The sequence below is a fragment of the Panthera pardus genome, unplaced genomic scaffold (genome assembly GCF_024362965.1).
Source record: "Panthera pardus isolate Hobbes unplaced genomic scaffold, ASM2436296v1 HiC_scaffold_16, whole genome shotgun sequence".
In the NCBI taxonomy this organism is placed as follows: domain Eukaryota; kingdom Metazoa; phylum Chordata; class Mammalia; order Carnivora; family Felidae; genus Panthera; species Panthera pardus.
The window spans coordinates 11,786,877-11,858,742 of NW_026526721.1; the positions used below are offsets into that span (position 1 = coordinate 11,786,877).

At 44.9% G+C, this 71,866-nt stretch overlaps 1 protein-coding gene and 1 pseudogene across 1 annotated transcript; both read right to left on the reverse strand.

The window, feature by feature from the left end:
- Positions 1–17,863: 17,863 nt before the first annotated feature.
- On the reverse strand, positions 17,864–44,074 carry IFNAR1 (interferon alpha and beta receptor subunit 1). Its single transcript, XM_019420226.2, has 12 exons — positions 44,068–44,074; positions 43,602–43,832; positions 39,511–39,634; positions 33,952–34,130; positions 32,031–32,188; positions 31,783–31,921; positions 30,769–30,883; positions 27,118–27,317; positions 26,849–27,006; positions 23,957–24,107; positions 22,153–22,298; positions 17,864–21,032 (listed from the first exon to the last, which is right to left on the reverse strand). Exons 1-12 carry the CDS (start codon positions 44,072–44,074, stop codon positions 20,793–20,795), a joined length of 1,848 nt encoding a protein of 615 aa, XP_019275771.2. The 3' UTR covers positions 17,864–20,792.
- Positions 44,075–57,740: 13,666 nt separating this feature from the next.
- Positions 57,741–58,583, reverse strand: LOC128777233 (mRNA turnover protein 4 homolog; annotated as a pseudogene).
- Positions 58,584–71,866: the final 13,283 nt, after the last annotated feature.

Here is a 71,866-nt window from a genome sequence, read left to right on the forward strand (position 1 = left end):
CTTGAAAAAAGCATAGAAGACAGCAGAGAATCTATTAGTGCAGAGATCAAAGACCTAAGAAATAGTCATGATGAATTAGGAATGCTATAAATGAGATGCAAAATAGACTAGATATAGTGACAGCGAGGATGGAAGAAGCAGAGGAGAGAATAAGGGAAACAGAAGATAAAATTATGGAAAATGAAGCTGAAAAAAAAAAGAGGGAAAGAAAATTACTAGATCACAGGGGGAGAATTAGAGAGCTAAATGATTCCATGTAATGAAACAATATCTGTATCATAGGAGTTCCAGAAGAAGAATGGTGAGAGAAAGGGGCAGAAGGTTTATTTAAACAAATTATAGCTGAGAACTTCGTTAATCTGTGGAAGGAAAACAGGCATCAAAGTCCAAGAGGCACAGAGAACTCCTTTCAAAATCAACGACAACAACAAAACTCGTCAACACCACGACATATCATAGTGAAACTGGCAAAATACAAAGATAAAGAGAGAATTCTGAAAGCAGCTAGGGACAAACGGTTCTTAACCTAAAAGGGCAGACGCATAAAAGTAGTAGCAGGCCTAGCCACTGAAACTTGGCAGGCCAGAAGGGAGTGGCAGGGAATATTCAATGTGCTGAATAGGAAAAATATACAGCCAAGAATCCTTCACCCAGCAAGGCTGTCATTCAGAACAGAAGGAGAGATGGAACCTTTCCCAGACAAACAAAAACGAAAGGAGTTCATGACCATTAAACAAGCCCTACAGGAGGTCCCAAGGTGGAATTCTGTGAGTGGAAAGCAGCAAAGACTACAAAATGTGGAAAGCCCCCAAACACACGGAGGTTAGAGAACATCCCACTAAAGAATGAATAGGTCAACCAAGAAATCAAAGAGGAAATTTAAAAAATATATGGAAGCAAGTGAAAAATGAAAACACAATAGTCTGAACCCTTTGGGATGCAGCTAAGGTAGTCCTAAGAGGAAAATACATTGCAATTCAGGCTATCTTAAGAAGCAAGAAAGGTTCCACATACACAACCTAACCTTACACCTAAAGGAGCTAGAAAGGCAGCGGCAAAGAAAGCCCAAAGCCAGCAGCAGAAGAGAAATAATAAAGATTAGAGCAGAAATAAACAGTATAGAATCCATAAGAGAAAAAAACAACAACAGTAGAACAGATCAATGAATCCAAGAGATGGTTTTTTGAAAGAATAAACAAAATTGATAAGCCCCTAGACAGATTTCTCAAAAAGAAAAGAGAACCCAAATAGATAAAATCATGAATGAAAGAGGAGAGATCACAACCAACACCATCGAAATAGAAACAATTATTAGAGAATACTATGAAAAATGATATGCCAACAAACTGGAAAATATGGAAGAAATGGACACATTCCTAGACACTCAGACGCTACCAAAATCAAATGGGAAGAAATAGAAAATTTGAACAGACCTATAACTAGTGAAGAAATTGAATTGGTTATCAAAAATTTCCCAACATATAAGAGTCCTGGGCCAGATGGCTTCCCAGGGGAATTCTACCAGACATTTAAAGCAGAGTTAATACCTATTCTTCTCAAACTGTTCCAAAAAATAGAAATGAAAGGAAAGCTTCCAGATTCATTTTATGAAGCCAGCATTACCTTGATTCCAAAACCAAAGACCCCACTAAAAAGGAGAATTACAGGCCAATATCCCTAAGGAACACAGATGCAAAGATTCTCAACAAGATACTAGCAAATCGAATTCAACAGTACATTAAAAAAATTATTCACGGGGCACCTGGGTGGCTCTGTCGGTTGAGTGTCCGACTTCAGCTCAGGTCATGATCTCACGGTTCGTGAGTTCAAGCCCCATGTCAGGCTCTGTGCTGACAGCTCGGAGCCTGGAGCCTGCTTTGGATTCTGTGTCTCTCCCTCTCCTGTCCCTCCCCCGGTCTCTGTCTGTCTCTCTCAAAAATAAAAAGCATTAAAAAAAATAATTATTCACTGTGGTCAAGTGGGATTCATTTCTGGACTGCAGGGCTGGTTCAATATTTGCAAATCAATTAACGTGATACATCACATTAATAGAAGAAAAGTAAGAACCATATGATCCTGTCAATTGATGCAGAAAAAGCATTTGACAAAATACAGCATCCTTTCTTAATAAAAACCCTCAAGAGAGTCGGGATAGAAGGAACATACCTTACCATCATAAAAGCCATATATGAAAGGCCCACAGCTAATATCATCCTCAATGGGGAAAAACTGAGAACTTTTCCCCTGAGATCAGGAACACGACAGGGATGTCCACTCTCACCGCTGTTGTTTAACATAGTGTTGGAAGTCCTTGCCTCAGCAATCATACAACAAAACGAAAAAAAAGGCATCCAAATTGGCAAAGAAGAAGTCAAACTTCCACTCTTCACAGATGACGTGATACTCTATGTGGAAAGCCCGAAAGACTCCACCAAAAAACTGCTAGAACTGATCCATGAATTCAGCAAAATTGCAGAATCTAAAATCAATGTACAGAAATCGGTTGCATTTCCATACACCAATAATGAAGCAACAGAAAGAGATAGCAAGGAATCGATTCCATTTACAATTGCACCAAAACCCGTAAAATACCTAGGAATAAAACCTAACCAAAGAGGTAAAGGATCTGTATACTGAAAACTATAGAAAGCTGGAGTACCTGGGTGGCTCAGTCTGGTAAGTGTCTGATGTCAGCTCAGATCATGATCTTGTGGTTTGTGGGTTCGATCCCTGCATCATGTTCTGTACTGACAGCTCAGAGCCTGGAGCATGCTTTGGATTCTGTCTCCCTCTCTCTCTTCTTCTCCCCCACTTGTGCTCTGTCTCTCTGTCTCAAAAATAAATAAACACTAAAAAAAAAAAAAAAATATATATATATATATATATATAGAGAGAGAGAGAGAGAGAGAGAGAAAGTTTATGAAAGAAATTGAAGAAGGCATAAAGAAATGGAAAAATATTCCATGCTCATGGATTGGAAAAATAAATATTGTTAAAATGTCGATACTACCCAAAGCAATCTACACATTCAATGCAATCCCAATCAAAATAGCACCAGCATTCTTCACAGAGCTAGAAAAAACAATCTTAAAATTTGTATGGAACCACAAAAGACCCTGAATAGCCAAAGTAATGTTGAAAAAGAAAACCAAAACTGGAGGGATCGCAAGCCCAGACTTTAACCTGTATTACAAAGCTGTAATCATCAAGACAGTACAATCCTGGCACAAAAATAGACACATAGATCAATGGAATAGAATAGAGAGCCCAGAAATGGACCCACAAATATATGGCCAACTCATCTTCGACAAAGCAGGAAAGAGTATCCAACAGAAAGAAGACAGTGTCTTTAGCAAATGGTGCTGGGAGAACTGGATAGCAACATGCAGAAGAATGAAACTGGGCTACTTTCGTACATCATACACAAAAATACACTCAAAATGAATGAAAGATGTAAATGTGAGGCAGGAAACCGTCAAAATCTTAGAGGAAAAAACAGCAGCAACCTCTTGGACCTCAGCCTCAGCAACTTCGTACTTGACATGTCTCTGAAGGCAAAGGAAATGAAGGCAACAATGAACTATTGGGACCTCATCAAGATAAAAAGCTTCTGTACAGTGAAGGAAACCATCAACAAAACTAAAAGGCATCTGATGGGACAGGAAATGATATTTTCAAATAACATATTGGATAAAAGGTTAGTATCAAAAATCTATAAAGAACTTACCAAACTCAACATGTGAAAAACAATTCAGCGAAGAAATGGGCAGAAGACATAAATAGACACTTTTCCAAAGAAGACATCCAGATAGCAAACAGACACATGAAAAGATGCTCAACGTCGCTCCTCATCAGGGAAATACAAATCAAAGCCACACTGAGATACCACCTCACACCGATCAGAGTGGCTAAAATTAACAACACAGGTAACAACAGATGTTGGCGAGGATGTGGAGAAAGGGGCGCCCTCTTGCACTGTTGGCGGGAATGCAAACTGGTGCAGCCACTCTGGAAAACAGTGTGCAGGTTCCTCAAAAAGTTGAAAATAGAATTACCCTATGACCCAGCAATTGCACTACTAGGAATTTATCTGAAGGATACAGGAGTGCTGATTTGAAGGGGCATTTACACCCTAATGTTTATGGAAGCACTATCAACAATAGCCAAATTATGGAAAGAGCCCAAATGTCCATCAACTGATGGATAAAGAAGATGTGATACACACACACACACACACACACACACACACACACAATGGAATACTACTTGTCAATGAAAAAGAATGAAATCTTGCAACAACATGGATGGAACTGGAGGGTATTATGCTAAGTGAAAGAAGTCAGTCAGAGAGACAGATATCATATGATGTCACTCATATGTGTAATTTGAGAAACTTAACAGATGATCGTAGGGGAAGGGAAAGAAAACTAAGATAAAAATAGAGAGGGAGGCAAACCATAAGAGACTCTTAAATATGGAGAACAAACAGGGTTGTTAGGGGGGAGGGGGAAGGGGGAAAATGGTGATGGGCATTAAGGAGGGCACTTCTTGGGATGAGCACTGGGTGTTGTATGTATGAATCACTGGGTTCTACTCCTGAAGCCAAGACAACTCTGTATGTTAACTAACTTGAGAATAGAAAAAAAAATCTTTTACCTACTTGGTTAAGTTTATTCCTAAGTGTTTTATTCTTTTTGATACTACTGTAAATGGAATTGTTTTTTTTTTTAATGGTTATTTATTTTTGAGAGAGAGAGAAAGAGAGAGAGCACGCACACATACGAGAGTCAGTGGGGGAGGGGTAGAGAGAGGGAGGGGGACACAGGATCAGAAGCAGGCTCTGTGCTGACAGCAGAGAGCCCAATGTGGGGCTCAAACTTAGGAACTGTGAGGTCATGACCTGGGTCGAAGTCAGATGCTTAACTGAGCCACCCAGGCGCCCCAGATGGAACTGTTTGCTTAAATTCCTTTTCAGATCATTTGCTGCTCGAAATATAACCAATGTTTGTGTATTGATTTCGTATCCTACAACTTTAGTGAATGTGTTAGTCTGTCGCAAATTTAACACCCTGGAAATATAAACACTTTCTTTTCTTTTCTTATTAATTATTTATTTTTTAATTTACATCCAAGTTAGCATATGGTGCAACAATAATTTCAGGAGTAGATTCCTTAATGCCCCTTCCCCATTTAGCCCATCCCCCCTCCCACAACCCCTCCAGTACCCCTCTGTTCTCCATATTTAAGAGTCTCTTATGTTTTGTCCCCCTCCCTGTTTTTGTATTATTTTTGCTTCCCTTCCCTTATGTTCATCGGTTTTGTCTCTTAAAGTCCTCAAATGAGTGAAGTCATATGATATTGCCTTTCTCCGACTAATTTCGCTTAGCATAATACCCTCTAGTTCCATCGACATAGTTGCAAATGGCAAGATTTCATTCTTTTTGATTGCAGAGTAATACTCCATTGTATATATATACCACATCTTCTTTATCCGTTCATCCATCGATGGACATTTGGGCTCTTTCCATACTTTGGCTATTGTTGATAGTGCTGCTGTAAACATGGGGGTGCATGTGCCCCTTCGAACAGCATACCTGTATCCCTTGGATAAATACCTAGTAGTGCAATTGCTGGGTCATAGGGTCATTCTATTTTTAATTTTTTGAGGGACCTCCATACTGTTTTCCAGAGTGGCTGCACCAGTTTGCATTCCCACCAGCAGTGCAAAAGAGATCCTCTTTCTCCGCATCATCGCCAACATCTGTTGTTGCCTGAGTTGTTCATGTTAGCCATTCTGACAGGCGTGAGGTGGTATCTCAGTGTGGTTTTGATTTGTATTTTCCTGATGATGAGTGATGTTGAGCATTTTTTCATGGGTCGGTTGGCCATCTGGATGTCTTCTTTGGAGAAGTGTCTATTCATGTCTTTTGCCCATTTCTTCACTGGATTGTTTGTTTTTTGGGTGTTGAGTTTGATAAGTTCTCTGTAGATTTTGGATACTAACCATTTATCTGATATGTCGTTTGCAAATATCTTCTCCCATTCTGTCGATTGCCTTTTAGTTTTGCTGATTGTTTCCTTCTCTGTGCAGAAGCTTTTTATTTTGATGAGGTCCCAATAGTTCATGTTTGCTTTTGCTTCCCTTGCCTCTGGAGACGTCTTGAGTAAGAAGTTGCTGCAGCCGAGGTTGAAGAGGTTTTTGCCTGCTTTCTCCTCAAGGATTTTGATGGCTTCCTGTCTTACATTTAGGTCTTTCATCCACTTTGAGTTTATTTTTGTGTCTGGTGTAAGAAAGTGGCCCAGGTTCATTCTTCTGCATGTTGCCGTCCAGTTTTCCCAGCACCATTTGCTGAAGAGACTGTCTTTATTCCATTGGATATTCTTTCCTGCTTTGTCAAAAATTAGTTGGCCATACATTTGTGGCTTCGTTTCTGGGTGGAAATATAAACACTTTTACTGGGAATTTTATTTCGGTTAAACTTTGTTGGAACATTATTTGGTAATATGATAGATGACATTCTTAGCCATTATTCTATAGAAAATAAAGAAAATTTTTGTCATCATGTCTTTTATTTATTCTTTCATTGACAGGTATGAATTGAGTGCCTACATATTCCAGGCATTGTGCTTAGATCTGGATACATACTGATGCATAAAGCTTACTTGGTCTCTGCCTCTTTCAGCCCAGATTCTAGTAACCAAACAAATAAAAACAATGACAAAGTGTGATAAGAACTGTGAAGAAAATGGTCCAGGAGTCAGGCCAGGGTCTACAGAGAGGGACTATGTAGAGGGACTATAGAAAGGTCTCTCTGGGGAAGTGACATGAAAACTGAGGGAGTTTCCAGAAACAAAAAGGGGGTAAATGTAGCTTGAGTGTAGTAGGTGAGGAGAAAAAGGGGAGAGATGGAGATGAGAAGGGTCATGCCTTTCGGAAAGCCTGAGTAATAATGTCGGATTATTGTTTAGCAAAGGAACATTCATAGGGTTCTCCTTTTTCTTTTCTTTCTTTTTTCTTTCTTTCTTGTTTTGAGAGAGAGAATGAGCAGAGGGAGAGAGAGAAAGAGAGAGAGAATCTCACGCAGGCTCCATACTCAGCAAGGAGCCGGACGTGGGGCTCCATCTCATGACCCCGAGATCATGACCTGAGCCAGAATCAGGAGTGAGATGCTTAACTGAGTCACCCAGGTGCTCCTGGAACATTCATAGGGTATTTCAAAGTCCATCAGTTGCTTTCTATATGCAGCTAAGGGGATGGCTAGATGAGTGAGCCTTCTCCAATGCTTTGCCACACTCTTAACCATGTTTAGACAAGACAGAGCAATTTTCAGAGCTCTCTGGGGAATGCCTAAACCATACATGTGCTATGTGATTGGGAGGAAAGAGATGCCAGATGGTGAAAATGAAGGACCTAACTCCTGTTCCTCCTCTATTAGAAAGTTCTCCCATGTTCCCCTTATCATGCCACGTGGTCAGAGAGTTCTGTAAACATTGCAAAAGTCTTAGCATAAGCCTGAACAGATGGGCAATGAGATGCAAGAAGAATAATTTTCAATAACATAAGCATTGGGCCTGAAGTGAACCCTCCAAGGAAAATGTATAAAGATACTCAGTCTCTTGGTTTGTTGAGAAGAAATTCGGAAGAGAATTTTGGAGTATATATAACAAAGTAATTTGCCTATTATTTTGGGGAAAGTCATTTTTGTTCTCTCTCGTCTTCCAATAGGGGCTAACCACTGTTCTATATGGCCCCCGAGTCAACTAGTTGAATTAAGACAAGAGGAAACCACTACACTCAAGTTCTTCCAAAACTTTCCCACACGAGTCCATCGGACTAAATATATTCGCACCTGTTCTGTACAAAGAGAACTCATAGGTCATTCATAGGCTCTTTACTGGGTTCAGTGGACAAAGAAGGAAGAGGTGATACCAAACACTGTGCCCACACTGCACTCTGTAACTTCAAGGTGTGACCTTGTGTGGTCTGGCTTCTGCCCACTAGTCACTTCCCCTGTGTCATGACTGATTGTACCCTCATCTTCAATTGCTTGTTCAACAGGTGAGTGTAAGGGGCTGAGTCAGAGCTTAATGAGTCATCTCAACTAGCAGGATGTGCACTGTGCTGATCATACCCCAGGGCTAGGGCTCTTTCTTTCCTGGTCCAACTCGGCTCCCAAACAGGACTTATTTCTTCCCATCCTCTCCAAAGCTGCTACTATGGATGTGAGGCTTCCTTCTCAAGGATTCATTCACTACAAAGTTCTGCTCATTACAAGGCAAAGACGCTTGTAGTAGGGAAGGTGGTGGCTAAGTATTTGCCCAACTGCTTTATCTTGGTTTCTCTTGCTTAGTAAACCCAGCAACGAAACCATTTCTGGGTCATGTCATGGTGACCAGCACAAGATTCTCACTTTTGCTTTCTTTTCCCTATTGCTCAAGAGGAAATATTCACAAAGGGGCGCCTGGGTGGCTCAGTCAGTTAAGCATCTGACTTCGGCTCAGGTCATGATCTCACAGTTTGTGAGTTCGAGCCCCGCACCGAGCTCTGTGCTGACAGCTTAGAGCCTGGAGCCTGCTTCAAATTTTATGTCTCCCTCTCCTTCAAAAATAAGTAAAAACATTAAAAAAAAATTTAAAAAGAGGAAATATTCACAAATAGAACTTCAAGAAACTCCCTGTGTAACCATAGTTGGAATAAGTATCCTTTGAAGGTAATAATGGCTAAGGATTCATGTGGAGCCCTTTGGAAAGCATTGAGGCACTCCATTAAAGCAAAGTTCCAAGCCAGTGTTTTCCAGATTGTAGGTTTATTTGTGGGGTCTGTCAGCTTTCCTTCAGAAACGAAAAGCTTTGCTTTCACTTTGATAGTAAGCTTAAAATATAATATGGGCATATTCTGGAATCATCAGAATGAACCTGTTGTTATGTTTGTGTTTAGGATATTCTTGGGGCACGATAGTACTATTTTGACTATTTTCAGGTAATGGGCCATGAAAAAAGATGAACTTAATATGACTGCTTCAGCCAAATGAGGGCCAAATGACATTAACCATCTGTTGTACGATTAGACATTCATCATAGTTTGATTAAAAAAAAAAGTCATGGCTGAATTGGTTCATTGCAGGGTGTATGGTAGACAAGCCACGCTGAACTTAAATGTTAAATTAGTGATTTTTGCTTTAATTGTATTGTTTTTCAGTTTTGATTATAATTAATTTATAAATTAGATTTGGTTTTATTGTGTGAGAGCTACAAACTGAAAGTTATGATTAGTTTTAAATTCACACATGTTTAAGGAATATTATTAAAAAAATTGTCAACATTGGGAGATGCCAAAGGAGACATTTTTTCCTTTAAAGGAGACATTTCTCAAATTTGAGGAACATCCTGCTAAATAAACAGATCTGATGAAAAATGGTCAAACTTGCAGACATAAAAGGACTGTAAAAGAATATTATAAACAATTGTATGCCAAAAAATCAGATAACCTAGATGAAATGGGTAAATCCTACAAAGACGAAACCTATAAACACTAACTCAAGAAAAAATAGAAAATCTGAATAGACCTATAGAAAGTAAAAAAATTGGGTTAATAAGCCAATCCCATAACAATCCAACTTCCCACAAAGAAAAGCTCAAATCAGCATGGTATCACTGGGGAATTTTACCAAACATTTTTTTTTAATCACTAAGCTTTAATTTTTTTGATGTTTAACTTATTTTTGAGAGAGAGAGAGACAGACAGAGTGTAAGCAGGGGAGGGGCAGAGAGAGAGAAGGAGACATGGAATATGAAGCAGGCTCTAGGCTCTGAACTGTCAGCACAGAGCCTGATGAGGGGCTCGAACTCACAGACCATGAGATCATGACCTGAGCTGAAGTTGGACCCTTAACTGACTGAGCTGCCCAGGTGCCCCTTACCAAACATTTAAAGAAAAATTAACACCAATTCTTCACAAACATTTCCAAACACAGAGGAGAAGAAAATATTTCCCAACTCATCTTATGAGGGCCAGGATTACCCTAATACCAAAAGCAAACGATGGCATCCAAAACCAACAGAGACCAGTATCCTTTATGAAGTTGAATGTAAAAACCTTCAACAAAATATGAGCGGACTGAATCCAGTAATGTGTAAAAAGGATTATACACCATAATCAAGTGAGATTTATTCCAGGAATGCAGGTTGATTTAACATACAAAAATGAATAAAGGACCAAAAGAAAAAAAAAAAGATCATCTCAGTAGGCACAGAAAAAGTATTTGACAAACATAATATGACATATGACTCCCTTTAATGATTAAAAACATTAAACACACTAAAAAAAGAAGGGAACTTCTTCAGGCTGATGAAGAGCATCTACAAAAAGCCCCACATCTAACATCAAAGCTAATGGTGAAAGACCATAAGCTTTCTCCCTAGATCAGGAAAAAGACACTATTTACTTTTATTCAACATTGCATTAGATGTTCTAGCTGGGACAATTAGACAAGCAAAACAAATAACAGATATCCATACTGGAAAAGAAGAAGTAAAACTATCTCTATTTACAGATGATGTAATCTCGTGTATGGAAAATCCTAAGGAATCTACCAAAACTACTGTAAGAACCAATAAATAAACTCAGTAAGGTCGCAAGATAAATATATAAAAAATTTGGCTTCTAGCTTTTGGCAGCTGGGAGGCTGGGAAGATCCTGGCCAGACTGAGGAAGTCAGATCTTAGTGTCCTCCTAGCCCTTCAACTTTTCCCCAAAGCCCCTCAATAAAATGGTTTGGTTCCCTTGACCCCAAGGTGTTTTTATTTATTTATTTATTTATTTTGCTTCTGTAGACCAGCAATGACGATTTGATGATTAAATTAAGAAAACAATTCCTTTTGCGATATCATCAAGTAGAATAAAATACTTCGAAATATACTTAACCAAAGAAGTATAAGGATTAGACATTAAAAATGAAAAAAAAAAACAAAACACCATTATTGAAAGAAATTAAAAGAGACCTAAATAAATGGAAAGATATCCCATATTCATGGATTGGAACAGCCAATATTGTGAATATGGCACTATTTTCCCACACTGGTGTAGAGATTCAACGCAATCCCTATCAAATCCCACCTGGGTTGTTTCTTGTTGTTGTTGTTGTTGTTGTTGTTGTTTGTTTCTTTGTTTTTTGCAGAAACTGGAAAGCTGATTCTAAAATTTATTCTTTGTTGTCCTGTGCGTTGTAGGATATTTAGCAGCATCTCTGGCCTCTACCTGCTAGATGTCAACTCTCATTAGTCCTTGGGTAAAATGGGTCTTGGAAGACAGAGATTTGGAATTTCCCTCCTGCTCAAAAGCATGAAAATGCCATGGAAATAAGGGTGGCACCAACAGCATCTGCTACAGTGAACCCCTATACCAGTCAGAACCACTTGTGTCCCATGTTAATCAATTTCATGCTGTAACTGATTCTTCCAGGTGATGGCTGGTCACAATTAAAAAATATTTTTAAAAAAGAAAATCTTAAAAGAGAGTGTGAGCAGGAGAGGGGCAGAGAGAGAGGGAGAGAGAGAGAATCTGAAGCGGGGCTCAAGACCGTGAGATCATGACCTGAGCCAAAATCAGGAGTCAGGTGCTTAACAGACTGAGCCTCCCAGGCGCCCCTCAGCCACCGTTTCTTCTGATCTGGGTTGCTTGCGTGGTGTGATAACCCAGACCTTTATCTCTGAGAAGGTTGTGCCCACATTCCTTGGCCTTTGTCAGGCTCTGTTCCTGTAATTGCTCGTTCCCAGTCATCACCTGGCACGGAAGCACCAAAATGTGCCCCAGGGGATTCCCAGCATTCCAGAGCCTCCCTTCCTTGCCCCATTATGTAGTTGTAACTTAATCTCCTGTGAGAATTGAGGTGAATTACCCTTGTCTGTATCTCACCTCTTGCGGTCTATTGGCACGCGGAACTCAAAACAGCCAGGTTTGAGCCACAGCTGCAGATTTGGTGTAGCCCTTACCGTCCTTTTGGAAAAGACCTTCTTGTCCCTCTCCCCTCTCCCCACCAGGAAACCAGGACCTCTAGTCCAGCCCAATCTAAAGTGCAGGTTCCCCAGGGGAAAACTGGGAGTGGTTTTGAAAGGGGCATTAGACGGCCATCCCTCGGTGCTACCTGTCGAAAACCCAGCACTTCAACCCCTCGGGGTTCACCTGCAGTCTGGTGGCTGGCGCCTTAGCTATGGTGTTTCAGGCCGTCCCAATGTTCTCTCGGGCTGGTAGCTTCTATGTGACGTGGCCTAAGGCAGGAGAGTGGATCCCATTGTCCTCTGTCCATTGTTGTACCTCCGTTGACATAAAACGGGTCCGTGGTCTAAGGCAATCTATCAGTTAGGATTCAGTCAGAGGAGCGGAACCGCTTTGAGAGATACGACATCGACATCGTGGCGGGCAGATGACAGTCACAGTCCCCGGAACCTGTGGATGTGTTAGTTTTGATGGCAAAGGGAGAATTAGGGTAGCAGATGGCATTAAGGCTACTTATCAGCTGACCTTCAAACAGGGAGATTGTTCTCCATTATCTGGGCGGAGCCCAACGCAGTCACAGGGTCCTTTCATGTGGAAGAGGGAGGAAGAAGAGGAAGTCACCGTGGTGGCACGAGAAAGGAACTTGAAAACTAATATTGGTGTTTATTATAGGGATTAGGCCCTCAGCAGTTGTGCAAGTTGGCGGAGAATGTTGTGGAAAACTACTTATAGCCTGTGCTTTTGGGGGAGAGCAGGCCTGGCTGTCAGAAGGAAGAGGTGGACGTCTACAGACCAGCTGCTGTCCCACACCAGAGCAGCAAGGCAGGCCATCTGTTCCTGTGCCGTGACAGACGCTTGCCTCTGCCCTCCACACCTCTGGAAATTGCTCTTGTCGCAAACGCTAGCTTGGAAGCAGGCAAGGAAGGAAATTAGGAAAAGATAACTTCAGCATGGCCACATTGACACAACAAAAGGCTATTACAGACTCTTTTTTAAACGTTTGTTTAGTTATTTTAATGTTTTAATTTTTGAGAGACAGAGTCTGAGCAGGGGAGGGGGCAGAGAGAGAGGGAGACACAGAATCCAAAGCGGGCTCCAGGCTCCGAGCTGTCAGCACAGAGCCTGACGCGGGGCTCGAACTCACAGGCCGTGAGATCATGACCTGAGCTGAAGTTGGACGCTCCACTGACTGAGCCACCCAGGCGCCCCGATGTTTGTTTGTTTGTTTGTTTAGAGAGCCAGGGAGAGGCTGTCAGCACAGAGCCCAATATGGGTCTTGATCCTATGAACCATGATCATGACCTGAGCCCAACTCAAGAGTCAGACGCTTAACTGACTGAGCCACCCAGGCACCCCAGCTACACACTCTTTTTTACAAAAATACTTTAAAATACTTTATTTTTTCTTTAAGTAAGCTCGACACCCAACACGGGGCTCGAACTCACAACTCTGAGGTCGAGAGTCACACGCACTGCCAACTGAGCCAGCCAGGCGCCCCTGGCACACGCTCTTTTGACCCCTGGATAATCGAGGCACTGCCAGGCATGAATCCCAGTAAACCTGAATTGCTGCCCCTCCAGGCGGGAATGGGCGGGTGGTGAGAGCATGGGGGGTGGGGTGGGGGGAAGATGTTCCTGTGGGGGGCGCTCAGCATCACTGCAGGCTGCTGTGGGGCTGGACGATCAGCCTCGCCCATTCTGTTGGGCCCCTGGCTAGGTTCTCTCAGGCTGGTCACGACCCCTCCCCCCCACTCCCCCTCCCCCCTCCGCAAACACCGGGGGCGGCCAAGGCGGAGGCTGGCTGACCTCCATGAGAAGAGTGAATGAACCGGTCCGCGTGCTGGTCCAGTGCCTCCCCCGTGGTGGGCGCTTTCCGGTGGCACTGGCAGGAGACACAAAGACCTGCCTCTCACAGAGACCTCTTTGTCCTTGATTTCCCCTATGTCTCCCATTCCAGGCCCGAAGCCATTTGCTAGGATGGGTTCGTGGGTGCAAGTAAAGGCATTCATTCATTCATTCATTCATTCATTCAAAAACACGTATTGATCAAGTACCCGCTTGTGCCAGGCCTGCTGTTGCATGCTGGGATCACTGTGGTGTGCATAACCGGCTGTCCCTGCCTTCTGGGGGCTGACCGTCGAGTAGGGGGAAGGTATTTAAGTGAGTAATTTCTCAGGGCGCCTGGGTAGTTCCGTGGGCTAAGTGATCAGCGTCCGATTTGGGCTCAGGTCATGATTTCCTGCTTCGTGAGTTCAACCCTGCGTCAGGCTCTGCGCTCACAGTGTGGAAATTCTTTCTCTCTCTCTCTCTCTGCCCCACCCCGGCTCACTCCCTCTGTCTCTCTTTCTCTCTCTTAAATCCATAAACATTTAAAAAAAAAAAAAAGTGAGTAATCTCTCGGGTGACGTGGAGGTACGGAGTGCCAGCACGGGAGGCTCTGGCCTCGTCAGAGAATAGTCAATTCGAGGAACAGAAGTAAGGCCGGAAGGTGGGGCTGGAGAAAGGAAGCCCATGAGGTGTGGAAGGGCTGGAGCTTAACCTAAGGGCAACGGAGAAGGATCTGATGTGTCTTGAATGTTTTCTTTGAAGGACCAGCGACGGAGGGACAACGACTTGGAGAAGGATGGGGAGGAGGAAGTGTAGATAGGAGGCTGGTGTGTGGGAGCCCAGATGCGGGTGTAGACTAGCGTGGGGCAGCAGGGACAGAAATGGGAGGATTCGAGAGCTACTCAGGAGGCAGAATGAAGGAGACTTGGCGAAGTGTTGGATAAGGAGGAAGAAAGAAGGGCCCGAGCGAGACACCTCGTCGAGTTCTGGTCTGAGCCAAAGGATGCCCCACGGGCCCATTTCCTGAATGGGGGAGAGTCGGGGGAGGTGTGAAAGTCCGTTTATTCATGTACATTTATTGATCTCTTAGTAAGAGGTGCTAAGGAGAGTAAAGGGTTGAGCAAAAAAGGCTGTCTTTGCCCGGAAAAAGGGCACAAAAGAGACATGCCCCCCAAGTCAATGCAATCCAGAATATTCCTGCTTTTTGACCACCTTGTCCTGCTCCTGGACGGTGGTGGGAAGAGACGACTCTAAAGAAAACAGCTGAAGTTAAAAATCAATATCCCTTCTGTCGAGCAACCACTCGCAACAGGCCAGGCGCCACTTGGCCTAAGGAAAATCCGAGACAAAGGCACGCGGCCCCTGACTTCAAGTTGCTCACAGTCCATTGGGAAAGACAAAAGCAGCATAGAAATAACCGGGATATGAAACACGCAGTCAGAGCCGGGTGAGAAATGCTGGCAGCAAAGTGGGCCGCAGGTCAAATTCCTCAGAAAGGCCTGCACCCCCCCAGGATTCAGACCTCCCCTGCCGTCCCCAACACCTTCTCCTAGGGAGAGAATTAGATTGAAATTCATTTTTCTGGCTATATCACGTTTGCAGTATTAACTCTCTGAACCACTGTTTCAAATTGTAAATAAAACAGGTACTTACTATACATTTCTCTAGGAAGCATTACTTATATTGGCTTAAGGGTCGGAGAGGGCCTAATAGTACTTCAGAAACCTAACATTAACAGGGTTGCCAGATTAAAAATGCAGGGCATCCAGTTACATGCGAATTTCAGATAAACAAATGAATGTTTTAGCATAAACATGTCCCAAGTATTGCACGGGACATAAACTTTAGGACAAAGGTATTTGTTGTTCAGCTGAGATTATAGATGGAATCCAAAGATGACCTCTACACGGCTACGTGGTAGGAGTCATTTAGAGTTCAAAGAGGGAAGGATACACTTTTATACTAAAAAACTTCTAATAATCTCTCTAGAAGTAAATGCCAAAGTATTCAAAGCATTATGCAACAAAACCAAATTATTTGAGCATAAGTATATCCCATACAACATTTGGGACACGCTTCTTCTAAGAAAAGTATTCACTGTTTACCTGAAATTCAAATTCGATTCACATTTAACTCAGTGTTCTGTATTTTTATTTGCTAAATCTAGCCACTCGAACCCTATATAGTCTTTAGCTGCACATTTGCTCTCTTTGTGTTTCCTCATGACTGGGCCCTTTAGGAATCTCTTTCTAAGATGCCAGCTGGTTGTGAACCTGAACAGGGTGACTTGTCTTCCCCTAGTGGTGGACTTGGTCAGTTTATGTGCCTTCAATGCCCCACTTCATCACTGGTGAAACACGGAGTGTCGACTACAGAGCTATAAAAAAAAAAAAGAAAAAAAGAAACTTGCTTCCGCGAAGCTCGCCATTTAGCAGAAGGATATACGGAGGCATATCGCTACGAAATCTCTCCTAGGCAGCAAGCTAGACAAATGTGCAGGTGTCCAGGGTCACAAAGATGACGCAGGTGGATGAGTAGGGGTCTTTTAGGAAGATTTCAGAGTGGATGATGCACCCCTTTATTCTGTAAAAGTCATTATCTCTTTTTATGACTAAAATTCCAGAGTGGCAAAGCGTTACAATATTTGGGACTATGCAACCATGCTATTTGTTGTATATTTAAGGACTAACTCCAATCTTTTGGAAAAAGGGACCATCTTTCTACTTGAGAGATAGCAAAACGTTTTCATTCATTCATTCATTCATTCATTTGCTTTCCTCTCAGCTCCTTCCTCTCTGATGGAGCTAGGAAATCTTGGGGATCGGGTTCAGGGCAGCGAGATTCACCGTGAGAAGGGCAGTTTCCGTTAAACCAGCGACTGAGAGGAACAGTCTCCCCATGTCCTCTCTCTTCCTCAAATTTTTCTAGGCCTGTCAATTTTTGCTTTCTCCCTCATCAATTACTACTTCATCTGCAAGATATCCTCTGCTAGAATGCGAGTCCCAAGTTGGGACCGGCCTCCTAAAGGGTAGGAAACTGGTATATCCTTCGCACAAAAAGCATCAAATTCTCTCTTCTTGCCTTTTTCTTCCCTCAGGTGAGGGAAAAGCTATTCCTCTTTTTCTTCCATCAATATAAATAGCCTATGACATATATTCCACATATATTTATGTGGCCTGCAAGACCTAGAATTCTGTGGTCACCTAAACCCAAGGAAAAAATGCAGTGAGAAAGCATTGGATGTTACTGGCATTTGTTAGGTTAACAGGGCAGTTCTTGGGCATCGGAGATGAATTTATTAGTATTTTGAAGAAGTACTGTCCATTTTGAAAAGAAAATTTGAGAGCGCTTATAAAAAACAGATTATTGAAGGGTCCCCGGTCCGAGTATCAGTTGTGTTCAACTTCAGATTAAATGTGTCCAAATGGCAGGAGAGATCAGTTTACGTACGGGATTGGGGAGCGTCGTCAGAAATTCCTGAATTTACTCGGAGAAGGAATATTTGTAAAAGGCAGGCAGTTCGGTTCAGGAAAGAAGCACACGCAACACCATCGCACAGATTTATCCAAGGCTGTGCTCCACCCACGTGTCTGAAGTGGAGGTTGTGAAAAGGAAAAGAGCAAGCAAGCGAGCTACTTGTCCAGGGGCTGGGGGACGCAGGATGGCCGCAGTGGCTCCTTCAGGATCCTCGGCACTGGGCCTCAGCACTCTGGGCACAGGCATCGGCCCCCTCTGCTCTGAGCAGTGTGAAGGCATCAGTTGTGGCATCTTTGGTACGTGAGAGTTTATTTATTTTTTAAATGTTTTATTTTTGAGAGAGAGAGAGACAGAGCATGAGTAGGGTCGGGGCAGAGAGAGAGAGAGAGAGAGACAGAATCCGAAACATGCTCCAGGTTCTGAGCGGTCAGCACAGAGCCCGATGTGGGGCTCGAACCCACAAACTGCAAGATCATGACCTGAGCCGAAGTTGGGCGCCTAAATGAGCCACCCAGGCGCCCTTGTACATGAAAGTTTATTAAGTCTAAACATGACAACAACAAACTTGAAGACTTCTGGCCCCAGTGTTTATTATATAGAATTGTTCACAGTAACAGGGTTTAAAGACAAAAACATGAATAAAGGATGCAAGTTTACGGCAAAGAAACACTGAAAACATGGCTATGACCTTCCAACAAACTCAACAAACATACAAACATTGTCAGAGGCACCCACGTGGTTCAAACTGTAGATTTCACACATTAGATAATTATTTTCTGCTGAGGATACAGCAATGAGTAAGAGAAAGTCTGGTCTCATACAGCTTCTGGTCTCATGGGGGCAGACAGATACCACATGAAAAACAAATATGTAACATGTCAGGGGAGTCACAGGAAGGAGAGGGGAAGGAGGAAAGTTTTTGTACACTCAGAATTCTTAAGAGCAATCCGGGGCTGCTTTAAAGGTCACAGGCTGGGAAAAAGATAACAAACTGCAAATTCTTTTTTTTTTTTTTTTTAGCGTTTATTTATTTTTGACACAGAGAGAGACAGAGCATGAACGGGGGAGGGTCAGAGAGAGAGGGAGACACAGAATGTGAAACAGGCTCCAGGCTCTGAGCAGTCAGCACAGAGCCCGATGCGGGGCTCGAACTCATGGACCGCGAGATCGTGACCTGAGCCGAAGTCAGACGCTCAACCGACTGAGCCACCCAGGCGCCCCCAAACTGCAAATTCTATTTAAAAAAATAACTTTACCGGTTGTAAATTTCTGGTCAGATTCTAAAATGCTCTGAGATGCATAGTTCTGAGCAGCATTGCTAATTTTCGAATTAGAATCTACACTAGTAAGTGGTTTATGGCTGTCCTAACAATGGGATATGGCCCACATCATATGTGAGGGCAAGGGTAAATACAAACGTGAAGGTATGTGTTTACGGACCCATGGCACTACTTACAATGGCTATTAATCTATAATAAAGATTTCTGGCTGCGATGATACAGATCTTTTACACAAACTCTCAGGTTACATTCAGCCTCTCCAAGAACAATCCATATTGTAATCACGAGGCATTTTCTCGGCACCCCCGAGGACACGATACTTCCAAGCAAACTATTCTTCGGAAAAAATACTCCTCACTTTGCAAGGAAGCACCTCCTGGCTGTGTTACAAGCAGACCATGATGCGGAATGGAAAGGAACTGTATTTTCAGGTCTAGACAACGAGGGCAAAACTGAGCAGCTTTGTGTTTGCCGCTGCTGCTGAGACGTGTGCTCACTCAACACCACAGAGGTGAAGACGCACGCTGCCACATCGTAGGGCCCAGCTTTGTTGCCGGGGTCAATCTAGGGCCTGGGTGCTGGCCGGGACCGTCGCCATCAGCTCGGCATGAAAGCCGCAGGGTGGGGGACAGGGTGTCCGAACACGTTCCTATCACCTCTACAAATAGAGGGCCAACCCAGAAGGTCTGCCTGCAAGGAAATGTCTCCGGTCAGAAAGATCAAAAGGCGAATGTGTGCGGGTCACCTCAGGGATCCCCCCAGCGCAGGCCTGTGTCTCAGAGGGACTCCGGGGCCTTCCTGACCCCCGCGGCACTCTGCCCGCAGCCTGGATGGCAGGTCCCGGAGAGCGCATGACGTGCAGGTGTACGGCCTTCCCCAGGGCAGCCGCCTTCAACCTTTTCTTCCCTACGGATGAACCTGTCACCTCCGTGGGGACCACCGCGTACACAATACTGGCCTTAGGTTACGGATGTCCCAGCGCACCATGTCACTCCCATCTCTTCTCCCTCCAGAGGCCACCAAAATTCCCAGACTTCCTTCCTAATGGAAGGATCTCCATGAATAGTTTAAATATAAACTCTAGGTGGCCTTTGGAAAACATGTAATTCTTAAAATTAGGTTTTCCTTCCAGTTACATTTTCTTCCTCACCTCGGCAATACATTTCCCTTTTCTTGAGCACACGAAAACGAAACGGAAGGGATGCCTGAACACAGCCACACGACACAGAGAAGCTGGGCGGGTTTGAAACACGACACAGGTAAGTTACAGGTCAATTACATCTCAATAAAACTGAGAAAGGAAAAAAAAAAAAATGGCACACGAGCCTAGCAACAAGCGACCACACGGCACGTTAATAATTAAAAGTTGATTAGACACATTACTCTTATTTTACATTAAAGTCACCTGCTTTCCTCCTACTGAATTATCTTCTACTTCGTACTCTATCGGTAGCAAATTCTGGTCTCAAGCCTTCCTGCATACACCTGGCTCACCTCTACATACTTCCTTCTGCTAAAAAAAATCCTAACTTCTCTAATTAGACAGTTTGCCCTTTCTCTGTAACTTCGGTGGCTGCGAATTCAGAAGCTACTGTTCTACTAAGTTGTGAATTAAGTTCTGAATCGGGAAGTGTTAATGTCTAGCAAAAGATTACCTGTTTTGAAGCCTCAACCACAGAAGGGAGAGGTAACTGTGATGTAGAGCCAGTGTTTCGGGGATACCCAGAGAGAAGTCCCCTGAAAATGTTATGGATCCCATTCCTGGCATCTGCAGATGTTTTCTGGACTAAGCTGTTTTCCAGAAAACCAGTGGTAACGGAACCCGGCTTTTCTAAGGAAATTTCCCAAGGGCCTACAAGAGTGTCAAATTGCTCCCCGAAAAATCCTGAGCTATCACACTGGGAATGGAGGATGGCGAACGAATGGGTGACGCGCGGCCACAGGCAGCACGGTGACCGTGTTACCCGACAGGAACACAATTAACCACCCTCGGTCACGGCTCCACACGTGGGAAAGAATACGGAGAACGTGTGTCCCGATCTGTGTTCTTCTGTTTGCAAATACCGCTGTCACGTGCTTGCCTGTATTTTAGGACTTACGACCCGGGGATGTTTTCCTTCCCCAGCAAGCCGGAGCAGAGGGACCAAGCGGCGCAGCTCGCACTTCCGGCGTGCCTCCCACGCAACTTCTGGAGGGTGTAGCGCTCGCTTCCGGTCACTCGGCTTCCTGTTGCGGGAAGTCTTCGCCGCTTTTGCTGTCGTTGCTGTCGTCTTCGTTCGAGTAATTTCCCGAATCTTGACTGGTTTGGGAATTGTATTTTTTGTGATCTTCACCGATTTGCTCAGTTTCTTCTACTGCGGTGATAATGTTTGTATTTTCGATTATAAAACACCTTTCAGTTTGCTCTTCAGAAGTGAAAAGGAGGAGGTTCCGGAGTGGCGGTTCAGAGAAATACTGATTTAAAGAAGGGGAGGAATGGAAACAGGTTGTTTAAAAGAGTTAACAGTTTCCTACTAATCACCTAGCTTCCGTCTCCTACATCCAGTACCGAGAAAAGCTGTCTTTTGGCGTGCATATGAAAAAACAGTCAGCTAAGAGCCTATCGACCCCAGTCTAAGGTTTAGAACACGGCCACTTGTGAGGTCACGTACATCTGAGCACTGTTAGGGTCAGGGGCCCGGTGAGCGCGGGAGAGGACGGAATGGGGGGAAGGGGGGTGCTCTGGGATCGTGGCGAGGGTGTCTGGAAATTTTACCCCGTAAGGGCGCTCGCTCAGGTTCTCTTCAGTGATCGGCTGGAGCTCACAGAGTGAACGTGCAGACAGATTGTGGCTGATCAACAATTCGCCTCCACGTCTCTGGAGCTGCAAAGCCGGAGCCCCGAACGACCCTCTCGAGGCAGGCAGCCTGAAGCCCACCTAGGCGAACCCACCATCCCCAGGCCGGGTCCTTGCGCTTGGGCCTTGATCATCGAGTGCTTTCATTAAATCGGCTCCCCTCACAGGTGTGCCAAACAGGAACCCGCGAGGTGTCGCGAGAGGAGGCTCATTCTCCTTATTTCCCTGTCTGTGAGGTCATCTACAGAATACACTTTGTGCAACTCACGACAATGTGGTAGGCTTTTGGTGACTACCAAGCCTTTCTTTCTTTTTTTTTTTTTTAATATGAAATTTATTGTCAAATTGGTTTCCATACAACACCCGGTGCTCATCCCAACAGGTGCCCTCCTCCATGCCCATCACCCACCCTCCCCGCTCTCCCACCCCCCATCAACCCTCGGTTGGTTCTCAGTTTTTAAGGGTCTCTTATGTTTTGCCAAGCCTTTCAATGGTAAAACAAATGCCACAGGGGCCAAACTGCCAGAATAATAGGAGATGACGGACACATGTTACCAGTCCATGTTATGTGATGTTAAATGGCTGTTTCTAAAGCCAATTTACTGAAAGCTGAAGAAAACAGCCCAGTCTGTATTAGTTTCTGCATAACAAGAAAAAAGTATGGATTCTGTTGAAACGAAATATACTTCCCGTTCATTTTAAGAAAAATCCACCTGGCGACACAGAAGAGTAACATACCTCATCTATCGTGGAAGGAGGTGTACTTGATGGGAAGAACACATAACGGACACATCGCAGGAACAGTTTCAGAACGTAAGTGACGACCGGGATGGACAATAAGGCAGCACAAATCCCGGCTATGAGCCACGTTTTGGAAGTACTTCCTAAAACAGAAATAAGTGATGTTTAGCTTCAACATAAGTTTTGACACGCAAACACGTTAATAGTGCTGACACTGTGTGCGCATAACACGTGGCCACGTGAAAGGAAACATAAAATGTATGCAACCATACGCCCTTAGAAATACTTCTGGTAACACTGAGCATACAGCAGCTGCAGGCAACCCATGTCCGTTTAAAGATGGTGGCCTGGCCAGTGAAGTAAGAGAGGCTTAGTGAAGGAGGCCACGTTGACATGTGGCTCCCAACGTGCCAAGTATTCTCTAGCATTTCTGTAACACACAGCTGGCCTGATTAAAACCATTCTGTGACGAGTAAGTATCTACAAGTCAACACTAGGAACTGGAAAATACAACATGGGACTTCACCATTCCCTCATAACAAAATTCACAATTGAGCTACTGAAGCGATTTCTGCATGATAATCGTATTAAGAATGATGTAAAAAAAAAAAAAGTCAAAAATAGTTTTATTAAATGCTAAAGAGTAACTGGTAACAGCAATTAATTGTGTGGGTACTGGAAGAAATTTAACACATTCAAAAACACTGAACTGTGCATTAAAAATATTTTCTAGGGGTGCCTGGGTGGCTCAATCGATTGAGCGTCTGGCTTCCGCTCAGGTCGTGACCTCGTGGTTTGTGGGTTCAAGCCCTGCATCGGGCTCTGTGCTGCCAGCTCACAGCCTGGAGACTGCTTTGGTTTCTGTGTCTCCCTGTCTCTCTGCCCCTCACCTGCTTGTGCTCTGTCTCTCTCGCAAAAATCAAACATTAAAAAGAAAAAAGAAAAGAAAAATATTTTCTAAAACTGAAAGACTTAACTTGAAGGTCTACTTTTGATTCATGTAGTTCATGAAGAAAATATTCTCTTTATACTTTTAAAGTAGTGAAAAAGGAAATATTTTACAATCTCAGTGAATTGAGTTATTTTTAAAGTTTATTTATTTATTTTGAGAGACAGCGAGCTGGGGAGAGGCAGAGAAACAGCGAGAGAGAGAGAATCCCAAGCAGGCTCTACACTGTCAGCACAGAGCCCGATGTGGGGCTTGGATTCATGAACTGTGAGATCATGACCTGAGCCAAAATCAAGAGATGTTCAACTGACTGAACCACCTAGGCGCCCCAGTCTAGTTACATTAACAAAAAAAAAAAAAAAAAAAAGTTTGTTTATTTTGATGAAAGAGAGAGAGCACGCAGGGGAGGTACAGGGAAAGGGAGAGAGAGAAAATCCCGGGCAGGCTCCATGCCATCAGCACAGAGCCTGAGGCAGGGCTCAAACTCCCAAACCGTGAGATCATTGACCTGAGCCGAAATCAAGAGTTGGATGCTTAACTGACTGAGCCACCCAGGCGCCCCAAGTCTAGTTACATTTTTAAAAAAGATACAGCAAGGGCACCTGGGTGGCTCAGTTGGTTAAGTGTCCGACTTCGGCTCAGGTCACGATCTCACAGTTCATGGGTTCGAGCCCCGCGTCGGGCTCTGTGCTGACAGCTCACAGCCTGGAGCCTAAGATTCTGAGTCTGCCCTGCTCTCTGCCCCTCCCCCCACTCACACTCGGTCTTCCTCTCTCTCTCTCTCTCTCTTTCTCAAAAATAAATAAACATTAAAACAATTTTTTTTTTTAAGATATAATGAAAGATTCTGACCTGGTTTTGTTTTCTCGCACACAGGATCACTAAAAACGCTGCTCTTATTCCACCTTTCATTCTCAGTGAGTGCTCTGGCTTTGACACAATATACAGTCAGTGGTTTCAAGTTAGGAAAAGTAAAGTCAGTTCTCTTCTCTAGAGTTTTTCTCTATAAAAAATATAAGGAGATCATTGATAAAATTTAGTTACCTTAGGAAATCAGATAGGGAATGTCACTTTCCTGAATTCTCTAAATATCCAGTCTAGGACTGGCGCCTCCTAACCACTTAGTTGGAGTGCATTTAAGAAATATAAATTTGTTTTGGATGACACATCAGAACCAAATCAAAGTTAAAAATGCTGCTTCCAAAAAAAAGAGTAAGATAGAGTCCTAAGACAACTCTAATTTATAAGTACCCGTGGATTTGGATTAATTGCCATTGTACTTCCTCTGCTCAGGAGTGGGGGGTTCTGGCCTTAAACTGCCTGTATTAAGGTATCATGTATAGCTATGTGGCCTTTGGCGAAGTTATTTCATTTCTCCCTGCCCTATTTCCAGATCTGTAAAACGAAGACAATTATTGCGTCTCCCTGTAGTAGTCAGGTATGGCCACCATAATATTGTGTAACAACATCACGAAACAAGGACAACGAAGTAACGTGCAGTGTTACATAATAACACTAAACGTCCCGTGGCTGAAAACACATTTATTCCGCCCCCCCAACATGTTCTGACTGGCTGGGGAGCCCTCATGGAGGCGGTGGGTCAGGTTTAAGTCTCCTCCACGAGTCCCTCATCCTCCTTGGACCAGAAACTAGGTGGAGCATTGTTCCCTCCTGGCAAATGAGAGAAGTCTGAGTGCCGAGCCAAACTATGCTCACATCACACCCAGCCACGTTCCACTGTCGAAAGCTCCGCATCAATCAGGGAAGGAATAAGGGACAGACACTCCATCCCAAGTGTCTGCTGAATGATTTCATCAATCAGATCGTCTGGCAGGGTTGTTCTGTGGAAGAATGACTGAGACGGTTGACGTAAATGACTTACCACAGTACCTGCTGCTTAATAAGCTTTCAATAAATAGGAGTTGCTATCATGAGTGTAATAACTGCCGTATTGGCCAGACAGGACAAGATGGCCAGTGAAATTATTTAATCTCTACTATCTGTCAAGTCATGTGCTAGGTATTTTCATATGTTGCCTCGTTTTAAAAGATTTTTAGGGGCGCCCGGGTGGCTCAGTTGGTTAAGCGTCCGGCTTCAGCTCAGGTCATGATCTTACAGTCTGTGAGTTCGAGTCCCGTGTCGGGCTCTGTGCTGACAGCTCAGAGCCTGGAGCCTGCTTCCGATTCTGTGTCTCCCTCTCTCTCTGCCCCTCCCCCAGTCATGCTCTGTCTCTCTCTGTCTCAAAAATAAATAAGAACATTAAAAAAAATTTTTAAAAAAGATTAAACAATTTTTTAAATAAGGGGTGCCTGGGTGGCTCAGTAGGTTGGGCGTCTGACTTCGGCTCACATCATGATCTCAACAGTTCGTGGGTTTGAGCCCCACATCAGGCTCTGTGCTGACAGCTCAGAGCCTGGAGCCTGCTTCAGATTCTGTCTCCCTGTCTCTCTCTCTGCCCCTCCTCCACTCCTGCTCTGTGTCTCTGTCTCTCAAGAATGAATAAACGTTAAAAAAAATTTTTTTTTAAATTTTTTTAAAGTAATCTCTATACTCAACATGGGGCTCAAACCACAATCCAAGATCAAAAGTCACAAGTTCCACCGACTGAGCTGGCCAGGTACCCCTCAGATGTTGCTTCATTTTAAACCTTATAAACATAAACATCCTTTCAAAAAAAATGTAGTTACTATGACTACCACCACTTTACAAAAGAGGAAACAAAATCTCAGAGGTAAAGCACCTTGTGTAAGGTTACACAATTTGGTGGCTTAAGACACATGTTTAGGTTTTCCTGATGTAGGGATAACTGAGAACTGACCGTAATTCTCAGTGTACTAAATTATGCTTTGGTTACAGTGTGTTCAGATAGTTAAAAGGAAAGCAGCCAAGTCACTGGAATCTTCTTAGATTTCCAACTGAAAATGAAGTCAAGTTACAGAATTCACCCCACTCGACTGCCTAAGATTTTTAAAGGTTGAGTCCTTGACTGTAATTCCACAGGGAAAAGAGATCTAGGAATAATGTGGATTATCTGATGTTGTATATTATCTTTGCCCATGGTTTTTGAATCTTAGTGTTTAAACCCATGTTTCTTAGCCTTTTTTTTTTTTCATGAGTCCCCCAGCTCATGAGCCTTTTTAGAGGACTGTTTTCTAATCTTTCCCTTGCCACGAAATTGAGTTTGTTGAGCGAAATTGAACTCTGGGGGCATGGTTTCCTCCTGGAGGGCCACAAACCGTTGTACCATCTAAGATTCTTCACCTCCTCAGAGGTACCCTGCCTCCAATGGATATCTGGCAACATCTAAAGGTTTTTTTGGTTGTCCTGACTGGGAGGGATGATCCTGGCATCCATAATGTGTAAGACAACCCTGATCACAAAGAATGATCCAATCCAAAGGTCAACAGCATTGAGCAACCCTGGTTTAGATAAGTACCCAGGAATCGTTTTAAAAACACAAATTCCTGAGTTCTACCCCTGGAGATTCTGATTTGAGTAGTAAAAGGGCTCAGGGATCTGAGTGTTAAAAACAAACGGGCCCAGACGCAGATGATCCATAACTAGCACGCAAAACATGGAAAGATGCTAACATTATTAGAGTTTACAAATTTTGCCAAAATTTTAACTTCAAACTTTGTTTACCCAAATCACATTTACAGCCCTACATTACAAACTTGCACCACATAGTTTGTTGTTGTTGTTGTTGTGTGTGTGTGTGTGTGTGTGTGTGTGTGTGTGTTTTACCTCAGCATTTGAAGTGTTTTCCCAAAATATGATTTCATAAATTAGCGAGTAATGCTGGTTCACAGACTTGTTTTCAGACTCTTCTGGAGCGCCGATAAAGACCCGCAGGGAAACATCATTCGTGGGTTTCACATTAATGGTTGGAGGAACGAGGACACCTTGGAAAAAAATGTACAGACACGATGCTCAACTTGGGACTCAGGAAAACAGCGTTAAGAATTTGCATCGAATCAGAGAAACACATTCCGGAGGAAAAACTACTGGCTTACTTTGTAACTGAGCATCAAATCTTTTTTCTTTAGACCAAACAGATGTGGTATTTCCATCAGATGCTTGGACACGGATAAGGTAAATTCCTTTCTGGAAAGTATTTTGAGGAATGACACACTGGGTAGTTTTGACATTTTCACAGCCTGGCATTTGTTTCCATTTACCTGAGTTGTTCCCAGGAATCTTTTTAAAATAGGCACTTTTAAGACAAAAAAAAAAAAAATTTTTTTTATTACAAACATGATCATTCAATAAGTATTTATGAAACACCTATAATATGCTAGACACTCTGTTAGGGACTAAGGTTACAGAGGTAAACAGTCCCCACCCTCAGTGTCTCGCAATACGGTGTCAGAGACGTCCATACGACGCAGAGAACCGAAGACCTTGTTCCAGAATGTGATAAAGCATGGGTGTGCCGGGGCTGACCAGTGCCAGCACACAAAAACAGCTGTTGAATAGTCAGCAATGCTGCGAACCCATTATTGAAAGCCATTATTAAAAATCAAACTGCAGGGCCCCTGGGTGGCTCAGTGGGTTGAGCGTCCCACTTCAGCTCAGGTCATGATCTCCCCGGTTTGAGCGTTCGAGCCCCAAATCGGGCTCATTGCTGTCACCCTGTCAGTGCAGAGCCTGCTTCGGGTCTTCTGTCCCCCTCCCTCTGCTCCTCCCCCACTTGCACTTTCCCAAAAAGTAAATAAGATATTAAAAAAAAAAAAGATCAAATTGCATAAGCTTACAAAGAGTTTGCATTAAAAATAAAAATACTCAAAACTCTTCTCTTCTTTTTTCATTTTCTGTCTTTTTTTTAAATTTGTAGCTGGTGGGTCAGAAGCACAGGTGACAGACAACCTGGCTCGAAAGTCCTCTTGTCCTAATTATTGACTATATTTTATTATCTGTGCTGAAAGCTATTCACGCCTATTGTATCTATGTGGTGGACATACTATGTAATGGAGTTTTGCTGTGTGTTTCTTCCCAACACCATGTTCGATGACATCATGTTGGAAGCTTGAAAGTGAACACAGTAAAAAGAAAAAAAAAAAAAAAGTGACCACAGTGGGAGCATTTACATCATGAAAACTGGCAAACATTAAAAATAAGGCTTTTTCTTCTGGAAAACCAGCTGTGAAACATCCACCCACACCCCAATGGCTGCCTGTTATAATGGGAGATGTACACCACAGGGTGATAAGAGCAAGTCTAAACAGAATGTGGGCACCTAACTGAGCCTGGGGAGGTCAAGTAAATTGCTCAGAAACCAACGGCTCGAAGCATCCCAGTTCAAGCTTGGAACTACAATAGCCTCCTAACTGGTTCTCCTGTCTTTGGGGTTTCAATGGTTCACTGCATCACATATAATGCAGCAACCTTCACCCTCCTTGAATATGGACCTCATGTTACCTATCCCTCAATGTAAAATTCTGAACAGCACCCAAATGCCTAGAGGGCAGTCTGAGGCTAAGCTTATCTTACTCCATCCTACCTATTCAACTTTCTCTCCCATTTCTCTCCCATGACCAAAGGTTCAACTGTTCCCAACGCGGGTCTTCTCCCACGTGGTAGGCAAGATTCCAAGATGGCCCCCAAGATTCTCACCCTTGGTGCACATGTCCTATCTATTCCCTCCCCTTGAGTGTGGGCAGAATCCATGAACTCTTGAGTAGGTTACATTATATGGCAAAGATACAGGGATTTGCAAATGAAATTAAGGTCCCAAATCAGCAGACTCTTTGTTAACTGAATGACACTAAGCTTGAGGGACCTGCCTCATCAAACAAGCCCCCGAAAAGAGGTCTAGAGATCTGAGATTCTCTCTCCTGATGGCCTCCAAGAAGTAGGTCACCACAAGTCCTATAGCTTTGAGAAATGAATTCTGTCAACAACCACATGAGTGTAGGAGAGGACCCCAAGGGCCTCTATGAGGGCTGTATGAAACCACAGCCCCAGATGACACCTTGACTGCTGCCTTGGGACCCCTTGAGCAGAGGGACCATGCAAGCCAGGCCTGGTCCCCTGACCCAACGTCAGTGGAGGTAACAGCCCTCTTTACACTGCTAAATTTGTGGTAATTTGTTACAGAGCAATAGAAAACTGTACCTCCCCCTTACCTTGACCTAATTTTATCTATCTATCTATCTATCTATCTATCATCTATTTTTAAAGTTTATTTATTTAGAGAGGAGGGAGGGGCAGAGAGAATCCCAAGCAGGCTATGCACTGTCAGCGCAGAGCCCGATGCGGGGCTCGAACTCACAAACCGTGAGGCCATGACCTGAGCCAAAATCAAGAGTCGGATGCTTAACCGACTGAGCCACCCAGGCGTGCTGACCTAGTTCTAGATCTCTTCGCAGCCTGAGCTTCCCGTGTGGTGTAGCTCTGCCTAATGTGCCCCGTCTCGTCCAGTTTAAAACATGTGGTTCACCAATCCAGGCCTTGTTCACATCTCCTCCCCCTCCACGCGGCTCCTTTGGCCTCTCCAGCCCCACTCGCACCTTCGCATTTTCGATTTCTGTCACCTTTTAATTTGTACACCACTCCTCAGCCCCAAATCACACCCTGCTATGCAACCTCAGCTACCCGCTTTGGATTTCAGGAACCACGGGCCGTACTCGGCTGCCCCTTTACAGTCCCTTGCGGGCTTTGTACAGTGGGCCAAGCACCCAAAAGACAATTCGAGACGGGCCACCGGAAACCTCCATCCCTCTCTCGTCTGTGGCCCTATCATTCAGCATCCTGCTGGGAGGGAAGTGAACACAAAAGGCCACCGCACGGTTTCCTGGTCCGTCTGAGGGTTCATGGGCACTCATGGAGGCACGGGGGCACATTTCTATTCCACGACCAACACTGAAGGACAGAGAAAGTCCAGCAGAGTCAGTATCCACTTCCCTTCGCCCTGTTTGCTTCTCGCTTCTCTCCTGGCTCTTTCTTTCCTTGCCTCTGGTCCCTCTATCCCTCTGCTCTAAACAGAGCTTTCTTTCCCATCCCTTTCCTCCCCTACGGCCCCCTTCTCCTTCCACCTGATTTGCCTCTTTATCCCCTACAACCTCCCGGTCAACGTGAACCGCGTGCGGTTCTCTCTCGGCCCACTTCTGCGGCGCCTAGACGTCATCCAGTGTCGGCGAGAACACAGTTCTCCCCGGCTCTCTCCGTTTCCCACTGAAGTCATCACTAAAAACACCTGTCAGAACTAATGAAGTCGTCAAGGAAATGGGAAGGCTGACTTGAGCAAGGCAGAGTGGCTGGACCGAGATCATTTCAAGGACTCCCGGAAAAAGCGAGTTCCGAAGAACAGGTCAGGGTCATGGGTCAAGTATGGCAGAATGGGGAAATGACACACACAACGAGACACATACTTAGGAAAAAGAAAAAGAGCCAGTGGGCACTCGAGATATTATGAGAGTGTGCCCATCTTACAACAAATGAGGAGAGTGAGGCCAAAAGAGTAAGGGATTAGCTCAGTGTCATTCAGTCAGTTACCGGCAGAGCGGGAACCGGTATTAAACATCCCGTTTCCGATACAGGGTAACGCGTCTCCATCAGTCAGCACGTGTGCCTGGAACAGTGGGGGGCTGAAGTGGAACGAAAGGAACCATAACGAACTGTGCAAAATAAACTGTGCAAAAGGAAACTAACGGACTAGGACTTACTGGAGCCACTGAGCTTGAAAAGTCATGTTTTCAGATGCGTAATCCCACTTAAGAACACAGATGTCATTTACAGCATCAATTCGAACGTTTTCTGGTGGAGGCAGCTTATTTTCAACTAGAAGACAAAGATTACACAGAAAAGCATGCATTTTTACTTTAGGGAGATAACGTATGGTAAGAATTCTTAGCGGCACGGCAAAGAAAATAAAAGGCTTACATTTTATCACGGGGTTAACGGCTAAGTGAGTTCTGGTATATGTTCACACAATGCAGTATGGTTCAGCCACTTAAAAGAATGCGATAGATCTGTATGTGCTCACGCACAAAGAGATCCTCAGTGCATTAGGTTAAACGAGGAAGTGGAAAGACAGATCTAGCAGGATCCAATTTTTTTATTTTGAAAGCCAAAACCAAGAAACTGTAGGTCTGTGCGTATGCTTACACGAGCCCTGACCAAGGCAGGAAAGAATATGTACAAAATGAGAGCAGCGCTTGTCACTAATAAACGGAACCAGGGGAAAGGAGGCAGGAGAGGAAAACTTTAAATCCTTCTGTGTTGCATATTAAACAAAGCATATTAAACTGACGATCAAAATAACAAACAAATCTAAGCTCCTAACCCCGGACCTTAATTACTGGCAAGATGTCATTGATGAAATATATCAGGATGCTTTCACATTTGAACATTTCACTTATAAAGGTATACTTTTTGGAAAACTAACTGCTCCTCTGGCAGCTACTTTGTGGATTCTGAGCGAATAAAAATCAGCTTTTGTCATTAGAAATTATTTAGACTTTTAGGCAGAATTTTCATTCCTCTGGACTTGAGACAAAAACAATCCCAAACACTGTGACATTTTTCCCCTTATGTAACGGCAGTGATAATGTTTTTGTTTTAACATCTATTAAACCATCATATAACCTCCAGCAACCCAAGGGGGAAAAATGCCACAATTAATAGATTGCCCATCCGGACATACAGTTACTGAATCTAAAGTATAACTTCCTCCTTACCTGTGGTCTTTATACAATACACTGGACTATAGGCACCAATTTTTCTCGGCAGAAGTCTTGCTTTAACTTTTAAACAGTAAGTCGTCTCTGGTGAGAGTTTATAAATTTTGTCTCTGGGATAAACAGTTTTAGTCTTTATCTATAATAAAACAAATAGAATTCTGCTGTTAAAAAGTATACAGTCAAAATCTGGAACAGATCTATGTCCTTTTGCCCTTCTGCTGAACAAAGGTAAAAGTCATGCTCACTTCGGCACTTGAAGAGTTTTTCCAGATATCTAAGCTGTATGTAAAACTCGAGCTATCCAGAGCCCACATGACACCATCTTTTGCTCCAGGTGGGGAGATGTTTATTTTTATTGCCTTATCTTCGGCTTCTAAATGTACTTTTGGAGGACCAATTTGAGCTGTAAAAAGACCAACGTATTTATTATAACAATTTCATTAACACAAGGTCAAAACATTCAGTTGGCCAATAATTCTAAGTGCTTCGTATGTGCCTGGCATAGTCAAACAGAGAAGTCCCTCGCAGAGCCTACGTTTCAGTGGGGCATATGGCAAAAAACAAAACAAACAAACAAACGAAAAAGACAATCAAAAAAACCCAAAAAAACGCCCAAACACCCAAATAAACGAATACATACAATGTGGTGTGCTATACGGAAAAATGAAGTGACATAAAGGGATAGAGGACGGAGGCAAGGGCTGTTTTAGGTAAATTAGTCCGGAAAAGCCTCTCTGAGACAGGTGCTCAGAGGCATAAGTCACTTAAGGGCGGCAGTCATGCACATTACGTAGGGAAAAGGTATTCCTGCCCGAGGGTGCTCCAAGTGCGGAGCCTCCGAGGTGGGAATGTGCTCCCCCTTTGCAAGAGATGATGAAGAGGCTTGAATGGCTGCATGGTTGAAAAGGAGATCAGAGGAGTAGCTGGGAGCCAGATGACAAAGGAAGAACCCCGTAGTAGTTCCTAGTTCATGTAGTTAATCAGTGTCGGGGTGAGATCCGAGGAGAGCCATGCCGCCGTGATTTACATTGTGGAAAGATCATCCTAGTTAATGTCCGAGGAAGCAGGGAGGCCGGGAAGAAGCTACTGCAGAAGTTCAAGTGGCCAGTGGGAGTGGCTTAGTGAAGGCTGGCCCAGGTGGGGGTGGGGGGTGGGGTGCAGTGACAGAGGATCCTATTCGGGACATGCTCTGAAGGTTGATCTTTCAGAATTCCTTGGCAGGCTGGAGGCAGGATGCCAAGGAGGACTCCAAGACTCTTGGCCGGAGCGAGCGAATAAATAGGTGCTGTCCTTAGAAGGGATGGAAAAAACTGCTAGAGGAGCAGGTTTTGGGGGGAGGAAATCAAGAGCTTTGGCCAGATGACCCCCAGGCATCTACGCAGGGATGCTGAATTCGAGAACTGCTGATACCAGTCTAAAGGCAAGGGGAAAAGAGTGGGGCTGGAGGTGTAAGCGTGGGCCTTTCTCAAGAGCATACAGATGGGCTCGAAAGCCAGATTAGCAGCGGATGAGCGTAGAAAGAGAAGAGGCGAGGACCGAGCCCTGTGAGCAGTGGGGCACTGAAAGGTCAGGGGGGCCGGAACAAAGTGGCAAAGGAGGGATCCGATGCGCAGGAGTGCTGGGAGGGAGCAGGGCCCTGGAGATCTAGAAGAGGGCTGGGGACTCACTCGGCGCTGACGTCACCAGGGTACTGGACGAGAGTGGTTTTGTGTAGTGATGAGGGACGGAATTGATGTAGAAGGCTGCAGGCTGAGCGGCAGGCAGAGAAGTGCAGAGAGGGATACAGATCATTCTTGGGAGTTTTTTTTGTTTTAGTATTTATTTAGTTTTGAGAGAGAGAGAGAGAGAGAGAGAGAGAGAGAGAGAGAGAATGTGAGCAAGCAGGGGAAGGGCAGAAAGAGAGGGAGGCACAGAATTGGAAGCAGGCTCCAGGCTCCGAGCTGTCAGCACAGAGCCCGACACGGGGCATGAACCCACGAACCGCGAGATCATGACCTGAGCCGGAATCGGACGCTTAACCGATGAGTCACCTAGGTGGCCCGCTTTTTTTCTTTTTGTTTTTTTAATGGGAGACTTCACATCGTGCAAATGAACAGGCTTACGAAGTGAGCTGCTGCAGTGAGATTTAATGAAGAATATACTGTAATTCAGCTGGCAACTTCTTACCTTTTTCAAATGGGGCGAATGCGTCAACGTTATGCCATGGAGAAGTCTCGTTTCCTTTTTCCGCTCTTACACGCAATTTGACTTTTTCGTAAACATTTAGCTTGAGTGAAGAAAAGTTGCATTTGGTACTAGTAACAGATTGACACCCAGGCAATTTTAGCCAAGTATCATTTCTGGGTCTTTAAAATAAAAAGGCAAATAAATGCATAAGAAAACACATAAATACAAGTGTTAAACACAGTCTCTGTTTACTGACATTATAAAGCTGGTCTAAGTAGTTATTTTTTTCCTATTTGAGGTCCTGTTAACGTTTTCCTCTGCAACTCTGCACTTTTTCAATACATATCTACCAAGTTATTATTTATAAAATGGAATAATTCTGACAGTTAATTTTTTTGAGAGAGAGAGAGAGAGAGAGACAGCGCGTGTGCATGAGTGCAAGAGAGAGTCCCAAGCAGGCTCCATTGCCAGCACGGAGCCCAGTGTGGGGCTCAATCCCACGACTGTGGGGTTAAGACCCGACCCAAAATCAAGAGCTGGATACTTAACTGACTGAGCCACCCAGGAACCCCGTGACAGAGTTAATTTTTTACTATGGTTCTATAATTTTGTGACGGTTTGTATTAGGAAGGATTTCAAAAAAGCAGAGAAAGAAATAACACGTAAGGTAACAGCGAACTTTGTCAAGAATAGCTGTGTGACTTCTGGCCAACTGCCTTGTATTTCTGGATCTTATCGAAAATTTGGTAACTGGATTTGATGATTCCCTTCTTTTTTTAAAAAAAAAAATTTTTTTTTAAATGTTTATTTTTATTTTTGAGAGACAGACTGCAAGGAGGGGAGGAGAAGAGAGAGAGGGAGACACAGAATCCAAAGCAGGCTCCAGGCTCCGAGCTGTCAGCACAGAGCCCGATGCGGGGCTTGAACCCATGAACCGTGAGATCATGACCTGAGCCGAAGTCGGACGCTCAACCGACTGAGCCACCCAGGCGCCCCGAAGACGCCCTTCTAAACTTGTCCTACGAATAGATTTACCAGACCAAAGAAAGACCTCAGAATCAGCATGGTTTGGTAACTTCCCCTGCCCTCATCAAGACCAAACTGTCCCTTTGGCTCGCTGATTGCAGTAATCCTGCTACATCACTAGAGACAAAGAACTTAAAATGTTAACATAAATTAACAAATTCTTTGAAGTGGATTTAGTCCATTCAAAAGTAGAACTGATCAATATTAGATTCTTCAAAAAACAGGAAGAAATCAAATTGGCAAGGAGGGCCTAAAAGGGAAAGGGTCATGTTGCCACATGTCACTTTGCCTGACCTACCGAGGAGACTGACGGGAAGGTGAGAGGAAACTTGCCAGGTTTCGAAATTTTTTGCCTATGTGAAGCCCTGTCTACCTTCAACCAGGCAGAGGAACTATCTGGTGAGAAAGCATTTTTGTCAAGATGGATTCATGGCTCCAGCCTAAGCTGCTCCTCGGAGGGGAGGGGGACGAGGAGGGAAGGAGAATATTGTAGATTTCATTTTAAAAATGCTTTAAGGGGGTGCCTGGGTGGCTCAGTCGGTTAAGCATCCGACTTCGGCTCAGGTCATGATCTCGCAGTCCGTGAGTTCGAGCCCCGCATCAGGCTCTGTGCTAACAGCTCAGAGCCTGGAGCCTGTTTCAGATTCTGTGTCTCCCTCTCTCTCTGACCCTCCCCCGTTCATGCTGTCTCTCCCTGTCTCAAAAATAAATAAACGTTAAAAAAAAAAAAAAGAAAAAATTTAAAAAAATGCTTTAAGGGGCACCTGGGTGGCTCAGGTGGTTGAGCAGTTGACTCTTGATTTCAGCTCAGATCACAATCCCAGGGTTGTGGGATTGAGCCCTGTGTCAGGCTCCACGCTCAGCTCACTTGGGTGTGCTCTCTCTCTCTCTCTTTCAAATAAATAAATAAATAAATAAAGGAAATACATGGAAATAAAAATGCTTTAAGACAACAGACTCCAGGGGTGATCTATCCACATAAGTTCTTTGAGGACCCCAATACAAGTCTATCTCATTTTTCAAAAAAGAAACCTTTGAAAAATCTGCCAAAAACATACACTAGCATGTGGAAAGCTTCATTCCTGGCCGGTTTCCCTTTTTTATTTTACTCATCTGAGCTGTGAGGTTAGAGCTGGCATTTAATGATACCATTCCTGAGACACTTCTCCACACCAGAATCTATTTTTTATTTTGAGAGAGAAAGAGTGGGGGTGGGGCAGAGAGAGAGAGAGAGACAGAGAGACAGAGACAGAGACAGAGACAGAGAATCCTAAGCAGGCTCCCCACTCAGAATGGAGCCCGACACAGGGCTAGATCCCACAACCCTGGGATCATGAGCTGAGCTGAAATCAAGTTGGATGCTCAACTGACTGATTCAGCCGGGCATCCCCAGAATCTATTTTTAAAAATCCAGAAACTCTTAATATAAACAGAAAACTTTATAAAAATTTTATGAGTTTTTTTTGTTTTGTTTTGTTTTAATATTTGAGAGAGAGAGAGATAGAGAGAGAGAGACAGAGCGTGAGCAGGGGAGGAGCAAAGAGAGAGGGAGACACAGAATCCAGAGCAGGTGCCAGGCTCTGAGCTGTCAGCACAGAGCCCCATGCGGGGCTTGAACTTACGAGCAGTGAGATCATGACCTGAGCCAAAGTCGGACGCTTAACCAACTGAGCCACCCAGGGGCCCCGACCTTATAAAACTTCTAAAACCAAGTCTTGACATGGTTCTAACCAACTCTCACTCTTTACCTCTTTCCTGTTCCAGAAGATGCACTTACATCCTTGATTCCAAGGCTTCTGTAGACGAGGGAGCTAATGCGGCGGTAGCTGCTTTTATGTTACTTAAAGAAAAAACAAACCCCGAACTCAACTTTATCATAAAAGTATTTAGATCAGAACAAAATAGAATTTGAAACTGATTACGTAACCAACACAAAACTCATTTCATAAAACCAGTGTCATAACATAATCACCTGCCACCTTTGTCTTTCCTATTCACGGATATATTCTAAGCGCCCACAGGAGGATTCGGCACAGAAGGCACTCAGTGTTTACTGAATGAAAGAATCAATACTAAACACTACATACATCATAATAAACTGTAGATATAGGTCACAAACACTGATGTCTTGGCATGTGTTCTACAGACACTGGAATCCTAACAGCTTTTTTATGCGGCATTTATATCACCAGTGCCCGTGTCCTATGTTCTGAGAAACACTACGTTAAAAAATATTTGTTTGCTGCTGCGATTAACGACACTTCCACTGATCATTTACTCCATGTCAGTGCTCTGGGCACCTTCCATACAACTGTTCTATATACTTCTAACAGCCTTCAGAGTTCGACCCCTTATTACAGGGGTGCCCCATCTCAGCGTGCCTGGGGTGGTGCTGGTGGTAGTTTGTTGTTCTCGCTTATCTAAAATTAACTGCCCCTTCTAACTCCGAAAAATGTCTTGGTTTGGATGATAAACATATAGGGTCGTATTAGTTTTTATTATCACAACGTAACAGGCAAGAAAACTGGGACAGAATAGGTAGCATGGGACGGCTCTAAACCCAAGCAGCCTGGCCCAAGTACGCACGACACTACACCATCGCCACACTGTCTCCTTAAACTGGTGGTCTGGCATATTTTTACAAGGCGATTATTTATAAAGCTAGTAGAACAGGGTAGAATAAGAACACCGTGAAATAATGCATTCGATGCTAAAGTCAGAAAGGGTAAAAGGCTATTATGGACTGGAGAATTCAGGATAAGCAACAGGATGCGGAGGAACAACAGTACAAGAGCGCTGTCTATGACTATTCTTTATTAAAAGGGTAACTTTAATTAAGAGTATCTAGGGGCGCCTGAGTGGCTCAGTCGGGTGAGCGTCCGACTTCGGCTCAGGTCATGATCTCACGGCTCGTGAGTTCGAGCCCCGCGTCGGGCTCTGTGCTGATGGCTCAGAGCCTGGAGCCTGCTTCAGATTCTGTGTCTCCTTCTCTCTCCGCCCCTTCCCTGCTCACGCTGTCTCTGTCTCTCAGAAATGAATAAACGTTAAAAAAAATTAAAAAAAAAAAGAGTATCCAAAACGACCTTTGTTATACAGAAAGCAGTTGTTTCATGAGAAAGTTCTCAACGAGAGCAAAGAACAAAAGTGACAAAACTCCAAGTTCAACTTAAAGAGTTTCTAGAGATAAAGTCTTTTTTTTTTTAAAGTTTTTTTTTTTTTTTTTAATTTATTTTTGAGACAGAGAGAGACAGAGCATGAACGGGGGAGGGGCAGAAAGAGAGGGAGACACAGAATCGGAAGCAGGCACCAGGCTCCGAGCCATCAGCCCAGAGCCCGACGCGGGGCTCGAACTCACGGACCGCGAGATCGTGACCTGAGCTGAAGTCGGACGTTTAACCGACTGAGCCACCCAGGCGCCCCTAGAGATAAATTCTTAAATAATTAATTCCGAGAAAAACCATGTATGTATGTATACAAGTTCGTGTGTGTACACGCACACACACATATATATATGTACACATGCACAAGTACACACATGCTAATTACTAAAGCTGTGGGATTTATCTCACAGTTCTATTAACAACCAACTGGAGGGGGCGCCTGGGTGGCTCAGTCGGTTAAGCGTCCAACTTCAGCTCAGGTCATGATCTCACGGTTCGTGAGTTCGAGCCCTGTGTCGGGCTGTCTACTGTCAGCACAGAAGCCCCCTTCGGATCCTCTGCCCCCTCTCTCTGCCCCTCCCCTGCTCATTCTCTCTCTCTTTCTCTCAAAATAAATAAATAAACCTAAAAAAACAAACAAAACTCCAAAGAACAATCAATGGGAGAAGGAGGGTGATGGGGCTGTGGCTGAAGTGGGAGCGTCCTGGTTCTGGAGGTCCTGCACCCCGTTTCTTCACCGCCCAATTTCCGGCCGCTCTTTCTTGGACACAGATCACCCCGGACAGGGATCACTTAACACCCAGGACACCCAAAGCAAAGTACTATGCTTCCTGAGCTGTGTTCCTCCTGTAATCCTTTCTTCTGCAACTCCCCACCTGCCCAATTATCTTGGCAGCTATTACGTAGGAAATTAGCACCAGGGAGGAGACAGAAACTCCAGAAACAAGGTCTGTGGAAATGTGAGGTCCTGTATCTAAAATGAAAACATTGTGCCTAATGGAGATAGTAAAGCCTGACCGGCAGGGTGCGGGTGGCCTATCCCAAGACCATGGATAGACCTTTTGGGGCCCTCTCCCATGTCAAGACCCGTTCAAGTTCCGACCCTAATTTGTACTCAAAGAAGGCAGAGCGTCTAGAAGAGAAAAGTGTGGTCTACAGAAGCTGTCTGCCACCCTTATCCCCCAAACCTCTTTTGCTGAAACACCCAAAGATGAATTCGTAGAAACGAAGGCATAAATATCACACAGACATAAAATTCCTCTAGAAGATGGAAAAGCCTATGGTTTCCCAACTCTGAGAAGCAAATGACAGGGTTACAATGGTTCGAAATGATTCAGATGGTTCTTGCAAACCAACCAGTAGAGTCACATACACTTGATAATCTGCTGAGAACGTCACGTTCCCGCCAGCTGGATCGCTCCCATTCCACCTCAGGGTGAAGGTGTCATCGATGATGTGGACCTCTACATTTTCAGGAGATTTTAGATTTGTTCCCCCTATAAATAAAGGCAACAAAAAAGAACACAGTTACATACACACCGTGCATATTCTTTAAAACGTGAGTCTTGGGGCGCCTGGGTGGCTCAGTCGGTTGGGCGGTCGACTTCGGCTCGGGTCATGATCTCACGGTCCGTGAGTTCGGGCCCCGCGTTGGGCTCTGTGCTGACGGCTCAGAGCCTGGAGCCTGTTTCAGATTCTGTGTCTCCCTCTCTCTGACCCTCCCCTGTTCATGCTCTGTCTCTCTCTGTCTCAAAAATAAATAAACATTAAAAAAATTAAAAAAAAAAAACGTGAGTCTTCCTTTCACATCACTGATTAAAGGGTGAATGCATTCAAATATAATAAAGCATATACAAAAATCTAAAACAAAAACCCAATAATTGCTCGCGGCCCAGGGAGGCTGCTAATTATATCTCTGCATTTGAGAAAGCTGGAAAAAGGCTGAGATTTTTTTAATCTGCAAAAAGTTAGCCTTATATGGCAAATACATCTCAGTAAAGCTGGAGAAAAGAAACAAAGGAAAATTGTCTTTTATTTGAAAAAATGTCTCTTTGCCCAAAAAATGTGAAAATGTAATTCAAAAGGATACATGCACCCCTATGTTTACTGCAGCTTTATCTACAAAAGCCAAGTTATGGGAGCAGCCCAAGTGTCTGTCAGTAGCTGAACAGAAAAAGAAGATGTGGTGTGTAGGTATAATGGAATATTATTCAGCTGTAAAACAGAATGAAATCTTACCATTTGCAACAACATGGAGAGAGCCAGAGAATATAATGCTAAGCGAAGTAAGTCAGGCAGAGAAATACAAACACCGTATGATCTCATTAATATGTGCAAGTTTAAAAATTTTTTAAAATGTTTTTATTTATTTTTGAGACAGAGAGAGACAGAGCATGAGCAGGGGAGGGGCAGAGAGAGAGGGAGACACAGAATCGCAAGCAGGCTTCCAGGCTCTGAGCTGTGAGCACAGAGCCCGACGTGGGGTTCGAACTCACAGACTGTGAGATCATGACCTGAGCTGAAGTCGGACGCTTAACCGACTGAGCCACCCAGGCGTCCCTTCTTTTAATATGTGCAATTTAAGAAACAAAATGAGCAAAGGAAAAAAGAGACAAACCACGAAACAGATTAACTGTAGAGAACAAACTAGTGGTTAACAGAGGGAGGGTAGGTGGGGGATGGGTGAACTAGGAGATGGGGATTAATGCCCTCATCATGATGACAAAAATAAATAAATAAATACAAACTAATTAATTAAAAAAAAAAGACCTTGGGGCGCCTGGGTGGCTCAGTCGGTTGAGCGTCCAACTTCAGCTCAGATCACGGTCTCGTGGTTTGTGAGTTCAAGTCCCTTCCCTCTTGTCCCTCTCTCTCTGCCCCTCCCCTACTTGTGCTCTCTCGAAAAGAAATTAAACATTAAAAAAAAAAAAAAAAAAAAGACCTACCAGCAAAAAGATTACAACTTGCTGAAGTCTCAGATTACAGTTGGCATTTTTTAGCACTAAAAGCATTCTTTAGTTAAGGTTAAAAAAAAAGAAAAAATAGTCTGTATAAACATCTTCTTTGATCTTAGAAGCAATGAGAGGATACAGGGTCCCACTGGGTAACAGCCTCAGTTTGGTTTCACATTCTATGTTCACGCTTCATATATTCTGATAGAGAATGAGACAGGTGTGATTCAAAGGGAACAGCTACTGACAGAAACCAAATATTCACATGACAAAATCAAGAGATAGAGGTATCTCTTAGATAGAGATATGAGATCTCTTAGATCTCATAGAGGTGTGAATGTTGATCATGTCAGCCGAGCCCTACAGGAACTTGCAAACGTGTTCATTAACAAGCCTGAACCCTTCTGTGTTTTTTTTTTTAAGAATTTTTTTAATGTTTTATTTATTATTGAGAGAGTATGCGCTGGGGAAGGGCAGAGAGCGAGGGAGACACAGAACCTGAAGCAGGCGCCAGGCTCTGAGCTGTCAGCACAGCCCAATGCAGGGCTCGAACTCGTGAACTGCGAGATCATGACCTGAGCCGAAGTCGGATGCTTACCCGACTGAGCCACCCAGGCGCCCCTCTTCTGTTTATTTTTAAGGACTTCTATCTAGAGATCTGCTTTATTTCTTATGCTTTGAGTACAAATCTTCCCCCAGTTGGATCTCCTGTCTTCTTATTTTTCCCTTTTGGCCCCTCCAACCTGAATTTTTCTTCCTCTCACACTCCAGACCCAGCTCACGGAAGCTCAAATACTGAAGCTCAAATACTGCGGCCCATACTAACCTTGCTCTTTATATGTTGTAGCAGGAATCCATTTGCTTAATTGCACACTAAAGTAGATACTCAATACAGTACCTGACATCTAGCAGGACCTCAAAACTCATTGAAAGAAGATGTTACAAACAAACAAACTAAAAAACAAAACTCAATTGCTTCTTTGTGTCACCCACATATCTGCCATCAGATTACAAATTCCTTAAGGGCAGGGTCTATATAGCTTCATACTTAACCTGCATTTCTCAGACTACTCAGCGTAATGCTGAGTTCACAGGAATTTCTTCAACATCACAAAGGACTGATCTTTCGTTATGACAAACTACAGTTTTTTAAAGACTGGCTTTAAAATGTATTCCTACTGTATTTCTAGCCTTTACTTTTGCCTCAAGGCAAGCAATTATCTCCTTGCAGACTTTCGACCATAGGAGTCCACATGTAGAACTTTCTTTATTGGGACTGTTTCCTCTATTTTCCAGCTGGAGATATTACGGTATGCAGTCAAAAGGGGAGGCATCTTAGAAAACATCTGAAAATGTTTTTTTTTTTTAATTTGGGGAGCTTCTTATTGAGTCTCCCCTCCCTCAATTTTCTTTTTTACATTCATTTTCTCTGTGACTTCATCACTGAGACTACTTTTCCTTATTGCACTCCTCTAAACTTTATTCCCATCCCGTTTGTTGTAATTTTCTGGATTCTATGCAGCCAAAGGGCAGTGATTGGGTTTATGGGAATCAATAAAAGATCCGAAAGCATTTATGGTCTCCAGTTTAGACCAGCCTAATTCCAACAATTCTGAGCCTTGAGACAAGAAGAGGACATTGATGGGGTAGAACCAGGGATTTCCTCTGGGATGCAGTCCTTCTACTGCTGAAGCAGAGAGACCCTGAAGTTAGGGGCATCTTGGCATTTGGGAGACCACCAAATAATTGACTGAAAAATGGAAAAGAACTTGGAAATAGTCATTAAGTAGCACCTTCGATTTCAGATTTTGTCCTATTAACTGTCAGCAATATCCTTTTGACAACAAGTCTATTTCACCTTTGTACCGTGTACAATTTACACAATTGGTTGCTTCCAGCTTTTCACATGCCTACTGATGGTCAGAAATGATTTACTATCTTCTTAAGCCTAACATAAATCCAAACACATACATCCTCCCCTATTAAATTTCCTCCCACATGTTGGATAATTTTCTGAAGCTAGGGTCCAGAATTGCATTTACTAGGTTTAAAAAGTATGAATATTTTTATGACTTTGAAAGAGAGCAACATTAGGATCTCAATAACTGTTTACTGAATTGAGACACGGTTTCAGGAGCAGCAGCATAGCTCGCGGCTAAAGCCCTGGTTATTTTTTAAAGCTCTAGTCAAGCTGCCGGATTTTTAAAAGAGACACGAAGGCGACAGGAAGGCTCTGAACACCCAGCACCGCGGGGGTGGGAGCCCGGGGAGGGATGGCGGGGAGGGAGTCCCCTGCCGGGGGACGGGTGCGCTGGCTCCCAAGCAAGCGGCGTGGAAGGATCCTCGAACACTATTTCCTCTTGATTTTCGATTTGAGCGCTGTGACCACGGACGAGCAGAGGTCTCCCAGACGTCAGCCCCTTCCACCGGCCTCCAAGGGCGGAGGCTTCCAACGCCCCTACCGCCCAGCCTGATGCCCGCCCCCCCCAGCCCCGGACCCCTCGTCTCTCACCTGCGGCTGCGGGCAAAGTCCACGGCGCTCCAGCAACCAGCATCAGGGTCGTCGCGCCCAGGAGGGAGAACATCCTCCGCTGGCCGCCGCCGGCCGGGCCAGTCACATCCTCGGTCACCTCGGGCAGAACCCTACAACGCAAGGCAACCCTCGGCGCAAAAGCGGCTTCTCGCTCCGCCCCTCGCCCCGCCCACTGCACAGTCACCTCCTGTCCGCGACCGCCTCCCACCCCTCACCCCGCGCTCGCCCCGCCTCTCCGCGCCCACCCCCGACGCGCACTCGCCCCGCCCCCCCGCCCCCGCCCCGCCCGCCCACGCTCGCCCCGCCCCCTGCGCGGGCTCCCCCTCCTACGAGTCGGGGGCGCCGGTGGACTCCGGCGAGGAGGGAGGTGGGCCGGACGCTCGCTCCTCGAGTGGCGGTGGGCAGTGTGTTGTGCTCCTCACTCCTCCTTTTTCCCGCCAGTGACCGCCCATGGCGGCTCACCCTCTCATTCCGGAAAGACCACGCCCGACTGGAGGCCTCGACCCTCGCAAGAATGCGGCGCGCACTTGCACTGGCCTTAGGGCCCAGGAGTTATCCAACCTCGGTCCTCTAATTGCGGCGGGAGGCCTTGGAAATGCCGCGTTGGGCGGTTTGGGGGTTCAGGGAGGCAGGAATGAGGAAGCTGCTGAGCGGGCCAGGCCGTTTCCGTGCAGAGCGCTGTGAACGAAGGGCAAGAGTGTCCGTAGGTAAACCAAGATGTTTCGAGCACTCCTTTTCGGGGCGACCTGGCCGAGGGGCCCCCGAGACCCTGGGAGAGAGTCCTGACGGCCTCCGGGCTTGGGGTGGTCTCCAAGACAGCGGTCTCTAAGCATTTTTGATCGCTTTCCCTTAGCTGTAAACACTATGGGTCCACCATTCAAATGGTTATTTAAATGCTGTAATAACAGATTATGTACATTATTGAAATATGCAAAACGAAAAATATAAAGGATGAGAGATGAAATAAGCAAAGCTAGCTGTTAATTACAACTAAAGGATATTATCAATTATGTGATAAAATGAATATTTGTAGAGAACAATGCACTTGGTATTTGCCTTGTAAACAACGTTGAAGTATAATTTACATACCATGAGATTCAGCCATTTTAAGTGAGAAATGATTTTTAGTTCAGTCTAACCAGTTGTTAAGCCTCATTTTTGTTTTTACACCAAAAACTTACTACTTTGTGATTCAGGAAACTTTTAGGTTTAATTCTGAGTTTGTCAGTTCTTTGTTTTGTTTTGTTTTAAATGTTTATTATTTTTGAGGGTGGGGGAGGGGATAGAGAGAGGAAGACATAGAATCTGAAGCAGGCTCCAGGCTCTGAGCTGTCAACACAGAGCCTAACAGAGGTGGAACTCACAGACTGGGAGATCATGACCTGAGCTGAAGTCGCCCCTTAAGGGACTGAACCACCAGGCGTCCCAGTCAGTTCTTTGTTTTAAGGATGTGGTAGATGGAAAAATAACCCACGAGAATATGTGGGGCCAAATGGAAAAGGGAAATTCCTGGTTGCACTTACTAAATCATACTTATTTTTAAAGACTTTACAATGACTTTTTGACTTAAGGTTTTTATTAAAATTTCCATTTCCTGTTGTCCAAATTGTTCTTGCAAACTGGTTGGAATAGGTTGCAGTTTTATATTTAAAACTATGGGCCCAAAACATTTCATGAACTGAAACAGTCCATCTGAAATATTTTAAAATATGTTGGTAGATCCCCCCACCCTAGCTTTTTTTTTTTTTTTTTTTTTTTTTTTTAATGTTTCAAAGGGGGTGGGCAGAGGGAGAGAGGAGAGAATCTTAAGCAGGTTCCCATGACCCTGGGACCAAGACCTGAACAGAAATCAAGAGTCAGAGGTTCAACAGGCTAAACCACTCAGATGCCCCTCTTCCACTTTTAAAAATGGGAAGCTAGAGTTTTTTTACAGATGCACACAGCATTTTTGGCAACATAAATCACATCCATATGGAAACACTCATGATGTACTTTTATTTTATTTTATTTTAATTTTTTATTTTTTCCAAATGTATTTTAAAATGCAAGAGTTACTCAGTTTTGTGGGTTCGAGCCCTCCCCCCCCCCCCGCCCCCCATCAGTCTCCCTGGTTTGGGATTCTCTGTCTCCCTCTCTCTCTGCCCCTCCGCCACTCACACTGTCTCTTTCTCAAAATAAGTACACATAAAAAAATAATGTAAGAGTTATATATAGTATATGCCTATATAATTTCTTTTGATTTTCATTTGCTCCCAATAAAAGCAGTTTTTACTTAAAACATGAATTAATTTCCCCTGTGGTGCTAGTTCTGTGACCTTAGCCCAGAACTTGCCCTCCACCCCCTTTATTCAAGTCAAAATGATTCGTCAGAGGTTACACTGGGAGTTCTTCCATAAAACATTTTTTTTTAACTTTTTATTTTGAAATAATTTCAAATTTACAAGAATAGTCACAAAAGTAATGAAAATACCTCCCTACCCCTTTGCTCAGATTCACCAAATTGTTAACATTTTGCCACATTTGTACTCTCTCTCTCCAATTCAAATGGAATATTTCCCTGAACTTCTTTATGCTTTCTTTGATCTGTTACCTGCTCTTGGTTTTTCACAACACTGCCCCCCCCCTTTTTAATACAGGCCAATTATTTTATAGAACGCTACCTAATTTGGGCTTGTCCGATGCTCGTAAAGATTAGATTTAGATTACACAGTCCTGGCTGGAGTACTGCATAAATTGTGTGGTGTTCTCAGAGGTTATAGTTCATCACTATCCTTATTTATTACAATTTTTTTTTAACTAATAGATTTTATTTTTTGGAGCAGTTTTACATTTAAAGCTAGATTGAACAGAAGTCGGATGCTCAACGGACTGAGCCACCCAGGTACCCCTACCAGGGAGTTATATGGCAAACTTTCACATGAGGAAGTTTAATTTTTGCTTCTTCAAACCTTCAGCCACATTTTCTAGACACCTTCTAGTAGATTTGCTGACAAAGGAATAGGCATCATCATACAGTGACAAGCAGAGCAAATATTTCCCTATGACATGCAGCTTTTTGTTTTTTTGGCTGTTAAATGAGAACATCGAAGGCAGCTTCTAAACATTGTCATCAGTTGTGAAACTTTGCAAAGACCTGGAGTGACCAAGTATCACATGACTTAAACAAATTCTTGAAACACTTGTAGAGGTTTGCTTTTATGGCCTTCCTACGGTAATGGTTCACACTGTCAATTGGCTAATATGATTTAGGGCAAGGTGAGTGGTTAATAAAATTGGCATAAAAGACATTTTTCAACTAGTCTTTGTGATGATTTTTTTTTCCTAACTCCTTTAAGGGTCTGATCAGATTGTCATTGTTTTTGCAACATAATGTGGTGCTAAAAAAGAAAAAAAGTTCGTACCACCAATGGAAGAGGAAGTTCTGACGTTCTCTTATTCACTGTGTTAATAGTATTATCTTTTTTTTTTTAATTTTTTTTTTTAACGTTTATTTATTTTTGAGACAGAGAGAGACAGAGCATGAACGGGGGAGGGTCAGAGAGAGAGAGGGAGACACAGAATCTGAAACAGGCTCCGGGCTCTGAGCTGTCAGCACAGAGCCCGACGCGGGGCTCGAACTCACGGACCGCGAGATCATGACCTGAGCCGACGTCGGATGCTTAACCGACTGAGCCACCCAGGCGCCCCAATAGTATTATCTTTAATTCCAGTTTATTTGCAAGAATCCATTCCTGAGTTACTTAAAACTAGTTAGTTAGAGCTAGCAAATGTAATCTGTCCACACCCTTAATGAGGCCAAGTAAACAGCTAGACATAGTCACAAACTTCAAAAGTGAGCAGGGGCGGGGCACCTGGGTGGCTCAGTCGGTTAAGCTCTGACTCTTGATGTCAGCTTGGGTCATGATCTCACAGTTCATGAGTCCCAGCCCTGCGTCAGGCTCTGCACAGACAGTGCGGAGCCTGCTTGGGATTCTGTCTCTCCCTATCTCTGCCCCTTCCCCATTTGCTCTCTCTCTCTCTCTCTCAAATAAACTTAAAAAAAAAAAAAAAGTGAATGGAGGAAAGCATCACCGCACATTTCCACTCTGTGATACTCCCAGTCTGCTTTCAGGTTGTCACACATCACTGAATGTGACATATGATCTTCTGACGTTTGGTCTAAGTGATGGTACTTGTGCTAGACCACATACCAAATAGTAGCGAAGCTTAATTTATTTCTTATTTAACAAGGCAAATCGAATTTCATCGGACCCCGGTAGGCCCTCTATTCCAACACAAACCCCAGCTTAGAAACTGCTGCTCTAGAATCTTCCAGAAGAATGAGTTTAGGCAGAGAGGATGGTACAGGAACCTAGATGAGCAGTGACTAGCTGAGCAACAGTGGGGCGAACTTTCAGAGCGTCCAAATTCTAGCTCCAGGATGGGCAGGGAGGAATCTCAGCAGCCCTGCTCTGGAATCTTCAGAATTGCCTTTCTCGTGAATGCTTTATCACCCTACTCCTTTCCTTATCCCGGCAGGCAGACAGTTACATAAGAAAATAACATTAAAACAAACGGTAGGGACACCCAACTGATTTGGTGGTGAAGGATATGGATTTTAGCAGGAGACCTGGGGTAAGAGGTGTTTAAGTGGAGACTGGGTGTATAAGTAGCAGACAGTGAGGAAAAGAAGAGGGAAGTGTTCCAAGCAAAGGGAACGCCATATTTGAAGCCTTGTGTTCAGTGTAGCTTGAGGTAAGGGTACTGCCTGCATATTCACTGCCCACATGGAGAAAAAGATACCTATTTGTGATACCCTGGAGGACAGCCCTGCCTTTCCCAGCTGGTAACTAAGCATCCTTAAAACAGAATACTGGAACTGGGGAGCCTGGGTGGCTCAGTTGGTCGAGCACAGACTTCAGCTCAGATCATGATCTCACGGTTTTGTGGGTTCAAGCCCTGCACCCGGCTCTGTGCTGACAGCTGGGAGCCTGGAGCCTGCTTCGGATTCCGTGTCTCCCTCTCTCTCTGCCCCTCCCCCTCTTGTGCTCTGTCTCTCAAAAAATAAATAATAAAAAAAAATTTTTTTTAAGCAAACAAGGAACACTGGAACGATTGGTTAAGAGTATGAGTTCTGAAGCTCACTTGACCTGGGTTGGTATGCCGGCTCCAACACTCTGGAACCTTGTGCAAGTTATTTCACCTTGTTTTCTTATGGGGACCATAAGAGTTTGCATGTCCTAGTGGTGCCGTGAGGATTCAGTGAATTAATGCATGTAGACTTTCGTTCAGTATCTGGCACATGGTGTTCAATAAATATTACTCTTCCCCACCCCCAGCGCCCCCAAACCATTGTGATTATTGTTTTTTGTACGTCAGAAAGGCTCAGGGGGAAACTCTAGTTCTGCCAGAGAAAACTAGAAGGATCACATGGCCCCAGTGATCAAAACTTCATTCCCCAACCTCACCTGGGTTGAAATTTAAAACCTTCTGTACTCGCTGTAAATCTTTGCCTCACCACTTCTCGTTCTCGACAGATCAGACTTCAGCTTCCCACCACCGAAACCTCAAACTCATTTGGACCTGCAGCCATGCCTTTCTTTCCTTCTGTGGCGGGGAACACATTCTTCCTTCAGTCAAACAATAATCTATCTGTAAGCAGCTATAGCTCTTACAGGTTCTATAGGTTCTTATAGGTTCTATAAGCAGCTCCTTTCTACATATGGGCTTCCATTGATGATCTTTCCCTTCCCCCATGACTTCATCCTCTCTTTGGTTCCTTCTCATCAACAGTGAAACATGCTCAAGTCTTTCCCATCTTAAACAAGGCACAGCCTTTCCTCTCTCCAGAAGCTGTCTACCATTCACAGCTACATTCATCCATACCCATCTGTATTTTCTCACTTCCCATGTATTCCTCAGCCCACTGAGTCTGGCTCTCTGTCCCCGCCATTGTGCTCAGCCTGTTCTCAGCAAGGTCACCAGCTAATTTCTGGCATTAAAATCCATTAAGCCTTTGGCTGTCTGTCATGCTTGACTTCTTGATAGCAGTTAGTATATTTCGTTTCCTGTTCCCTTCCCCTTGGAGTCTCCTACTTTCACAGTTGTTTGCCTTTTCTTCTCTCTCTCTGCCCCTTCATGGTATTCTCCCTTGCAAACCCACTCCACTGCCTGTCACTTCAATATTGGTGTCACTCGCTGCTTTGTCTTAGCCTCCTCTCTTCTCCATTTAAGTGATATCCCCTCAAGGTCTCCTCCCCTGTACGAGTTCATTAGCTGTCATTTATGCTGATGGCGCCTCAAATTGTCTTTGGCTTAGATCTCCCTTCTGATATCCAGATTTTACATCCACCAACATATTGGAAGTACTCCCTGATGCAGTTTGAAGTGTTGGGGTTTGGAGCCGATGGCTAAGAAAAAATTCTCGAGAGGCCTTTGATGCAAAGAAGGTGGTTTTATTAAAGCAGGGGGACAGGAACCCGTGTGCAGAAAGAGCTGCACTTGGGTTGTGAGGAGTGACTGATTATAAAAGATTTTCTTTCCTAGGGAGGGGAGGGTGACGTTCGGGCTTCAGGAAATTGAGTCTGTAGGTTTCTGGAAGTTTGGCTATTGATAAAATTGCTTTTTTTCCTTGTAAACCATTAAGTCAGATGTAAACTTATAGAGACTCCTGTCCTGCGTGCCTGTGATCTCAATCAGTTAACCTTTTTTTTCCCTTTCCTTTGTTCTTGGGTGGCCTGAGGAACGTAACACAGATCCCACTGGGGCGGGGGGGGGGGGGGGGGGGGGGGAGTGGGGGGGAGGGGGGCGGGTTGTTAGTTCCTGCCTTGCCCTCAGGTCGTCTTTGTTTCCCACTTCACTCCCCAGTTATTTTGCTCCCCATCTGAGGAGTCCAGTTCCAGGCCAAGGTCCTTTGTGTGATCTTTCAGTCCTGACCACGAGCAGTCACAAAGCTTTGCCTGGTGGGCGTCACGGGGGAAACTGCCCTCCCCACGCCAGACTTGGGGCACAGCTGTTGGTTCACAACCCTACCTGGAGCTTCCTGGGTATCATCTGAAACTGGTCCCCAATACCCGGAGGGCAGGGAGAGACTGAAGAAAGAGGCAGTTTTAATAAGCAAGGGGAATTTATTTATTTATTATTTTTTTTTTAATATGAAATTTATTGTCAAATTGGTTTCCATACAACACCCAGTGCTCATCCCAACAGGTGCCCTCCTCAATGCCCATGCCCTCCTCAATGCCCATCACCCACCCTCCCCTCCCTCCCACCCCCCATCAGCCCTCAGTTTATTCTCAGTTTTTAAGAGTCTCTTATGCGTTGGCTCCCTCCCTCTCTAACTTTTTTTTTTCCTTCCCCTCCCGCATGGTCTTCTGTTTAAGTTTCTCAGGATCCACGTAGAGTGAAAACATATGGTACCTGTCTTTCTCTGTATGACTTATTTCACTTAGCATAACACTCTCCAGTTCCATCCACGTTGCTACAAAGGGCCATATTTCATTCTTTCTCATTGCCAAGTAGAATTCCATGCTGTATATAAACCACAATTTCTTTATCCATTCATCAGCTGATGGACATTTAGGCTCTTTCCAGAATTTGGCTATTGTTGAAAGGGCTGCTATAAACATTGGGGTACAAGTGCCCCTATGCATCAGCACTCCTGTATCCCTTGGGTACATTCCTAGCAGTGCTATTGCTGGGTCGTAGGGTAGATCTGTTTTCAATTTTTTGAGGAACCTCCACACTGTTTTCCAGAGTGGCTGCACCAGTTTGCATTCCCACCAACAGTGCAAGAGGGTTCCCTTTTCTCCACATCCTCGCCAGCATCCATAGTCTCCTGATTTGTTCATTTTAGCCACTCTGACTGGCGTGAGGTGGTATCTCAGTGTGGCTTTGACTTGTATATCCCTGATGATGAGTGACGTTGAGCATCTTTTCATGTGCCTGTTGGCCATCCGGATGTCTTCTTTAGAGAAGTGTCTATTCATGTTTTCTGCCCATTTCTTCACTGGAATATTTGTTTTTCGGGTGTGGAGTTTGGTGAGCTCTTTATAGATTTTGGATACTAGCCCTTTGTCCGATATGTCATTTGCAAATATCTTCTCCCATCCGTCGGTTGCCTTTTAGTTTTGTTGATTGTTTCCTTGGCAGTGCAGAAGCTTTTTATCTTCATGAGGTCCCAATGGTTCATTTTAAGCAAGGTGGATTTACAAACGAGGCTTGTCTTGGACGGCAGCAAGATGAATGGATCCCCACCCTCCCGCCCTGAAACCAAATCTTGATAGAGGCCCTAACTGGGTTCAGTCCCATACACCATGCGGGGGGCTTTCAATAGTGTGTCACGATCTCAAGACTGTGTCCGTGGAGCAAGGCGAGCCAAACCCACATTCCAAGGAGCCTCTGAGAGGCCTGGTCCAGCTCACGGGTCAGTGGGCGGTCATGCCTTTCTGATGGCATTCCCTGATGACAGCAGGGCACTGCCGTCTGAGAGAGGGCGTTGCAGACAAAAACTCGGGCCGCCCCGGGACAGCCAGGCTCAGATACATGTTTGTAATCCAGAAACCTCCAGGTGGATTCACTGCCTTTCCACTCTCCCCAGTCTCTTTTGCTCGGAAGCCTCTGTCGGTGAGAGAGCTCTCCCACCCCGGGTGCTTCACCTACTCCACTTCCCTGAGCACTTCTGGGGGAAAAGGGAGCACTGCAAGCCGGTTCGCCTCTCTTGTTTGGCCTGGGGCAGGACATGAATACAGCCTTGCTTTTTATTGCACTTGGGCTCTTGTCCTAGCTGACTCCCTGGACACTCGATTGCTTGACATCACTCAGCGGGCCCTTCCCATTTGAAAACCTGGAGTCTCTCCTCAGCTGAAGGAAACGGAGCTTGCGGGCTTTTTGGATCTGTGGGTTTTTAGTTTTTATCAAGTTTAGAAAATTATCTACCATGACTTCTTCAAACATGTTTTTTTCTTTCCCTCCCTCTCTTTCTTCTCTTTCCAAATACACATATATTAGGTTGCTGGAAATTCTGGTGTAGCTCGCTGGGATCCTTCCCTCCCCTCCCCTCCCCTTCCCCTCCCCTCCTCTTCCCCTCCCCTCCCCTCCCTCCCCTCCCCTTTTCTTTTCTTTTCTTCCTCCCTGGCTTTAGTTTTGGGTAGTTTCTGTTGCGATGTGATCCAGTGCACTGATCTTTTCTTCTGCAGTGTCTAATCTCTGTTAACCCTAATTCAGTATATTTTCCATCTCTGACGTTGTGTTTTTCATCTCTAGAAGTTTGATTTGGGTTTTTAAAAATAAATTATGTTTTGTTTTTTAATTTCTTTTTTTAGCATTTATTTATTATTGAGAGAGAGAAAGAGAGCAAGTGAGCATAAGCATGGGAGGGGCAGAGAGAGGGGGAGACACAGAATCCGAAGCAGGCTCCAGGCTCTGAGCAAGCTGTCAGCACAGAGCCTGATGCGGGGCTCGAACTCATGAACTGCGAGATCATGACCTGAGCTGAAGTTGGACACTCAACCAACTGAGCCACCCAGGTACCCCCAAAATAAATTATGTTTAATAAATAAGTTAAAAAATAAACTTATTATTTAACAAATAAGTTAAAAATAAACGTATTATTTAATAAATAAGTTTAAAAATAAATTTTCATGTCTCACTTTAACATGCTAATGCTTTCCTCTACCTTCTTGAACATATGAAATATGATTTCAGTAACTGTTTTAATATTCTGAGTTGCTAATTCTATTTATTGTTTCTATTGACTTCTTTTCCTTCTCATTCTGTGTTGTATTTTCCTGCCTCTTTGCATGCCTGGCAATTTTTGTTTGGATGACAGACACTGTAAATATTACATTATTGGGTATTGGAAATTTCTGTAATCCTATAAATATGCTTCAGTTTCATTCTGGGATGTAGTTAAGTTACTTGGAAATAGTTTTGTCCTCTTGAGGCTTGTTTTGTTAGGTGGTACCAGAGAAGTGTTATTTAAAAACAATTTTTTTTAATGTTTATTTATTTTTGAGAGAGAGAGAGAGTGTGTGCGTGTGTGCACGCATGAGTCAGAGAGAGGCAAAGAGAGAGGGAGACACGGAATTTGAAGCAGGCTCCAGGCTCCGAGCTGTCAGCACAGAGCCCGATGCGGGGCCTGAACTCACGGACCGCAAGATCATGACCTGAGCCGAAGTTGGAGGCTTAACCAACTGAACCACCCAGGCGTCCCCAAGGAAGTGTTTAATGTGGGGCTGAATTTGCCCCACTCATATTCTCCTGAGTACTCTTCCCAATGCCCCATGAATTATGAGGCTTTCCACTCTGGCCGGTGAACTATTCCCATCGTGTAAGAGCCTGTTGGGTTGGTCATCTTTGTTTTTTGGGGGGTGGTTCTTTCCCTCGCTTCCAGTTGCCTCACAATACATGCTCTGATCACTTCATGTGACCAGATACCTCGGGGGACCCTTTGCAGACCTCCAGAGCTTTCTCTGTGCGCGGCATTGTCCTCTCTGGCACTGTGCCCTGCCAGATCCGACTGTCTCAGCTTGCTTGGGCTCCGTATTCTCAATTCACAAGACTCTGGCTTCCTCCCTCCTGTGCCGAGGGCTGGAAATTATCTCCAGGAAGTCAGCTTGGGCAATTACAGAGCTTATCTTGTTTGTTTTTCCTTTCTCAGCAGTGCTGTCTTGAGCTGCCTATTATTATCTAGCAATTATCTATCTAAAATATATTTTGTCTTTTTGCGTATTGATAATTTAAGTCAGGAGAGTGAATCTGGCCTGCGTTATTCCACGCTAGCCAGAAACAGAAGCCCCATTGTTGTACTATTTTTTTTTAAGTTTATTTATTTTGAGAGAGAGAGACGGAGCGTGGGAGTGGGGGAGGGGCAGAGAGAGAGAATCCTAACCAGGCTTCACACTGTCAGCAGAGAGCCTGAGTGGGGCTCGAACCCCCGAACTATGAGATCATGGCCAGAGCCAGATGCTTAACCGACTGAGCCACCCAGGTGTCCCAGGAGGTACTATTTTTTAGATACTTTCTCCTTTCCATTTTTTCTGCTTTTTTCCTTCGTAGTAGAACGTTGTACTTCCCTGATTCGCCCTTTATGTCTCTTAATCTGTTCTCTCTAGTTTTTAGCTCTTTGTATTTTCGCCCTTGATTCTGATTTCCTTGACCTCTAATGAAAATTTTATTTCTGCAATTATGTGTTTAACTTTCAAAAGTATTTCCTTATTGTTCTTTTTTTAAAAAAACAACATCCTGTCTTTGTTTTATGGATACTCTACCATGTCACGTCTTTTAGAATTTGTGTTTTTGTGACATTCTCTTCTTTCCAACTTTCTAATTCTTCAAGAGTCAATTTGTTCTGTTTGCTTATTTTTTTTGCCTTTCTCCCTTATGCTGCTAGTTTTTCTCATTGTCTGGTGGTTTTTAGGTGTCCGTTTATATTTAAAAAGACCAAAGGCTGGGGAGCCACGGTTAAGCATCCAACTTCAGCATAGGTCAGGATCTCACCACTTGGGAGTTTGAGTCCTGCATCGGGCCCTGTACTGACAGCTCAGAGCCTGGAGCCTGCTTCACATACTGTGTCTCCCTCTTTCTCTGCCCCTCTCCCACTCACGTTCTGTCTCTTTCTCTCAAAAATAAATAAACATTAAAAAAAATTTTTTTAAAGGCAAAAGGCTATTTTTTCCTTTTCAAAAGACCCACAAACCTGATGCTTGTGCACCGTAACTGATGTCTTATTTAGCAGGATAAATTGTGTGTCCGAGGCAATAAAAGGTCATCAACCCCAACAGTAGGCTCTTCTCAGTACAACTGCTGAGACCACAAAATTGTGAGCTGGAGGCACAAAGGAAGCAGTGGTGAGACATGTGTACCCATCTGTTTCTTATCTGATTTCGATCATTCGAAAAGCTTATTTGCTGCTTCAGGAATGAAACAAAATAAAACTCCGTCTCAAGCAGTGGCTCTTCATTTTCCAGTTTTAGACCTGGACCCGACTTTATCGTTCGACCTTGCAGGTACTAATGCTATGGGAGATCAATCCGTGACACCTGGGATCCCCTTTACTTGTCTGTGTACGTCAGGCAGCATTTTCTGGTGGCAAGTACCTGGACCTCTGTTGGACAGGCGCCAGAAGTTCTTAGGAATGACGTGTGGGGGTATAAATACCCCAGTTCCCTCACCCCTTGGCCAGTCCATTTCTGAGGAACGTGCTCTACGCCAGTTACCTAAGCTTCGCCACGGGATGAAGATTTACTCACCCACCTTGAGAGCTGCCTTATTGGCAGTTTTCCCTTCCGGGTATCACTTCCCCTCCCATTCTGGTGCTGTCCGGCACCCCCCAGAAAAACTATGTGATCTCAGCTGTCATCTCAGGATCTTCTTGGTAGTGAGGGGGTGGGGCGGTCATCCAATTAAGGTCAATGGGAATATGGGCCAAAGGTTGACACCCTTCCCATACCTCTTTAACACCAAAAGCCCTACTCTCCTCTCTCTAAAAGTTCATTAGGAGATATTGATCAAGAGGAACAAATTCCCACTCTTGTGCTTCTTATAATGTGTTCAATCTGGCTTGTGGCAGGAAGAATTCGGACACCCAGAACCTGCAGAGTTGTCTCTTAGACTGTTAAACCACAAACACAAATCTTCAAGACTAGTTGAAATGTAGGCTCCTGCTGTCACAAAGAATCTCTTCTGCTGATGATGGGGTTTCATATCTGTTTATCTCTACTATAACAAGGTACTTTTCTACTCCTGAAAAGCCAGAAAGCCGCAGTAACACAAAAACCTGCACATTTTATACTCGATTAGCAAAGTAGGTATATTTTCAGGCAGTGATTCTCAAAGTTGGGTATGCAGCAAGATTACCTGAGGGCTTATTAAAACACAGATTAAACTACTGGACCTCACCCCAAGAGTCCCTGATCCAGCAGATCTGGGTGGGACCAGAGAGTCTGTGCTTCTCGTAAGTTTCCGGGGGATTGTTCTTGTCCAGGGAACACGCTTCCGGAACAATTGCTGTAGGGCGTTGATGTTCTTCTTCCCCTAGCTTAGATGATTATATTTTACAGTCTGTTCTCTTCAAGGGATCTTCTAATACGATCTATGTAGTTTTCCATATAATTATATTGAAGCTAGTAGATTGTCAAGGTAATTTATTAGTGATGATAGGATATTTAGAGTTTTCTACCTATATAGTCATCTTTGGGCTAGCATACTCTACATTGGCTGCTCTTTGAACCTAGTAAAATATTAACCTAATTCATTTAGTTTTGAGTTTTCATGTTCATTTTTTCTTGTGGAACAGTTTTTATATCCACTCAGAGTTGCAGCAGTGGCTTTACTCTTGTCTTTGTAAAAGCTTCCTGTCTTCTGTAAGACTCTTAGCCGTGGGGATGCCAGGTGGTTTGGTGGGTTAAGCATCCAACTCTTTTTTTTTTTTTAATTTATTAAATATTTATTTATTTTTGAGAGAGAGAGACAGAGACAGAGTGTGAGCAAGGGAGGGGCAGAGAGAGAGGGAGACACAGAATCCGAAGCAGGCTCCAGGCTCCGAGCCATCAGCACAGAGCCCGACGCGGGGCTTGAGATCCTGACCTGAGCCAAAGTCGGATGCTTAACCGACTGAGCCACCCAGGTGTCCCAGCATCCGACTCTTGATTTCGGCTCAGGTCATGAGCTCATGGCTGTGGGATACAGCCCGGTGTCAGACTCTGCCCTGAGCATGGTATCTGCTTGGGATTCTGTCTCCCTCTCCCTCCGGCCCTCCTCTGCTCACATTTCTCTCTCTCTCAAAATACATAAGTAAACATTAAAAAAAACAACAGACTCTTGGCCCTGGCTTGGGAGGGAAGAAGGGGGGGATGGTAAGGAGTGTGGGGAGGAGGGAGAGAAAGCAAGGGGTAGAAGGGGCAGCCAGGGTTCCTGTATTTCTGGGCAAATGCAAACCCTCTTTTCCAGTAGGGTGGCAGCGTGGAGGGCCCAGGTAGAGAAGTGATGACTGTCACGTCCCCGGCCACCACGCAGGAGCCCAGTGCTGGAAGCTGGGTCCAAGTACACAGAGGGGAATCTTGGGAATCCAAACAAAAGCCCAAAGCCAAGGCCTTTATTCTAAGAAAAGTCCTCTTTGCTGTCCAAAGGGAGCCACCCTGCACTTTTATTTCTTGTAGAATAACAATCTGTCCCTTGCCCTCCTTTGTCTGCATTCACAGCAAAATAAACAGTGAGACAGCTGCTCCCCCAGCGGGGCAGTGGTTCCCTGCGTCCTGGCCTCAAGCCCCTGTCAGCCATAGTCTTACCCCCTCTGACTCTTCTGATTCTCCTGCCAGCTGGGACGCGCTCTCAGCCAAGTCATCTCCCGGCCGCTGGAACCTCCTGGACTGCACATCCTACGTGTATTTGATGGTTACCTTGAATTCAGCCATCTCACACTCAAAAAGCTTCAGCACGCGGGCCTGCTCTGGGGTCAGCACGTCGCCCTCCTTGCACACCTTGGACAGGCCCAGTTGCCTCCTCTGTGGCTCCATGGTGGGGGGGGGGGCTTGCTTCAGCCCCCCCCTCCCCCCCCCCCCTCCCCCGGGGTCCAGGGTCATGGTGAAAGTTGCTTTGCTTCCAGCTCTGGCGAAGTCCATTTCCCTGTGTCTCCTGAACCACTTTCACCTCGTCCTGCGGTAGGTGAAAAGGGGACAGACGTCACCCCTGAACCTCTGGCTGACCTGACGCAGGGTGTCTTTGTACTGGTCAGATGGCCTTCATACCAAGGCAGCCATCATCACTTGTGTTTTTGCCAAAGAACGTCTGGCTATGTTGCCCGGCGTTCTGGATGTCCTTCCGCTGGCTGGATCCCTGGAGACCAGCCACGGAGACGCTGAAACGGTACTCGTGCATGTCCACACACTTCCAAAGCTCTCCTGTCAGGTTCTAGTTCAGTTCTAAGCCTTTCTTGGCAGTTTTGGTGAAGGAAACTTTCTTGTCGTGCTTGGATCTGGCCATCGCACCGCAGGTAGAGGCAGCGGAAGGTGGTCTACGTCATTTAATTTCATTTAACTAATTTTTAAAAAAAATTAAAAAGATTTTGTTTTTAAGGAATCTCTACAGCCAGTGTGGGGCTCAAACCTACAACCCCCAAGATCAAGAGTTGTGTGCTCCACCAACGGAGCCAAGAAGGTGCCCCCTCATTTAATTTAATTTAATTTAATTTAATTTAATTTAATTTAATTTAATTTTTGTTTAATTAAATTTACAACCTTTAATTTTAAACACCAAGGAGCAGTCTCATTCTTTTCAGATGTAACACTTAATTAGCACATCCGAATATTTTGTGCATACAGTGGGGATTGGTTTCCAGTCTTTTCAGGACACTTTTTACACACGTAAAGTGACAGGCTTTGAAGCCAAAGCTCTGATCTCTTCCTTAATCCTGATGCATTTGCGTTGTATTTCCAGAATAAAGACGGAGGTCCCCTGAGGAGTTTCTGGGAAGTTCTGGGGATGCTGATGCCAGGCAAGGACGGAGAGAGAAAAAAGGAACCATGTCAGCTGAGTGGCCAGCAGTCGATAGTCAAGAGGGCCACCCGAAAAGCCTAATCACATGGTGGGGACCTGGAGGGTCGAGGCTCTGGGCAGGTCAGAGAGGAGAAGGAAAGCAGGAGCAAGGCAGCTTGGAAGGCAGGGGGCTGGGGGACAAAGGGCGAGGGAAAGCAAAAAGCACGGCCTGAGTTGGAAGAGGCAAAGCAGAAGTCGCCTGCCATTAACCCTAATCATGCAATATCCTGCAGTTTTATGTAAGAAGAGACATCATGGCATTCAGTTGCTGTGTTGAAGAGCAAGGTACGAAAAAGAAGTTTAGAGCCGATTTTACATGAAACACTGTTAGATGGGTGGGGCACGTTCCTTATAGCTTATGTCACATGGGCCATTGTCCATGTGGCCTCTGTTACAAATCTTTTGCTTAGGTTCACTCATAAAAGGAGAAGGGGAAGGGGAAGGAGGAGGAGGAGGAGGAGGAGGAGGGGGGGGAAAGGAAAAGGAGAAGAAGGAGGTAGGAGGGGGAGAGGGAGGGGGGAGGCCAAAGAGGAGGAGAAAAACAGGACTTGGTGGAGAAATGTAATTTATCTCATGACAAATACACGATAAGGGATGCTTGTTCTTGGAAGCTGAACTTGCCCAGCGCATTGTAAAATGAACACACTTGTGATATCTCTCCCGCTTCCGGATCTAGGCAGCCCGTGCCACGACCGCACCAGTGTGTCTTTCGATCCACTATTAGCTTAGGGTCCTTTTGCTAGTCAGAAAGCACTGGATTCTAGTCTTAGATTTATCTTGCAAGCCTGTTCAAAAGAACATTGCCTACAGCTACCCAAATGTCCATTGGTGGATGAGTGGATGGAAGCCAGACGTAAGAGGTCACATATTACGTGATTCCATTCATATGAACTACCCAGAATAAGTAAATGCATAGAGACAGAAAGGAGATAGGTGGTCTCCAGGGACGGGATGGGGGAGTACAGGAGCGATTACTTAATGTGTGGGGGTTTGGGGGGGGGGGTGACGAAAATGGTGGTACTCAAAATGGGTGGTGGTCGCATAACATTGTGAAGGTACTAAATGCCACTGAATTGTACACGTTTCAATGGTTAATTTTATGTGAATTTCATCCCCCTTAAAAAAAAGAGAGAATATCGCCCGTGGCACATCAGATTCCAATATAATGTGAAGTTCTGTTCCTCCGTGGCGGGCACTCAACCTCCCACTCCCAGAGCGCCTGGGGGTGAGTTTCTCAGATGCTTCTTCCAGCATCTCTAACCTCACAGCCAAGGAGGGAAGCCTGACTCATGGAATGAGAGCAGTCTCTTAATGGCCGTCTCTGCTTTGCTGTCTCGCCCGCCACTTCCTTGCAGTGTATCAATAGATTTCTGTCTCCTTTGTTCTACCTTGGGTGCATTCTTGCACCGCCCGCCCGCGGGCTTCCACCCCGTTGGGTCACCCCACATTTGGTGGCTCCCATCCGATTGGGAGATCCCACATGAGTGGCCTCCCCCACCCCCAGCATTTGGTGGACCGCACATGGAGAGCCTTGGGCAGCCGGAGCTCTCCCTGGATTCTCCGGGAATTTCTCGGGACTGTCTCTCGGTGGACCGACTCTGGTAGTTCTTGGCAGTTCTTGGCGAACTGATGACCTCCCGCGGAGGTTGACTCCTCAGTGAGGATCCAAAGCGCCAGGGGGATCCGGCTGGCCACGCTTGCCGGAATGGATGAAGGATTTTGCCTTTTGCTCTTGGAAGGGATCCTTCCCTCTCCTCTCTCTCTCTCTCTCTCTCTTTTTCATTTAATGTTTATTTTTGAGAGAGGGAGAGGGAGACAGAACGTGAGCATGGGAGGGACAGAGAGAGAGAGAGAGAGAGGAGACACAGAATCCGAATCAGGCTCCAGACTCTGGGCTGTCATGTCAGCACAGAGCCCGATCTGGGACTTGAACTCACAAACCGTGAGATCATGACCTGAGCTGAAGTCAGCCGCTCAACCTACTGAGCCACCCAGGTGCCCTCCCGCCCCGCCCTGCCCTTTCTCCAGACAACTGAAGATCTCTGAGCAGGGCAGCTCCCCGGTGTGGTCTGAAGGTCTGAGAACGAATAAGTTGGACTGTCTACACCTTTGAGGGCAAAGGACCCCTTTGCTCCACTTTCTCCTTCCATCCCCTGAGGTCCATTCTGCAGGTGCGGGGAGGAGGGGGGCGGGGGGTGGGCAGCTGGCAGGGGTGGCTCCCGGGAGAATTCGCACATGTTCCAGGCTCGCTTGGGACCCTTTCCTGCCACAGGCTGACTTTCAGCTGCCTTAGATCTTAAAACCAAAACCAAAACCAAAACCCTAATACAAGGTAGACTCCTGTGATGAAGGCAGAGGCAAAGGGGCATGGGCAGGAGAGAGAAAGGAAGGAGGCAGGTAGAATCTCAGCCACGAATTCTGCATTGTAGAACGAATGAAAGAGAATGGATGGGAAAGTGCTAACATTTCCACACAGGGAAGAAACAGATGCTGTAAAAGTCCTAGCTGTGGGTACAGATATAATTGAGTCACAAATCGAACAGTTTAGGAGGGGTTGTATGTGTGCTGTTTCCAAATCAGGTACGTGTGTTGTCCAAGACTCTGCAGATGGGAAATCCTAGAAGTAATACAGCCACCGCGAAAAGGGCCACAGAAGACTTTATCTCTGGATCTGAAGTTGCCACTGATTTGCTGGATGACCCCGGGCATTCATTCATTCATTCATTCATGTATTCAACAAGTAGATCTTGAACACCTATTAAGTGCTACGAAGCACCCTTCTAAGGGCTAGGGATCCGGCAGTGAAGAAGACGCACAAAGTTTCTGCTTTCGTGGAACCTAGAGTCTAGCGTGGACCCAGACAGATGTGCAAAGACATATTTGTTGAACCGAAACGGCCTAATATCGTGTCAAGTAGTGGTATGTGCTATGAAAAAAAAGGAAGAGCAGGATGAGAGACGGTGAGAAGGAAGGTGTCTCCCCAGAGGAGACATTGCAGCAGAAAGGCAATGAAATGAGTAGGCTGTATAAGCAGAGCGTGTTCTGGGCACAGAGAAGGCCGGGCGCAGAGGCTCTGGGACATACCCATGCTCGCACATTCCAGGCACGGCCACGAGGACAGAGCATATGAAGGCAGAGACAAGAAGGCCAGGCCGGTAGTGTGTAGGGCCTGCAGGCAATGAGAAGGGTGTGTGTTTTCAAGCCGCATCTCTGCCGTTGTATGTGTTAATCCTTCACTCCCCGTATTGCCAAACAACATTCCATTGTACGCATATACCACATTTTACTTATCCATTCCTCTGTTGATGAATATTTGGGTTTTCTCTACTTTCTGGCTACTACAAATGCAAGCTCTTGTACGGACATAGGTTCTCCTCTCCCTTTGGCCACACACCTAAGAGTGAAATCACCCGGTCACATAGTGATTCTGCGCGATCTTTGAAAGACCGGCCAGACCGTTTTCTGAGGTGGCCGCCCCGTTTCACAACCCCGCCGGCAATAAATGAGGGTTCTGATGTCTCCCCATCTCTTCGAACACTTATTGGATGTCTCTTTCATTATAGCATCTTGGAGGGTATCCAGTGGAATCTCACTGTGGTGTGCCTTTCCTTTCCCTGATGGCCACTGAGCAACTTCTCGTGTGCACCTTGGCCATTGGTTCATCTTCTTTGGAGGAACGTCTATATGGACCCTTTGCCCATTTTCAGATTGGGTTATTTGTCTTTTCTTTGCAAGCTCCAGTTCTACCCAATGCCACACAAAAGGTCCCTCAAGTTAAGAAGCTCTGGACTCTAGAACTAGACTCTGGGGCCAACCCAGGACAGGATCAGCAGGTGACCTTGGGGAAGAAGAGGTGTGATCACACCCGGTGCTTATGTCTCTCCCGGCTTACAGTGACCCTGGACTTACCCCATTTTAATAGTTTAATGTCCAAAGGGCTTTCGTACACTACGAGGAACCTACACTAAATTGTTATTTGTTTTTAAATTTAAAACAATGTTTTAAATTTATTTATTTATTTTGGGGGGTGGGAGAGAGAGGGAGAGAGAGAGAGAGAGAAAGCATGAGTGGGAGAGGGGCAGAGAGAGAAAGAATTCCCCGAGGGCTCCAAGCTGTCAGCGCAGAGACTGACGCGGGGCTCGAACCCACGAACTGGGAGACCATGACCTGAATGAACTGGGAGATCATGACCTGAGCCCAAACCAAGTTGGATGCTTAACCGAATGAGCCACCCAAGTGCCCCTGTTATTTGTTTTTAGACAGTTAATGGTTGTCTAAATACTCACATTCTGCTTAGATAACTATTATATCAAAAAATGATTTTACAGCTTAGAGCTCTGCAAACATTTTAATAGAGATAAAAACGTAATGAATTAAACTCTTCCAAATGAAAACTTGATGCGAATTACAAACCAATACATTGATTATTCTTCCAAATGCTTTACACATCTCAAAAATCTAATACATGTGAAGACGATTATAAAATGTTAAGTATAAACTCTAAAAAGCCTTTTTGCAAAAAAATGCCAATTGTCATGGATCTAAATTTGCTTCTTCATTATCTTTGCTCATATTCTTATCCTTTTTCATATGGCTTCCCTGGGGTGCTGGAGGCTTTCCATCTGCCCCCCCCCCCCCCCCCCCCGAACGCCTCTCACCTCATCTGCCCTGCCCTGTGCTCTGGGAGACTTGTATAAAATGCATCAACAGATTCCTTTACCCCTGTCTTTGGATTTTGTTAGTGGAAGGCATCAGCTCAAGATTTGGGGGTGGCAGAACAGTGAAGTGGGCTCCTTTCCTGAAGGAGTCTCCGTGAGTTGGCTGTGTCTCTCAACAAGAAGCCATATATCCTGCCACTGACCCCAACTCTCTGTGGGGTGATGGTTCCTCCCTTTCTCCTCCAGGCCTGGACCCAATAAGCTCCCCACGCTAGTTGACTTGGGGCATCCGAGTGAAATTGCTGACCCAGTGAGGGTGACCAATACAGATTTAGAGTTGAAGGCACAGAACCAGGGACAGAAGACTTGGGTCCGCCATCCAGGGGATTCTGTTCAAGTAGAATAGGCTCTTTATCTTTTTTATGGCTAGCTTTTGTCCCTTACAGGAGGACCTGCCCAGGTTATTGGCTCTAACCAGTTTTGCTTTGATTTGTGTGGTGTGTCCTTAGTCTTATAATTCTTTGAAAAATAATGCTGTTTGGATGTCTCGTCTTTGAAAGGAGAGCCTGATAGAAGACGATGTCTAGTTACATGAGTGTTTGTGATACAACCGACATAAAAGACATTTCATAATTGCTTTTGTCCCCACGGCACTTATTGCAATCTGTCACGTGACGTATTTACGTATGCTCATTGTCCACGGTGTTAGTCGGAGTTCTCTAGAACAGCAGCACCAAGCAGATTAATTGCAGGAATTATCTCACATTAAATCGTGGAGGCTGAGGAGTCCCACGGTCTGCTCTTGGCAAGCTGGAGCCCCAGGAAAGCTGAGGGTGTAGGTTTCAGTTCACGTGCAGAGGAAGACCAATGTTGAAGCTCACAATAAATTCTCTCTTTTGTTCTATTTAGGCCTCCAGCGGATTAGATGATCTGCTTTCCTCAGTCTACAGAATCAGATGTTAATCTCATCCCCAAACACCCCACCCCCAAACACTGTGGGGTGGGGTTTGGCTAAACCCAGAATGATGTTTAGCCAAATATCTGAGCACCCCCTGTCCCGGTCACGTTGACACGTAAAATTAACCATCACATCTTTCTCCCTTCACTGAAATGTAAGTCGCATGAAGGCAGGGACTCTGCCACAGTCATCTTCTGTTGTATTCCTGGCATTTAGAACCTCACCTGGCACCAAGTAGTTGCTCAGCAAATAGTTGTTGAGTGAATGAACGAAGCTAGCCCCTCTCTCACTGAATTGATGAGAAACCCGAGGCGCGGGACGGTGCATGGTCAGGGGGTTAATGGCTAAGTTGGGACTCCATCTCAGGGGGCTGTATCAGTTATCTGTTGCTGCATAACAAATAACCCCACACTCAATAGCTTAAAACAACACTCATCTCATAGTTTCTGTAGATCAGAATTCGGGCACAGCTTAGCTGGCTTCTCTGTTCAAGGTCTCCCAAGGTATCAGCCAGGGCTAGTGTCCACTGGGGCAGAACCCATTTTGAAGCTCACATGGTTGTTGGAAGAACTCAGTTTCTCTAAAAAAACCTTTTTGTTACTGTTTTTATTTATTTTGAGAGAGAGAGAGGGAAACTATGAATGGGGGAGGGGCAGAGAGAGAGAGGGGGGGAGACAGAGAATACGAAGCAAGCTCCAGGCTCTGACCTTTCAGCACACGGGGCTCGAACCCACAAACTGTGAGATCGTGACCTGAGCTGAAGGTGGATGCTCAACCAACTGAGCCACCCAGGTGCCCCGAACTCAGTTTCTTTAGGGTTGTTGGACTGAGGACCTCAAGTCTTTGCTGGAGGCAACTCCAGTGCCTTGCCACGGGGGCCTTTCTCCCATGGCTGCTTGCTTCTTCAATGTGTGTGGGCCAAGAAGGCAATAGAGAGAGCCTCCTAGCAAAATGGAAACTACCATCATCTGTAACTAAAATACAGAAGTGGTGGGGCGCCTGGGTGGCGCAGTCGGTTAAGCGTCCGACTTCAGCCAGGTCACGATCTCGCGGTCCGTGAGTTCGAGCCCCGCGTCAGGCTCTGGGCTGATGGCTCGGAGCCTGGAGCCTGCTTCCGATTCTGTGTCTCCCTCTCTCTCTGCCCCTCCCCCGTTCATGCTCTGTCTCTCTCTGTCCCAAAAATAAATTAAAAACGTTGAAAAAAAAAAAAATTTTAAAATACAGAAGTGGTGTCCCTTCGACTTTGCCACATTCTATCGAGGGATAGGTACCATCCATACTCAAGAGGAAGGGATTCCTCAGAGGGGTGAATACCAGGAGATGGGGATCACAGGTGGCCTTCTTAGCCCGCCTGTCACAGATGGGTACGAGCACAGACGCTGGAGTCAGACCACCTAGGTTCAGATCCCTGCTGTCGCTTCTTCCCTGCGTGATCTCAGGTAAGTTACTCAGTCTCTCTCCGTTTCGGTTTCAGCCTTTGAAAAGTGAGGCAAATAAGAATAACTGGTTCATAGGGTTGTTGTGGGAATTGAGTAAAAAACGCGAACATGCTGACAACTGGGCCTGCGCAAAGAGATTGCCGACTGGGGATTGGCTGTTATCCCGCGCCCCCCGGGCACGGGTGCAATGCGGGCCCCCAAAGGAGGGGGAGCCTCAGCTACCCTGTGTTTCCTGTTTGTGCAGAATTATTGGATCCAATCTAGGGTCTGTCCCTATCATGGTTTCTCCTGCCCAGAGGCTTTACTCTCATTGTGTAGTCTTTTGGGTACATTTGTAGTCACAAACCAAGGGCAGTGAGTCTGGACTCATAAAGTGCTGGCCCACTGGTAGTAGGTGCTCCGTGAAGAGTTCTGATGGGCCCGGAAACAAAGGCATTGTTGGGGGTCTGCTCGGACCGGGCGGGAGCAGTGAAGCAGCCGGGAGACAGATGCGAACTTGACTCAGGGAGAAAATCACGTGAAGTCTCCATCGCTTGAGACAGACCTTTTATTGAGTTAATTAATTAATTAACTTATTTTCATTTTTCAAGGAAGTGGCTTGGCTTGAGCATTGTCTGAATTAGAGAGCTCAGGATTTGAGACAACTCGCGGAAGTCTGTGGCTGAAGGGGGGTATCAGGTTCCCATACGATGAATCGGGACCTCCTGCTCTCGCTCCTTCCCATTGTAAACGCTAAGAAGAGGCTATGCCTGGTCAGCCTTTCACCACAAGGTTAGTTTCCTGTGGCCACCTTAAGAAATCACAGCAAACCGGGGCGCTTGGGTGGCTCAGTCGGTTGAGTGTCCGACTCTTAATCTCAACTCAGGTTATGATCTCACAGTTTGTCGCATCGAGCCCCCCGTCTGACTCTGTGCTTACAGCACGGAGCCTGCTTGGGATTCTCTCTCTCTTTCTCTCCTTCTCTCTCTCAATATAAATAAACACTAAAAAAAAAAAAGAAAGAAAAAGAAAGAAAGAAAGAAAGAAAAAGAAAGAAAGAAAGAAAGATTACAGCAAACTGAGTGGTTTAAAATGACAAAAATTTATTTTCTCATGGTTCTAGAGACTAGAAGTCTGAAAGCAAGATGTGGCAGGGCTGTGCTCCTTCCAAAGGTTCTGGGTAGGATTATACCTAGTTTCTGATGGTGGCCTGCAATCCTTGGCATTTCTTGGCTTGTAGAACATTTGTTCCAACGTCTGCTTCCAAATTCACATGACCTTCTTCCCGTGTTTGTCTGTGTATCTCTTCTTAGAAGGACATCAGGCAATGCACTAGAGTCTACCCTAATCTAGTATGACCTCATCTTAAATTAATTAATTACATCTGCCAAGACACTATTTTCAAATAAGGCCACATTCTGAGGTTTTGGGTGGACATGAATTTTGGATGGGCTTTATTCAACCCAGTACAATCGCCCATAAGTTTTATATATTCATCTTCGCTAGCTACAAATCATTTCTCATTATGGCTCTGAGGTCCTCTGGAATCTAGAGCCATGGGCAATTTATTATATTCTAATTCTAGGATTCATTCTCTCTCCCGCCCATCATGATTTTTTAATTGAAGTGTAGTTGACACGCGATGTCACGTTAGTTTCAAGCGTTCCGCAATTCTCTACTCTGCGCTCACCATGATAAGTGTAGTTACCATCTGTCACCTTACAATGTCATTACAATGTTATTGACTGATTCTCAGCGCTGTACTTTTCAACCCCATGACTTACGTATTTTATAACCGGAAGCGTGTACCTCTTAACCCCCTTCACCTATTTTGGCCATTCGCCCAATCCCCTCCCCTCTGGCCACCATCAGTCCGTTCTCTGTATTTATGATTTTGTTTCTGGTTTTTGTTTGTTCACGTATGTTGCTTTTTGGATTCCACATATAAATGAAATCGTATCCTATTTGTCTTTCTCTGTCTGAATTACTTCACTTAAGGGCATACCCTCTAGGTTCATCCGTGTTGTCCCAAATGGCAAGATCTCGTTCTTTTTTATAGCTGAGTAATATTCCGTTGTGTATATATGTACCTCATTTTCTTTATCCATTCATCTATTGATGGACACTTAGGTTGCTTCCATAACTTGGTTATTGTAAATAATACTACAATAAACATAGAAGTGCATATGTCTTTTTAAATTAGTATTTTCATATTTAAAACAAATTTTACAGAGAGAGAGAGAGAGGACATGCACTGAAGTGAAGGGCAGAGGGAGAGAGAGAGAATCTCAAGCAGGCTCCGTGTGGATCCTGACTCGGGGCTCAATTTCACAACCCTGAGATCACAACCCTGAGCCAAAACCAAGAGTCGGATGCTCAACTGACTGAGCCACCCAGGATCGGTTCAGTGTTTTCATTTTCTTTGGGTAAAAACCCAGTAGTGGAATTACTGGAATTACTGAATCATATGGTGATTCTATTTTTTATATTTTGAGAAACCTCCGTACTGTTCCCACAGCGGCTATACCAGTTTGCATTTCCACCAACAGTGCACGAGGCTGTCTTTTTCTCCACGTCCTCGCCAACACTTGTTATTTCTTGTCTTTTTGATATTAGCCATCCTGACAGGCGCGAGGTGATATCTCGTTGTGGTTTTGATTTGCGCCTCCCTGACGATGGGTGATGTTGAGCATCTCTTCATGTGTCTGCTGGCCAATTGTTTGTCTTCTTTGGAAAAATGCCTGTGCAGGTCCTCTGCCCATTTTTAATCAGATTCTTTGTTTTACTGGTGTTGAGGCGTATAAATTATGTATATATTTTGGAGACTAGCCCTCTAGGATTCATTCTCGATTAGGACAAAACTATGGGATAAAGTGAGCTCGTCTGTGAGCACACAACCAGTGACCGTGAGTCTTGGGATGGGCCATCTGAAATTCTGCCTCCTCTGAGCATTGAAAATGGCTTTATAGACACCCAGCGAGGTAGGGTATCATATCTAAGGCTCCTTAGACGTCATTGCGTCCAGCTCAAACTGCAACCCAGCTCAGCCCTGACTGATCACCTTCATGCTGGAAGGAGACCATCACCTTCTGAGGCTGCTTGTTGCCTCTAAGGCCAAAGGGATGGATGGATGGATGGTCTTCCTTCCAGGAGCTGAAGTCTGCCTCCTCAAGCCCAGCTGCACTGTTCTGCCTTCTCATTAATCCTTCACAAGACAGCCGAGGACAGGTCAGCCCCCATCACACCTCTGTTTCTTTTAAAAACATCCCTATTCTGCCACCCTTTCCATTTTTTTTTTGAACGTTTATTCATTTTTGAGAGACAGTGAGAGACAGAGCAGGGGCAGGGGAGAGGCAGAGAGAGAGGGAGACACAGAATCGGAAGTAGGCTCCAGGCTCGGAGCTGTCAGCACAGAGCCTGACGTGGGGCTCGAACTCACGAACTGCAAGATCATGACCTGAGGCGAAGTCGGACACGTAGCCAACTGAGCCACCCAGGCGCCCCAACTGCCACCCTTTTCACAGTGTGTGGCAGGTTTTCACTGTGGTACCAGGACCAAAATATAATTTTCCATATATGATCTGACAAGGGCCCTGTATACTTAGCGTTTCCTCTTTTTTTTTTCAAGTTTTTATTTTGAAATAATTTGAAACTGATAGTGAAAAAGAACTCCCTCATGTCCTTAACCCAGGTGCACTGGCTGGTGTTTCTCTAGAAAACAGGATGGGCCAATGTCAACACTGTGAAGGGCTCAGCAGGTGGTCCTCGGCGCCCGCACACTGGGATTCGAAGAATGCAAGAACAGGTTACCTCGCTTTCTAGGAGACACACGGTTACCACTGGATGAGTTTGAGGTCAAATACATTCCCTAGCTCATTTTCAATTCTTGCTTTCTTTGCAGCACTCAGTCATGAGAAACTTCAGTTCAGGGGCATCTGGGTGACTCAGTTGGTTAAGCATCTCGCTCTTGATTTTTGCTCAAGTCATGATCTCTCGGTTCGGGAGTTCGAGCCCCGCGCAGGGTTCTGTGCTGACAGCTCAGAGCCTGGAGCTTGCTTCGGATTCTGTGCCTTCTTCTCTCTCCACCCCTACCCTGCTCACGCTCTGTCTCTCTCTCTCTCAAAAATAAATAAACATTAAAAAAAAGAAAGAAAGAAAGAAAGAAAGAAAGAAAGAAACCTCAATTCAATGAATAACCTCTGGTAAGGGTATCTTGTTGGTTTTAGTCAACCATTGATTGTCAAAGTCTTGTTGAATATCTCATTTGACATGCTCATTGCTCACCTCAGCTTTGTCTTATCTGCACATTTGAAAGGAATGGCTTCCAGAACGTTATTCTATCTGTGGATTCTTTATGCTGTGTGAAGTCATTAACTATTTGCTTTGTTGGCCACAATTCCTTCTAATTAATTACTGCCTCGGCTATCTTTCCTCCTATTTTCCACCTGGTTCTCACTAACATGTCGTTACATGACCTGCCAAAATCCAGATATGCATTGTCAACTGTAGCAATTTCCAATCTCTGTTCCTTGACTGGCACCTGTATTTATGGGTCCTCTTCCAAATAAGGATCTTATGAAATGTTTAAAAATGATCTGTGCCATATTCGCCTTCTGGGACAATGCCCTGCATGAGTCAGTTTACTATATGCCCTGAAGAATCCCGCAATAGTAATATGTTTTCAAACTCATTTTGTTTAACCCAGTGCTTCCCCAGTTCCTCAATGATCACTCCCCTTGTTTTGGTTACCATTTTAAGGAACACTAGTGTTGTGAGAAACCCTGTGAAGGACAAACTGAAAGATCTCACTAATTCACCGTATAAGTCACCTAGTCCGTGGAAAGAAACGAGGCCACGTTGACAGGATTCAAAACCGTCCATTCAATAATTCATCCTCGATATTAACTTTTTTTTCCTGGTGAATCAGACTTAATCTTAACGGTTTATCGTTTCCCGAATCTTTCTTTCCCCACCCCCCCCCCACCCCCTTTCTGAAAATGTGGTAACTCTTTGTCTGCGTCCACGGTGTCGGCAACTTCTCACTCACTATAATTCGAATCCCCAATCTTGTTGACCAAGGGATCGGTCACACGTTGCAAGTTCTGTTAGCCTGTGAGGCAGTGTCCGAGTCCAGACGTGTTGTCTTTGCCCTGGAGGGCTCTCTGAGCAACTCTTCTTGGCATCTCACGTTTCTCGGTTCGGTGCTGTGTATACAGCAGGCGCTTAATACATGATCTTCCTTTCCAGGCTTGTGCAAGACCTTCAGAAATCTGAGCCGGCTGAGCCTTCCCGATGACGTCTTTGAACTATAAAGAAGTGGTGTGGCCGCCCCGGGGCCACCAGTTATTTTCTCCTACCGTCTGCCTCAGTTCGCCTCAGCTGCCACAGCTGAGTCCCACAGCCTGGGCGGCTCCGTCCGACAGCGGACATTTCTTTCTCACAGCTCTGGAGGTTGGAAGTCAGAGACAAAGGTGTTGACAGAGTCGGTCTCTCCTGAGGCTTCTCTCCTTGGCTAGCAGATGACCGTCTTCTCGCTGTGTCTTCATGAGGCCCTTTCTTTGCACACATCCGTGTTGTGTCTCTCTGCATCCTGATCTCCTCTTCTCCTAAGGACACCAGGCGCATGGTATGGGGGCCCCACCCTGAAGACCTCATTTTAACTCAGTCACCTCTTTAACGGGTCCATCTCCAAACACA

Excerpts from the sequence above, each read along its gene's own strand:
- IFNAR1 (XM_019420226.2), bottom strand. Across the intron at positions 39,635-43,601 it reads GACTTTGCCCGCAGCCGCAG|GGGGAACAAATCTAAAATCT; the intron begins GTGAGAGACGAG and ends CTTTATTTATAG. Across the intron at positions 22,299-23,956 it reads GTGCGAGAAAACAAAACCAG|GAAGTACTTCCAAAACGTGG; the intron begins GTCAGAATCTTT and ends TTTCTGTTTTAG.